Source organism: Rattus rattus, chromosome 9 (assembly GCF_011064425.1).
Source record: "Rattus rattus isolate New Zealand chromosome 9, Rrattus_CSIRO_v1, whole genome shotgun sequence".
NCBI classification, from domain to species: Eukaryota; Metazoa; Chordata; class Mammalia; order Rodentia; family Muridae; genus Rattus; species Rattus rattus.
Window position 1 is genome coordinate 80,533,656 of NC_046162.1, and position 72,089 is coordinate 80,605,744.

The following is a 72,089-nucleotide window of genomic DNA, read 5'->3' on the forward strand; positions in this document are numbered from 1 at the left end:
GCACAGGGTGTGAGAACATATCGGCACTGTCTATTTAAAACAGCAAGAACGCAGATAGACAGGAAAGCAGTAATCCTAGTCTCGTTCAGCTGAAAACACTGCCCAGGTCCTCTGGGGAACCTTACTTTGCTTCATCAGGATGGGGAAGACACTTCTTCGGCCTCAGAGTCATTTCCACAGTCAACTCTCCAAGTACTCAGGCAGATGACGGGAGCTGTGACCCAAAGACACCAAACACACACAAGAACGGGGAGATGGAGAGCAAACCGCATCTCTAAAGTATCTTCCTGTTGGCAAACCTATCAGTGAAACGTTGACCTAGAGGTTAAGCTGACGCTAGGCTTCCTGGCTTCCAGGCATCACCACTTACTCAGGGCAAAAAACTCACGTTCTGTGTTACTTCCTCCTGTGTAAAATGGAGACAAGATAAACTAACAATTTTTTGATGGACTGAATGGGATAAGTAAGGTAAACCAGAACGGTACTTAACACATAAGAGACATTGAGAGGCTGGAGAGGTGGCTCAGTGGATAAGAGCATTGGCTGCTCTTCCAGAGGACCCGGGTTCTATTCCCGGCTCCCATGTAGTAGGTCACTGTCCAAACTTTTGCTCCAGGAGAACCTAACACTCTTCTGGCCTCCCTCGGTGCCATGTGAATGTGGTGCACGGACATACATGTTGATCACACACTCATGCATATAAAATGAACACAGTTGCTTACTGCCTTTAAACCCGAATCATAAACACAAGCAGAGCCTTAGGTTCCTTGCATCTGTGTTTATAATGATAAAATATTGAAAAAGGAACCTACAAATCCCAAAATGAGCAAAATTTTTTACTTCCGGAAAAAAATGGTAGAGCCACTGAAAATTCTGGCTACGTTGCTCAGCATGCATGAGAGCACTGCCTAAAATTCCCAGTATGGCATCAGAAAGAAAAGAATATTCTCCCTACTAAAATGATGTGAAGCATTTAGTGTGTGTGTGTGTGCATTCGTGTGTGTGTGTGTGTGTGTGTGTGTGCATGCATGTGCGCGTGCATGCATGTGTGTGTGCATGCATGTGTGTGTGTGCGCGCACGTGCATTTTGAACATGTGCTACAACACACACATGGAGGTCAGAGGAGGGTTTTGGGGAGCTGGTTTTCTACTGCTGCTGCATAGGTCTTAGCAGTGGAACTCGGGTGACCAGGTGACCGGGTTTGGCAGCAAATGCCAGGACCTGTGGAGCTGTCTCACCAGCCGAGAGCTATATACTATTTTTAAACAGGTATGGCAAGACAGTGTGGAAAATGCAGTGACATACAAAGGTTCTAAAAGGATTTGTTTTTATCACAGTGTTTAATTCTGTATATGTGTATCTATGTCTGTGTCCTGCAGAGGCCAAAGGCATTGGGTTCCCCTGGGGCTGCAGTTACAGGGCTCTCTCTCTCTCTCTGCAAGGGCCACATGTGCTCTTAAGCACTGAGCTGTCTCTCCAGCCCCTACAATTTTTATGTAGGAGACAGACAGCTGCATAAAACAAAATCCTATAAATATGGGTAAGAAGACTGACTAGAATATGGTGTATTCAAATGAGTAAACTCAGGGATTTAATTTTTTTCTATATTTCTTTTCAAGAGCTGTGCACTTGCATGATGGGGGGATAAAGTATATGATATAATATCAGTAAGTATTTTAGAGTTACTGCTTTTTTAGAATACCCCACAGTGAGGCTCCAGGGATGTAGGCCCAAGCGCTGATTCTGTTCATTTTATTATTAGGTCAGAAAAGAAGGAAGGACCACGGGGAAATAAGGAAGGCAAGAATCATTTCCCAAGCTCGTAAACTGTCGCTGGGTTTATGAAAGCATCGATAAACAAGTGTTGTTTCTCTTTATTTCGGACAGGATGGTGTCTCACTGTTACACCCCAGACCCACAGCTTCCCCGAACTTTCTGAAACTCAAAGTTAGGTTCCAACCAGTTGAGAGAAGCCAACCTCTGAGCTCTAAACCATACCTTCCCCATTTGCCCCCGAACTCCCTTCCACCCAAGAACCTTGAGCCCAGCGCCATACTAGAAGCTGAGAACAGAGGTAGTTGGGACCTCAAGGACTGGTGGCTGCTCAGCTGAAGGACCTAGTCTTTAAATCAGCTTTAGATGGGAGACATTAAGGGGGCATCACTAGGTGGGTGGGTACAAGTACTCTAGAAATACGTACTAGAAACCTGCAGTTAGAGGACAGAATTCCTGGAAATAACACTTCAGAGTTCCGTGGAAGGGTCGTTTGGTCCTTACTAAGGCCCTTCACCATATGGAAATCGTTCTCTTTCCCGTGTCCACGCTTGGTGAACGTCCAGCTCAAGTTCTTTGATTTTGCTGGCTCTGCTCTAATGCAGTGGCTCATGGCAAAGGCGCGGCCGTGGAGGTGAGCAGACCTAGATCTCGTCCTCACTTTGAATGAAGCAGTCGTCTCTCTTACTGCCCAAAGTACAGAGAGGGGGTTAAGGGAGCAGCTCAGAGATGAAACACTTGTCCAGCATGTAGGTATGAAGCTCGATCCCCAGAGCCAAGGATGGGTTCTATGTAACACTGAAGGTGTGGCTAGGGTTATAAGAGTTAAATATAACCTAGTCAGTGGGCATAAGGAAGCTTTTAATCTGAACCCACAATGGATTACACGAGATAAGCAAAAGTTCCCCCAGGTAAAGATATACTATAAACACACACACACACACACACACACACACACACACACACACACACACACACACACACACAGAGCCTTCAGGCCTTGAGATGGAAGAACATGGCACTGAAGATGTTTTGATATACTGCACACCTTTAATCTCAGTACTTAATCAAATATATATATATATGTGAATTTGAATATATTTGTATATGTAAATATATGTATATATGTGTGTATACACACACATATGCATATACGTATCTTGAAGAGTGAACACTGGGGGGGTGTCTTTGTGTGTGGTGTTTTTTTTTTTAAAGATTTATTATTTATGAGTACACTGGAGCTGACTTCAGACACACCAGAAGAGGGCATCAGATCTCATTCATAGATGGTTGTGAGCCACCATGTGGTTGCTGGGAATTGAACTCAGGACCTTAGCAACCAGGGTTCTTAAACACTGAGCAATCTCTCCAGCCCGACAGGGGGATCTTAAAGGAAAGACACAGCTTCTCTATAAACCTGGAGAGAAGCTACATTTAAGACGGAAAATGAGGCGCGAGCTAGAGAGACAGAGAGAAGGAGCACTCAGGAGTGTGGCGCCTTGAGAGGGTCGAGGGGAGGAGGCCAGAGAGGCTCTTCAGAGAGTAGTCTTCAGAGCACCTCCTTGAACAAATCCCTGTGTAGTGTCCAGACCAATCTCTGCACAAAGGAAAACCGGACTTTTATAACCTTTAAGGGGAAGTTTCACATCAAGTGATTTAGTTGAATAGCGTACGTGACAAAGAGCTTGGAGGAGCCAGGTGCTGGCTGGGACCATAAATTGGGGGCTACACTTAGACCACAGCACAGACAGTTTCTTCTTTATTCGAGAGAGCTGCAGGGAGACATGGAGTGATCTCTTTAAGCTGTGGGGCTTGGGCCTTTTAAAAGTGACTACTGTTATTTGGTTACACACACACACACACACACACACACACACACACACAATCAGATTCATCATCTATCTATCTATCTATCTATCTATCTATCTATCTATCTATCTATCTATCTATCTATCTATCTGATAGACTCTCTCCTGGGATTATGGGATTAGCTGGGACTGGCCTCAAACTTACTGTGTAGGCCATGCTCCTCTCAAACTCACGAGCCTCCTGACTCAGTGTCCTTGCTGAGCTGAGATGACATCACATCAGTACCCCCTGCTTCCAGAAACCTGGCAAGGCGCTGAATGAAGCTTCAGTTAGCTCTGGCAGGTCAGTATTTACAAGGCAGATGAGAAAGCTAAAAACGAAAAGACCAGTTTGTTTGCCTCTGCATCCTGATTTCTGGAAGACGGCTTCACAAATTCCGAATATGAGATTCGCTCGAGCTCACAAACACCCAGCATTAACTTTTCAGCCATATGCTGCAGACAATGGAGTCAACCCAAGTAACAACTTTATTCTAATCTACAGCACACGTTCTTACATACATTTTAGTGGTTTTGACAGTGTTGCGTATGAGCAGACTTTAAATGAATCCACAAAAAGTTAATATATTTAAAGTAAAATATACACAGTAAAATAACAGGCACCTAAATGTTCAGAACCATGCATCTAGAGCGGCCTGGCTGGTGTTGTCCTTGGGTTCCCTTGACCACTGAACAAATTCCCAGAAGTCCGCTCTTCCATTGTTCCTTCACAATTTACCAAAATCAGAGCCTCAACACACATACAAAATAAGTCTTCTTTTAAACTTACAGCTGTACAGAGTTTCAATTAATAAAGTGTATCTTTAATCTGACAATTCCACTGAGCGGGCCTATTCCTAGACAAATAGGTGATATTAACATCTGATCTAAAGGCAAGGCGACGTCACTTCTCTTAAACGCCAAGAAAGATTAACCAACAATGCAACTAATACATCAATCTTAATATAAGACATTGAGAGGGAACTAGAAATAATATATAAATATCACTCCACTGAGTTGGCATAAAACCCACAGACTACTGACATGAGTTTCTACCTGTCAATCAATGCTGTATTTACGGTGTGGGGAAAAAAAAAAAACATAGTATATTGAGAAATGCAGAGGAAAAGGCAGAAATGTGAGTTTCTGTGTCTAGTCCCACAATTAAAATGAATATCAAACTGATACAGTAAATTTAAGTGGCTTAATTAACCACGATGACTGAACCGTTCGTTGGGCACCAAAGTGGCAATAGGATTTCACCATAATTCACCGTAATTCAGAAAGCTCAGGAGGAGCGTCTGGCAGATGGGCAACCCAACAATACTATCATAATCCAGACAGGATCCTCCTCCACCGCGGAGACAGACCCTGGAGAAAAAGTGGCAAAGGCAGACAGCAAAGTTATGTCTTCTGAAAAAGTTGATGATATCAAAACACTGTCTTAGCCCTGGTGGCCCACACCAGGTCAAGGACGTCAGCCCAGAGCAGCACAGAATTCAGGGTCAGAGATTGGCAGAAAAGTTTGGGAAAAAACTGCAGTTTTTCTAGAAAATTGGCAAGTTCTCCACACTGAATAAAACCGTCAGAAGAGGTATAATGTTTGTTTGTGGAATGTTGACCGCTTGCTGCAAAACTTCGCACGAATGAGGAACCATGGTGGGGGGGCGGGCGCGTTTTTCAATGGGAGAGTTTCTCTTAAAAATTTACAAAAGAACCGAAGCCTCCTTTTAAAAAAGAACCATGTTATGTCAAGATGAAACATGGTAAAGAGTAGTGTTAAGTTTCCATGATTCTTTACACAGTGAACGGGAAACGTGATAGAAACGGCGCTTGTTTTTCTTAAAAAGGAAGTTGTATTGTTGCACTGACTTTGACAACCTGACCTACTGATTTAGAAAAAATCATCGTAGTTAAAATCTGTAAAACAGAAAAAAAAAATACAAAATTCTGGTTTGTAAACATCAGCTGGCCATGTCTATCCCGAGTCCTTCATGATAGTGGAATGGAATGAAGAATTAATTCACTACCTTATCTGTTGCCTGTGAAGAGGAGAACTCCAAGGCACAGCTTTTATACTTTCACAGTAATTATATTAAAAAAAAATTAAACGAAGTCAGTGCAAGTTGCTTACTCTTCTGTGCGCAGCGCTCAGCTCTTACCCCACTCAAGTGCCTCAACCGTGATAATACTGATTTGAAAGCCTAGCAGAGACGGGTCACAAATGCCGAATAAAGTCCGTGGGACTTCGGTAAAGGTACTTCCAAATGGCATAGTAGTGTACGGCAGCGGCTGTGGCCACGAACAGGTGCCAGATGGCATGGGCGAATGGAATGATGCCATCGCTCTTGAAGAACACGACTCCCAGGCAGTAGATCAGGCCCCCACAGGCAAGCTCTTGAAGTCCGTCAGTGTTATTCTGTCAACAGAGGCGGGGGAGGGGGAGAAAGGGTGATGTTACTCTGATGTGACAACCAAGGTTAAGAGTCACTGTCCTTGCCCCCAAAGCTCCTGGTTTCTCTGCACGGTAAAAAAGCATGGTGTGAACGACACCCTTATCTGGAGACAAAAAGCTACTGTAAAACGCCTCGCCCGCTTGACCTGGGATGCCCCATGGATCTGCAGGCAGGATCTGACCATTGGACTCATAGGCTCCACAGGACGAGGCGGTAATTCTGCTCGCTTAACTGCGCCCAAGCAGAATGTTATCACGGTCGGCCGTGGTGACCTTCGTTTCCCAGGCTACCCTTTGGAAGCTTCCTTCCACGTGTGGCAGGTCCAAGGAACTGGTTTACAGCTTCTATCTCGGCCAGGCCGGTCGCGTGCCTTTGACCTCTCTTGCACCATCTGTACTGATTTTGTTTTGTTTGTTTTGTTTTGTTTTATTTCCCCAATCTTGGCGGCGTGTATGAATTGAGGGCGTCTTTCCTGCTGACATGGGACACATTACACAGTCTTAGGGATTTCCTAATTTACCCCGTGCTTCCGGGTGTTAGAGCTACATCCTGTATGTTTTAAGTCAAAAGCAAGGCTTTTTAAGGCCGTCTTAAAAGTCTTAAAAGAGAGATTCAGAGGCCCATCCGTAAGGAGTCAACTACAGAGAGACTTGAATGCAGGAGGTTGTAGGGGAGGTGGTGCCGCAGAGGAAGGGGAGCTGGTCGGAGAAGCAGAAGGCAGAGGGTGGCCGGCCCTTTGAAGGGAACGAGAATGCAGACAGCTGTGTCCTAATAAAGGCAACCTTGGAGCAAGTCCATGTGGCCCAATGGTCCCAACGGTCAAGTCAGGCAACAGCAAGAGGAAATTCCAGCTCAGCCGCCTGCTAGGAAGGAGCCCACAGGCCTCGCCAGAAGGAAAAAGAGTGTGTGAAGGCCGGTGGTAGGACGCAGGGCTAGGCGTGATGATCAACCCTATTTGTAACATTCCCCTGAACTTCAGGGCTTTGTGGGAGTAAAAGATTAGGAAGGAGGGGACTTGAAATGACCCAGAGCAGATTTTCTTTTCTTGGTAAGAAGAGACATGTTCAGCTAGACATCAATTAAAATGTTAAAAAAAAATAAATCTAAAACCAAAACCCTCAAGCCAGTAATCATACACTTGCATTGCTTCGTACGGGTTCCAGGGCTACCAGTCCCGATCGTACTACATCCTTGTATGCGCATCAGGAGCCCTGTTCTAGACGGACAAAGGTTGCCATAGACTCTTACGGGGCAGCAGGAACCCCAAGTGGAAGAGTCACTTGTGTAATAGCCTCCTGATCTGGTGGACAAGAGGCTAAGAGGCAGCCCAACAGTCATGTGGCTGGGCACTGCTTCCGTCTGTCCTCAGGGTAATCTGGTTTCTGCCTTGGTTTTGATAGACTCCAATCCTCTTTGTCCAAACGAGCTAGAGACCGGAACAAGTACACCAGTCAGTTTTTAAACAATCTGTCAAGGGGCAGCTCCTTAAAACCCTTCTACCTCGTCAGACTCTCAAAGACAGGAACAGACTTGACCCTAAAGCAGGCCAAATGCGTTCTTAGATGTTGCTGGTACCTGGTAGACGCCGTGAAGCCCTCCTGTGTACTTGGCTATGTAAATCTTCACCACCCTAACTTGGGGACCATTCCTTATCAACAGCACTGACTAACAAGAAACAGAGAGGTTAGGTACTTTTCTCAAGGCCAGGAAGTCTCCTAGTGTCAGAATTGGGACCTGAAGTGAAATGGTCTGATGTCTGAACTTTCATTTGGCACTGGGGAAATGGGCGTCTTCAAAATGGGGGTTCACGTGTTTTGTGAGGTGTACAGATGAGAACGAAAGGTGGGACAGAAGGAGCTTGATTACACTGATTACATCTGTTGTGTTATATAAAAGAGAAAGGGGAGCGCGGGATATGTTTGGTAGAGGCTTGTTATGGTGTGGGGAACTGGGTGCCTCTGTGGGCCTATGCTGAGGTATCCCTTCCCTCGGAGGTACCAGCCATACACGGATATAGGATGGAATAGAGTTTGTTTAGGGCATGGGGAGGGGAGTGGAGTGGGTAACAGAGACAGAAAGGCAGAGAGAGAGGGAGAGGGAGAGGGAGAGGGAGGGAGAGAGAGAGAGGAGAGAGAGAGAGAGAGGGGGAGAGAGAGAGAGAGGGGGGGGAGGGAGAGGTGAGTGTAGAGGCTGTGAGCATGTGGAGAGATGGGGGAGGGGAATGGGGAGAAGGACAGAGGGGAAGGGAGGGGAGAGAGCACGAGAGAGCGAGAGAGCGGCTCCTTTTACAGTGAGTCGGGCATACCTGGCTCTCGCCAGGTAACTGTGGGTGCAGCCTAGAAGAAATGCTAACGACATCCATCCAAATGCTTCTGTAAAGTTCTTTGGCATCTCAGTCCCAGTCAATTCTGGACCCCTCCAGCCACCAAGGCAAGCACTGTTCTTAACACGACCACCGCGTACAGGACCCCCCACTCTAGAACTTCAGATGAACGGAATTAAACTGCTTATTTTCTGGGAGCTGTGTAAATCCAAGCACATATTTCCAATGCTCTTTATCTTTGTTTGCTTGCTTTAGGTTTTTGCGTTTGTCACTGCCGTTGCTCTGCTTGGCCGTTCCCTCATTACCACAGTTTATTAATTCTCTCTCTCTTGGGAACTGCAATGATGGAGGCTGGTATTTAACTTGGTGAGTCTTTTTGCGACATACGTTTCCATTTCTGTTAAAGAAAACCACCAAGTCCCAGAATAAATGCACGCTAGAAACTAAAAGTGTAAAAACTAGACTTTTGGGGGCAGGCCCTATCATTTTACACATTGCACGCTGGTGGGACCCATCCTAGTGCGGGTCTCTAATCATCGCTGCTCTTGTGGGTATGTTGGGGCAGCTCGCTGGGGCTTTAATTTCTATTTTCCTGACCACTAGTTATATCCACCTGTTTTCAGAGGGTTATGGGTTTTCTTTTTCTTTGCAAGTTTTTGTACCCATCTTTTAAAGAGCTTTAGGAATGATTTGAAGGACGGAAGACTGGGCAAACATTTAACAGGTGGCTACGTTTAGGATGCCTGTCCTTCATCACAGACACAGCGAGTATTTCCTTCAGGACTGTGACTGTCTGTGCGTTTTCCTCATAGAAGCAAAGCTTTGGAACTTTCCCCAACTGACTTTTTCTTCTCTCATGGTCTTTATTTCTGTGGCTCCCAAACCTATGCCTATCCAAAAAAAATTGTGATGATAAGAGGTTCCAGGTTTCCTGATGTTTGTGTTTCCAAGGAATCTTCAGCTCCTTGCTTCATAGCTAAGCCTATACTTCAAACAGGGCTTCTGCATGACACAAAAGTGACATTCAAATGCTCTCAACACTTCTCTTGAAAACACTTCCCTTCTTCCATTGAGTTGTATTTATATATAAATGGCACTGCTTCCTAAATAAACTATTCACATAAAAGGTCCACAGACTCATTTCTTCCTGGACATTCCCATTGTCCAGTCCCAACAGACATGGCACAGCCCTCTGTGGGCTCCAATCTTCTTCAGTCATCCTAGGTCCCCACAGGAGTTGTGGTCTAGACCATTGGTCAGAGTCTAGCTGTATTCTCCCCCCTTCTCCCAGATGAAGATCCTGACTGGGATGTTCTACTGGTCTGGATTCTGCATAACGGTATCACATGTTCCACCCCATCCTCCCAGAGGTCTCCAGTCCTCTTGGTGTCTGCTTTTCGTATCACCACACAAACCTATCTTCTTCCCACACCATTAAGAGCAGTGGTGGCTATTTTCTGCATCCCGCTGACAGATGCATGGAGTACTCACAGTGTGCCTTAACTTCTCGGGGATCACCAGAGACAGCCCAGTGGCACAAACAGGTGTGAGGTCTCCAGAGGAAGGATGTCGCTACTTTTAATGTTGTAGCCAACTGTGCTGCTGAACTCATTCTTAAGGTCTAGAACTTTTCTGCAGATCCTGGTTTCTATGCGGTGATGAAGGTCGTCTACACATGAAGTCTGTTTCCTGTTCCTCTCCACTGGCTTGCTTTTGTTTCTCTTATCTCTTGTTGTATCCCTAGCACATCGGTTACACGCTGACTAGAAGCAGTGAGGACATACAACATTGTGTTCTTATCAATCACTGTCTTTCAGCAAAAAATATGATATTTGCTGGTGGTGTTTCCTTAATTATCTTTTTATCTGATCTGTAAAGTTTCTAAGTTTGTTGAGACTCTTAAAATGATGGCTGAAGGCTGAAATCTCGTCAGAAGCTTTTCCTTCATCAGTTGAGAGAACTACTCTTTCTCATTGATTCTCACAATGTGGCAAATTTCTAAGTGACTTACCAATGGCTCCAGGGAAACCTGACCTGATTATGATTCGTTTTACATCCTCATGAAACTAGATTTGCTGATATTCTGGTTGGAGCCCTTTGGAGCCTTTTCTGCCTCATGGGTGCTGGTCTGCAGTGTTCCTGCAATGTGTGTTTGATTCTCAGGGTAATCTTGGCTTTATCAAATGAACCAGGAAGTGCTTCTTTCCATCCAGTTATGTTTGCCTGATTGATTATTAACTTCTGGCTCTCAGGTAGTCTTGCTGGCCTTGAACTCTTGATCTTCCCAGGTCCTGGAGTGGCAAGCACGTCCCACCTCACCAAGCTCCACTCTACCGTTGGAAGTCTGTATAGAACTATTACTATTCTAACCCTAAGTATAAAATTCGCTATAATGTCTGATTGAAACCTTTTCAAAGAAACAGCTTTGGTTTCATGATTTTTTTTTCTAGTTGTTGAGTTCATGTTCTCTCCTCTCTCCCCCTCTCCTCTCTCCCCCCCCGTGTGTGTGTGTGTGTGTGTGTGTGTGTGTGTGTGTGTGTGTGTGTGTGTGTGCGAGTGTGTTGTGTGTGTGTGTGTGTGTGCTCAATACTAGGGATTGAACCCACTGCCTCTGACCTCTGACATGCCCAGCAGAGTCTACATCACTAAGCCATATCCACAGCCCTCTAATTATTTCTGTACTGTTAGTTACTGTAGGCTTGATTTACTTTTTCCATCTGAAGATAGATGTTTACATCACTAATTTTAAAATGTTCTTCTTTTTAATAGTGTTAGTCAGAAGTCTTCAAAGAAACAGAAACACAGGAACTGAGCCTGGAGCGAACGTGTATTACTACAGGCACAGACATGTAGCAGACGCCAGTGCCTTGGCCTCACGAGATGGCCAAGCATCCCTCTGGTCCAAATACTAGTGTAATCTAGTGTTCACCAATGCCTGACCTACAGGAACGTGCAAAAGCTAGCCCCTGCAGCATCTTCCTCACAGATGACTGTACTCTGAGACTGCTCCCCTCTGAGACCTTCCAAGACTAGCTAACGCCTATCCTACTCATGCTTGTACATGACAAACTCCCTCAGGTTTTAGGTTGCATCATTGGTGTCCCTCCGTCAGAATGATCCCAGACTTCCTGTACACGTGTTTGTTCTTTCTTCATTATCTTATCACCCTAGTCAGGGTTCCAGACCAACCTGTGCAGTATTAGGTGCAGAGTTCAAAAGATGGATGTGTACGTCTGCACGCAGCACGTGCGCGTGCGTGCGTGCGTGTGTGTACACACTGATAGATTTTAAGGCACTGACTTGTGTAATCACGGAGCAGCAAGTCTGAATTCTGCAGGGGGCTGGAAGACAGTGGTCCAGGTAATGCTGCTACTGTGGCTGACATCCAAAGTGGCTGACATGCAAAGGCTGGGGAGGATCCTCACTAGGAAGGCCTCAGTCCTTTATCTTAAAGCCCTCCGGTGACTGGTTGAGGCCCACCCACAGGACAGGGAATGCACTGTGTCTCCTGAGTTGAATGCTAATGTTACTGAAGAAGCGCCTTCACAATCAGGCTGTTAATGGACAGACATTTAGGTACCCCGGCCTAGTCAGGATGACTCATCGAAGCAACCTGCACACTCACAGAGGCATCTAAAGCACCACACCTCTTTCCCAACGCCGCTTGGGCTGCAGCCCACAAACCGCCAGCTTACAGATTCATCACTAGTCAATTCAAAGACGCAGGAATTTATATAGAAGTGAGCTGTTTAATCTTTAAACGTTTGGGATGTCTCTCTCTTTTTGTGGCACAGTTCTAATTCTTCAGTACCAAAGATCCCTTTATTGTCTAGTTCTATTGTCCGTTTTAATCAGAAGAATTTTGTATACTGACCTACTTCAAGGTGGGGCCTTGTGGGAGGCAGCAGGTTGGTGGGGGCCATGCCTCTCAAGGGCTTCGCTTGCCGCTGGCTCCTTCTTAGCTATCTCTCTGTCTGCTGTGAGGTACTCCACCCTGCTTCACCATATGCTCCCTGCACAGCGTGCCTCTCCTTGCAAGAACCAGCAACCGTCAAGTAACTACAGGCTGAAGCCTCCAAACACTCTGAGAGAGAATAAATCCTTCCCTCCTTCCTTTTTTGTGTTTCGTTGTTGTTGTTTGTTTTGTTTGTTTTTTGAGCTTCTTTGTCACAGTGATAAAAACACACAGGGGCAGAGGGACTCTGTGCCCAAAGTGATCCTGGTCACCCGAAAGCCAGAGATGTTTGATGTTCGGTGTGGTTTTACCACTTCGGATGGTGGGGGCTCCACTACTCCCCCTGAATCCAGTCCGTCTGAAATCACCGTTTAGCCCCTCACCTTCAGAGGGTTATGCCTCAGCGAGGGCTTCCAGAACTTTGCCCTGCACAGATGCAGCTTGATGCTTGGCCAAGCGTAATCCTTTGTAGATTCCTGGAGGTTTGTCCTAGCAGCTCTGTTCTCCCTAGGTCCCTGCCCCATCAACTGTCCCTCAGTCTGATTTCTAGGAAGACAGCTGCTCTTGCTCTCTCTTTCAATTGCTATTTGGAAAGTCTTCAGGAAGACAATGGGGGAGGCTGTAGGACCCAAAGCTCAGCTCTCTGCTTCTCTTCCTAAGCATCGAGTTCCTGCACTATCTGTGCTGGATGCCTGAGAAGCCAGGGGCTTTGACTCATTATCTATGGCTCTTGTGACAGAAGGGTGAGGTCTGAGACTCACGCTCGGCTCCTCAGCTCAGCGTTCACTCTTACATAACCCGTTGGATCCCGACCCTGTCTACGCCCCCAGATTATTATCAGCTCTCCAAAGACGGTGGTGCCCTCCCCAGGCATCTGTCTCCTCTGTTGGTAACACCTGCCTCACTCTGACCGCTTCCTGGTTTCTCCTTGTCTTTCTGAATCAGCTTACCTATCAGTTATTTTAGTACTTCACCCTCATGTTCCCATAGCAACCTGAGTCTTCCTCCACCCCATCCCCCAGCCATCGGGGACATTATAAAATTTTATTGCAGTCTCCCGATTGAACAGAGGCGGTGTCTGTCTGTTGGACCCCAAGTTCTGTGGCAGCAGTGTGTGAATTACCCTGCTTCATTTTCACAAACATTAGTCACTGGCTATTATAGCACCTAGGAAAAGGCCGATTACAGATTCAGGCTAGCAAAAATACTGGATAAACCTGCTTTTATGACAGCCAGAGGGAACTGACTTGAAACTCTGCTAATAATTAGTAACCAATCCACACAGACTTTGCTATTATGGCTCTGGCTGTCCCCAACTGCCCTCTAACGATGTAATAGCCGTGGCCCATTTTTCTCACTTCAGTCACACTGCCTGCCTCCCTCTTCTCATCCTCCTCTGCTGCCTCTGCCAAGAGAACCGTATACATCTATGTATGTGCACACATAGACATCGATATATGTATTTATCTGTGCAGTGGAGCTAGGTAATTATTAAAAATATCATCAAACCCCTATCTCAAGGAAATGTAATTCTTGACATTTTCATAAGCAATGGTTTCCTGAAAACTCAGAACCAAGTTTCAGCTCCAAGGGGCATTCTTTTGAGGCGGCCGGCCCTGGAGGAGTGGGAGGAGAGGCGGGCACTGGGGAGAGGGAGGCGGGCACTGGGGACTTAGAGGTGGACACTGGGGAGTGGAATTACATTCTCACGTTGTATTGTAAACTCAGTAATGAAGCCTCAGGTACAATCCTGACTGGACAACTGAGAATAAAGAAATGAGTCAAAACTAAACAAGATGCTGTTCTTTAATTAGCACGGTGGTTAATGGCCAGTGTCGAGCACAAGACACGGGAGAAAGCAAGCCAGTAGCAAGCAGTGCTGGATGAGACTGTCATGTACAGTTGTGACTCAAAGTGACAGAGGCACATGGACCTCTACATGATAAGTCAACTGGGAAGAGAACTTCGAACACACCGTCCACAAGGATCCTCTAAGGGCAATGCAACACTTTTATACCGAAGTCCCCAACTTATTCTCAAGCAAAGTCAAAAGTAAAATAACAGATTTTTTTAAAAAGCCACCTTCCTTTCCTAGAGAGACAATACTACTTCAAAGCAAATGAAGGAAAAAAAATGAAGTAAAAGGAACTGAAAACTACCAGCAGGAAGCTGGGGCAAATGCTGGGCTTGTTTTTCTGACTTCAAACTTACAGTTTTCCCTCCTCAGATGGGTAGGGCCACCACAGCCTTCAAAGACCCTCCTAATTCTTGAGATTTTATGTCAGTAACTCACGTTCTCTTCACTATAACAGATCTCCAGAGAGCCTCTTCCAGAGAGTCAGGCCTAAGCAGCCCCATTAACTACCCTGAAACAGCCATTTCTAGTCTTTTTAGATGAGTCTCTGAAAGATGGATGAGATTGTGTGTGTGTGTGTGTGTGTGTGAGAGAGAGAGAGAGAGAGAGAGAGAGAGAGAGAGAGAGAGAACGTGTGTGTGTGAGAGAGGGAGAGGGAGAGAGAGAGAGAGGGAGAGAGGGAGAGAGAGAGAGAGAGAGAGAGAGAGAGAGAGAGAGAGAGAGAGAGAGAGACTAGACCCACCATCTAGAACAAAAAAGGACAGAACAAACCCTACATATACACAGCTTTGCCAAGCTGTGGAGGGTAGCTAGAGTACCTCAGACAGGCTGCATTATCTACGTTATGGTTCTCTCTCAAGTCTATACTTAATGGATGTATCACAGCTCCAAAAGGGATAACGGCACATTTATCATCACACCAGAGTATCAGGGATTCAGGAAGGAAGTAACCAAAATTCTAAAGCCACATCTCACCATTGATGTCACCACCAAGGCTGGAGAAAATCCCATCGTGAGATAGAAGAAAAGTTCCACCACTTTGTACCTGCAGGGACACAGATGTTAGACTCACACCCGGGGACTGCTTAGATCATGCGCATGCCGGCTTCCCCTTTCTTTATGTTGGAGGAGAAACATAAGCTTTGAAACTACTCAAAGGAGCTGCATTGCCCAGTAGGAGACCACCGAGCCTCTCCCTAACGTGCAGAACTGAGGAACCATGAGGCAAAGTTTCTCTTAGGATGAAAAAGGCAGAAATTGACCCAGGCTGCTTAGAACAGGTCTGCTCTGAAAACTAGTTGTAATCCAGCCCGGAACAGTATTTTTCTCTTTCTCACCTCCTGTTGGCCCATCACCAGTTCCATCCAGAGTTAAAAGGACCTTGACATAGGGAGGGGAGGTAGAAACCCAGCTTTCTTCATGGGTGGGCAGCAGCCAGGGCACAGGATGTGTGTTCTGTTTGTCTCTTCATTTTTGCACGCCTATTTCCTGTGTCATCCCACTAGGCTGCAGGCTATCTGAGAACTGTAGCCCCAGTGGAGGAAGAATGGGCTGCAGACCTTGGTTTACCAGAAAGGCCTGTCTTTACTTGCTACGCTGTCTGGAGGCTATAATCCAGAGGCCTGAACCCAAGAAGCGCAGGTGCCTTTAGACTGATAGGCATTACGTAATATTCTTGGCACTTGTTACATTCAAAGGGTAATTGGAGTCACGTGCCTCCGATAAACTCAGGATCGATATGTCTATTGGTGTTCTCTTCGTTCAAATCTTGTTGTGAACTTCATGGGTGCAGCTTCTAACTTTCTGGGGATACAATCTCACAGCAAAAGGTCATTTCCTTCCGGCTCTCGTGTTCCTAATTTTTATGCCTGCAGCTGAAGATGGTGACCTGGAGGGTCTCCTTTGGATCCGAAAGGTACACTTTCCATATGCCTTTGTTTACACCCACACTCTGTTTATGCTCACGCTTTTGACCATAGCCCCGAGTAGGAGGCGAGCTGTGTCCAGTGCTAGCTAGCGTCTCTCCTCAAACACAGACTTCTATCTAGGTGAGTGCGCCACAGTAACCCTTAGTGTCATTACCCTCCATCTCCATGGAAACTGGAAGAGGGTTAGTCTCCATTTAAGGCATCTGTGAGAGCTTGCCTCTGGATAAGAGAAAAAGGTCCCTATGGCTCTAAAATGTCCTTCGACCCCAGCGTGACACATTTATGCCTTCCCACCCCAGCCTGTCCAGCGACAGTGAATACCGAAAGGCATTAGAGATTTTCTAAAAAGCAATACATGTTCTTTTTATGTATTTCTACTCTGTGAAGCACAAGCACACAGGGGAACTGCGCCGTAACACAAGGCTATTTTAGGCGGTTAATTGCTAAACTATCGAACGGAAGTGATCTTTCTCTTACTTTTCATGGTAGAGAAATACGTAAATGGTTCCTCCAGCTGCCATGAGCCAGATAAACCAACGCATGTGAGATGCCAGGGGTCCAAGTTCACGGAGATTTAACCTACAAACGGAAACGACAATAAAAGGGGTGAATGACAGGAATCCGGAGCCCACGTTCTCCTAGTGACAGCAAACAGCAAACAATAAGAGGACAGAAAGAGACGGCCCTCAGCACAGCAAGGAGGCTTTGGCCAGCCTGGGTGAAACTAATCATTCAAAGAAAAGATTGTTGGTCGAATTTTAGTATTCAGAATTACACGTGGTTTAAAAATAGCACCAGCTAAAAAGAGACATGTCCGTGTGCCTGTCACGTCTGACTTTCCCCAGCAGGGATACGCTGAAGCAAGGGCTACTGGCGCTTTTATTTCTGACTGCACGTTTGGGATGTTGACAAAGCTTATCGAGAACCCGGAATAAAAACCAGGATCACATACCCACGGCAGACACCCAAGGTACATGTCTCTGTTAGCAACCTCTCTGCCAAGGCAGAATGCCGAGAACCCCTTCAGCATGTGCTATGGAACGTGTTCTGTCACAGCTCAACATGCCACAACGTCATGTGTATTCAAAACAAATACGGAAAAAAGAAATGTTCGGTTTGGTTATGACTATAACACTAATATTCTAAAAAGGAAAACTAACTATTGACATGTCTACAACTACATGGGAACAGATTGCCTACTCTACCTGTGATCCTTGAGTTCATACTTAATCTTTTTTATTTTTATTTTTATTTATTTTTTTTTTTTGGAGCTGGGGACCGAACCCAGGGCCTTAGCAAGCGCTCTACCACTGAGCTAAATCCCCAACCCCTTAATCTTTTTTCTACATATTTACTCACTCGAAACTGCTTCACAAAGGCTTTTGAGCATGCTTGCTTGTATGTGAATCAGACTATAATTTAGCGAGAGGTACCAGAGAGGCCTTGGACATTTTTTTTTAAATTTAAACAGATCATCTTGGACTTCTTTGTTTTTTTAATTTAAACAGATAATTACATTTCTTTTGAGTGACTGAGCCTGCATGAGACAGGTTCTAGAGGCTGGCTGATTCTATGGACTATAGCACTGGATGATGACTCAATGGGAAGGTCTGAGTATTCAAAACCGGGCCAGGTCTAGGGGAAAAACTAAAGCTTCTTTCATTTTTGGCTTTTGAAGCAACAAGAGGCTGCATCTGATCTTTGTCAGAAGGGCAGTGAGGTCGAGGGAAGTGCACAGGGAGTTAGAGGTTTTAACTGGTTAACTAGTTCTGTTAGTTATCAGAGGAAACGAGAAACGTGTGGATAGACAGTCGCTACCGGGCTATTGAGTGGGCAAAAGCCAGCGGTATACATTTCTAAAGGAAGCTTGCTTTTCCTCAGATGCATTTACAGCATTCCCCAAATTCCCCAAATTCAATTTTCATGGATTCTGAAAAGCAGCAAGAGGTCTATGGAAAGAAGATGGAGGGGGAAAGGGGGCCTGCGAGTCACACCCAAGTCCATAGCGCCCCCTCTAAAATAATCTTGTGCAGGCGGTCCTTCCAAGTCAGGAGTAACGTGACCAAGGAGATCAAGTGTGTTGTGTCTACACTGTGGGAGGGGCAGAGTGCATGCAGGAGGACTGTGGGAGGGGTGGAGAGGAAGGGAGGAAGGAGTGAGGACCTCTAATGGTGAAGCTGCTTCTCTGGGGTACAGGGGTCTACCTTACCATGGGGCGTAGGAGGCGGCGATGAAGAAGTAGATGACCATCCGATCACACATGTGGAAACAATGCTCCACTGTTCTGTGAGGAGGAAGTCAAAGGGCAGGGGGAACTCGTCAAAACCTTCAGACAGGAAGTATGGGCTATCACTCAACCAGGCTACAACCACCTTGTTTCATTTTCCCACAGTGTCCGCAGCTCGCCTTTCAAAGCCACAGCTCTTCTCTTTAATGGCAGGAAGCCGCAGTAAAAGCTTTGTATTTTTTTAGGTCATGTACACAACCAGACATGAGACGAGAGAGCCCCGCAACAGTCAGGTGACATGAGTCTCTTCCGAGGTTTTTCCTTTTCTTTTGGAAAATGAAATTCTGTGAGGGCAGACCAGAGCCCGGTGCCCAGCACAGCCCCAATGCCCAGTTAACATGCCTGAAAATCCTTTCTTTGCTTTAAACTCTTTTTTTTAAACCATTTCATATATATACATAACACATTCTTTCACAGTCACCCCTCCACAGTCTCTTACTGGCCCCTACTTCCCTCCCATACTGTACAATAGTGGTTCTCGACCTTCCTTATGCTAAGACCCTTTAATAGAGTTCTTCATGTTGAGGTGACCCCCCCAACCATAAAATTATTTTTATTGCTGCTTTTGCTACTCAGCTTTTTGCTGTTATGAATCATCTTGCAAATATCTGATACGCAACCCATGGAAAAGAGTCCTGCAATCTCGAAGGGGTCACCCACCCAGAGGTTGAGAACCACTTTTCTACCAGGTCTCCATCCCATTTTGAAGACTTTTGTTTGCTGGGTTCACATTCTTATTTTTTCCCCCCACACATCTTCAAGCAAGCTTTCCCTTTAAACATGCCAGGGTAGACATTAGGTGGTAACAAGGGGAGATCAGCAGTTGAGGGCCAGCAGCAGCATACATAAATATGGCGTTGTTTGTTATAAAAGGATGGCGACTGCAGTTTTATCAATCCACAATCAAAGTTGGGAAGTGTACGTACAAAAGCTTGACTCACAGAACGCATGCTAGGGAGCCTGTGCTTTCCTGAGGTCATCTAAAATTATAAATGCAGGGGGGCTGGAGAGATAGGTCAGCAGTTAAAGAGTGCTTAGTGGGGTTGGGGATTTAGCTCAGTGGCAGAGCGCTTGCCTAGCGAGCCCAAGGCCCTGGGTTCGGTCCCCAGCTCCGGGAAAAAAAAAAAAGAGTGCTTAGTGCTCTTCCAAAGGACCTGTACTTGGTTCCCAGCACCAACGTCAGGCAGTTTACACCCATGGGTAACACCAGCATCAGAGAATCTGATGGCCTCTTCTGACACACGCACACACACACACACACACACACACACACACACACACACACACACACACACACTGCACACAGCACACATATACACACACACCACACTGCACACAGCACACACACACACACACACACCACATTGCACACTGCACACACACTGCACACATTCACACAGATGCACATACACACATATAAATAACAGTTAAAACTATGAATAAGTTGATAAAGGTGTAAACCCAGAGGATGGTCCGCTCTGAGCTGAGGCTAGGCTTGAACTCCCGATCCTCTGGCCTTCATGTCTCACACTGTTGGGATGACAGGCAGGTGCCACCTGCCAGCTCCAGAGTGCTGTTCTGAATCTAGTTTTGGTCTCTAGGGTATAAACGCTACCATTTTGTAGGGCTGGGGCCCTTGTCCTTGCCTTGCTGTACACATAGGCCATTGGGGAAGCGGATCGACAGGGGCAAGAGAGCAAAGAAGTAAAAATCAGATCCGTGTGAAAGAATGGTGCAGAAGCTACAGTTTAGCCTGCGCTAACTTAGTTACAGGTCTAAAGGCGCGAACACCCGATCAAAGCGCCACGTCCGAGAACCGCCGGGGACTAAAAGTAGCCACAGACTCACGGGTGCAACATTCCGCTTTCAGGAAGCCGGGGGGCGGGTACAGGGCAGAGGGAGAAAGTGAAGAATTCTAATCTCTTGTCTTGAACCCCTGAGGTAATTCTGATTCCTAGCAAGGCTTGAGGGCTTTCTGACTCTGCTTTCTAGACACTGTTAGGCAGACAGTCAGACCTAGAATCTTACTGGTGATCTGCCACTAACTGGCCCTTGCCGCACTGGCCTGTGGTCCCAGCTCCTGAGGCTGAGACGGTATTAATTACCTGGGAGGTACAACGGGTTCAAGGCTATCCTGAGCCAGACCTGTTCTCCAAATAGAAAGCAGACAGAGGTCTGGGGATGTAGCTCAGTGGCAGGGCACTGGCCTGGCATACGTGAGATCCTAGAGGCAACCCCCAAAGCCACTTTCTCATAAACCGAAAATGCTCTACAAGCCACCTCTCCGGTCCCACTCTCTCATAAAGGGGCGGCCAACCTGAGCACACAGAACATTACATGTGGCAGTGTCGGCTATGTTCTCAAGACACCGCCAGCACAGTCAGAAACTGAGACTTTCCTCCTCTCTCCTAATTCTGGCTTTGTTAGGCATTTAAAAAAAAAATGATGTGATTTGGGCTGGACCTGGGCTTCCCACACACATGTAGCAGATGTGCAGCTTGGTCTTCATGCTAGTCCTGAACAACAGTAACAGGGGCTGTCCCAAAAGCTGTTGCCTCTCCCAGCATACGTTCTTCTCGATGGCCTGCCTTGTCTGGTCTCATTTGGAAAGGAAGTGCCTAGCTTTGCAGGGACTTAAAAGTGCCAGGGTGGGCAGGCGGATACCTGGGGGGTGGGGAGGGCAACCTGCTTAGAGGAGAAGGGGGTATGGGGAGAGGATTGTGGGAAGGGATGACTAAGAGTAGGGCAGTGAGTGGGATGCAAAGCGAATAATTAAGGAAGATTAAAAACTTAGAAAAAATGGTATGATTGAAGGCTGAGCAAGGGGAAAAAAATCTAGTCGTAGCTTGTGATTCTAGCAATACTCTTTCACGGTTCAAGAGAGTCTCGTTTCTATTGTACCTTCATCGCCAGCCTCTGCCAGGGAGGCCCCGAATTCAGAAGCAGGCATCTACAACTCTTTATTGATTCAGAAATCTAGACATCGGCGCCAAGTGTGCTGAGACAACCACAGCTGGCAGGCCATGCCAAGAAGATAATGAAGTGTCCTCCTCCCAGGCGGGCCTCTGGGTCCTGTGACCGTGTGTCCTGGGAAGCCAGCACCGGTGCTTCTGTGAATCACCGGGGCACGTGTCTCGGACCACCCTGGGGGTTCAATGCTGCGGTTTTATTCTAATCCGAGGGAAATGTCACTTTATAGGAAAGGGTGGCAGAATGCAAGCTTCGGGCAGAACTGTTAAAGGATTTGGTGAATGGGACCAGGAGAGCCCCCTCCCAAAGCCTGCCTCCCCACTAGTGACATTTTTTTCTGGCTTCTTTGTTTTGTTGAGACAGGGTCTCATTCCGAAGTTCACTGGAACCCACTCTGTAATCTAAGGTGGCCTCGGATGCATGACAATCCTAGCGTCTCGGGCTCCCAAGTACTGGGATTACAAGTAGAGTGTTGTCATGCTTGGGACTTTTGTTTTGACGATTTATGAAACCAAAATGTCTTTTCTTACGTCTCTGATTAGAAGCACAGTCTCGCTTATAGAACTGGTGCTGGCCCCACACTTCTATTTCCTGCATGCCCTGACTACAGGCATGTGCCACATGCCCAGCTCTAAGTCTATGCCCCTCTACACCCGTGGTCCTCTGTTCCAAGGCTTCCAGGTTTTCTTGAGAACTGTTTTCCTCTCTGGGGTTTAATCATTTAATCTTAAGTGATTTAAGGTTTTATTTGGTAAGCACCCATTTCCACATAAACGATGCTCCACCTTTCAGTCTAATTCTGATAAATATAAACATGTTTACATCCCAATGACCAGGCCAAGGACCTTGGTATCGTTTGGAAAGTACCTCAGAGTTAATCTTCACTGGGATGGATCTCACGGTCGCCTTGTCCCCCATTTTATACCTTTCAGATTATTTTCTTATTTATCATCTTATTCATGATAGTGCATCGCAATAACCCCATGAAGCAGAATAACCATCCTTTCATAACGAGGCAACTAGGGCTCTTTGTATGAGGTGGAATTGCTCACGGCTAAACACAGGAGGACTGAGCTGCAAAGTTCAATGGCCTTTCCTTGTTAGGTCACAGCTACATCTCTCTTTCTCATCGCATCCCTGGTGTACAAGAGAGAACTGGAAAGTTCTCGGGATTTTAGCTGTCAGACTCGAAAGCCAACCCCAGTACTGCTTTCTTCAACGCATACAGGGCAGTTGGGTCTTCAAACCTCTACCCAACCCAAAGAGTATGTCTTGAATTAAGGGGTAGCTGAAAGCCTGTGGGGGAAGGAAAAGGCCTTATTCTTCATCCCATCGAAACCTTAACGGCTTGGGACCTGAGGACCAGCTTAGTCAACTAGGACGGTGTGCAGAGGAAGTGCCCCGCCCACTGGCCCCGCCCACTGTACCTTAAGTGACTCTTCTTCCAAGATACAATGTGAAACACTGTGGAGACGATGAAGAGGGCACAAAGGCCCATCCCGTAGATCCATGCTGTTATCTTTTCCCAGCAGTCGTCGGACAGCCGATGGAGGAGGGCGCTGCCCACAATGGCTGGAACGATGAGGAACTGGGAGGAAGGCAGAGAGAGATGAGCAAGTCCCCTGGCGTTTGCAGCATCGAGACTTTTGCTTAAAACACACACACACACACACACACACACACACACACACACACACACACACAAAACAAAACACAGAGTTTTGCCAGTTGCAAAAAAGCATGTCTTAAGCAAACAGTTGTCTTCCTTGGATAATCAAAACGAGAGGCGGAAGAAGTTAGCTGCTGCCCTGGAAGCAGGTGTTCCTGGTTCAGGGAACTGGGCCAGCCAGTGGGTGCAGGAACAAGCAGAGAGACAACATTGCCCAACTGTTGCAAAACAGTCGTTCTTTATCCCAATTTCATTAAACAAGCGTGAATTCCATTCTACTCTGTAATGTGATATAGAGGAGGTATTTAAAATATCCCAACGTCAGCCACATGCCAGCATTCCCAGAGAGGTCCTGATTTCCAAGCATCCCACCCTGCCTGCAACCTACTATGTAAGCAAAGGGTACGTGAGTGAATACATTCCTAGTATATTGTATAAATCACCACGCACACCCCAAGTCACATGGAGAGTTATCTGTCCCGGCTTTTATTTTGAACTTGTTCATTTTTACCCATTTGGGAGAGCCTGCAGAACCAAGGAGTTTGGGGATGTCATCATTTTTAGTAGTGCACGTTGAACAATCTCTCTCTGAAGCCCAAAGTTTGAGGCAAGTAGACTCTTAGAATTCTGATTGCCACTTCCTCCCTCCCTCTGTATCTTTCCTTTCCAACTAAGCAGGTAAGGAACCTGAGCTCTGGATCCCCCTTCTCTACCTCCTAACTGACGGGATTACAGCACCATGCCACCACGGTTGGCTTCTGTGCTGCTATATGTTACACCATAGACCCAGGTTTCAATATCAAGGGTCAGTGTTTAGTGGTCTAGAACAAGACAAGAGCAGTAACTAGAATAACATTTTTTTTTCCATAAAGGAAAACTTACTTGTCTGGAAAAAAAATCCCCCTAGAGATTCCATCCCTTTACACCTGTTGTGGGAAAGCATCTGCTCTGGTTACCTGGTTTGTGGTTGTGTTGTGTTTTGAGATAGGCTGGCACAATCCTCGCTAGCCTTCAAATGTAGGGCATGTGTCACTGCACCTGATAATACTTTCTCTTTAAAGACATGGTGGTGGTGGATATGCCTCCTAGCTTTAGAAATCTCATGAGTCTACAATACTCCCAAACATGCCTTTATTTAATAAGAACACACACTCTGCTCTAAAACATTACCATAGAGATATGTGTCAGTCTTTACTTCACTTCGGTTTAAGCACTGTTCTGTAACTTGTGACACATTGAGACGTAAGGAGTGTTCAGGCGCGTCCTGGACAAATGTTATCTCTGAAGGCGGGCTGGGTCTCTGCACAGAGCCATCACAGCGGCCCCACCTCATCTGTAACTTACGGCCTTGCCTAATCCTCATCACTGCAGAGCAAATCTGTCACCGCCCCTCCTTCTGGTTCTCAGGGTATCTCAGGCACTGTTTCTCTCCAGAAGTCTCACAAAAGGAAACTCTCAAGGAGAATAAAAAGTAAACAAAATGAAACAAAACAAAAACCAACAAAGATAAAGGAAATGTAGCGCCGCAAAAGAAGATGTAAGGACCTCTGTGCTGGTGAGATTTAGCCTCCCTGTCTTAGAGAATCATTTGGTAAAGCCAAGCAAACCAAATCAAACCCAACAACAACAACGACAACAACAACAATGATGACAACGACGATACCCTCCTTTTCAACACACCCTGACTTGCCCTAGCCACGTATACCCAATATCTGTCTAGAAAAAGCAGTTATCTTTCATTCAAGTTCCCCCAGCATCCACAAGCAAGCTCCGTTGCTGCCCCGCTCACTAGGGTTCTTACTTCCCACTATCCTTCTGAAGATTTACTGAGGCACACGAGTCCGAGAGAGTGTGGGCTACAGGTTAGAGTGTCCAGCGCTCTCTCCACAACTTATGCTTTCGGATTCTGAAACCCTGCACTGACAGTCAGGTACTCAAGGTCGCCAGGCTGCAACGGGAAGGTCGTACTCACTGCGTGTGTGTAGCAGTTCGCAGCATGCTCGTAGCAAGTTGGTTTGTAGCGGCCATTGGCTGGGGCCCGATGGTTCATGAAACTGTGGGAACAGAAAAGCCACCGTGAAGCACACTCTCACCTGACCCGCGGGAAGCCCGCAGGGGCCACTCAGTCCCTTTTTAAAGGAAAAAGTTGCTGTTATCAACGAGAAAACTGAAGTCATTTAAAGAGGTGTCAACTTGGCCTGGCAAGGCAGCGCCTGGATCTAAAGCAAACATCTCGTTTATTTGATGAAACAGCCTTCAAGTTTGCTCAATAGATAAACTTCGGCCAAGTAAAAGCAAACAGGAGCTCCATCAAATTTAGCAGCACCGCTCGGATGACAGGGGTGCTGCACAACCAAGTTTTAAATCTTAAGAGGTAAGGGTTTCTGCTGCTCCCCGCCCCCCATACCCGAATTGTGTTACTGTCATTAAACAAAAAGGCACACGCCGCATTTGCAAGGTTTCTGCTTTCTCACTCAGATCGCGTAAAGCCTCATGCAGATCTGTACAGCCTGCATCCCACAGTAGAGGGCCTGTCAGACTAGTTTTCTTGTATTGTATTACCTGTTCTGGCACTAGGCAGCATATTCGATACCTGGCTACCTCCAGGCCACCTAAACAAGGAGGCACGATTTCACCTCCGTTCTTCCTGAGTGAAGAAAAGTTTGCTTCAGACACCACACCCATGATCAACATTTTACACTGTGGCTCTAAAACTCACACATCTACACAGCGGGGATGCTCACGGATCAGGCTTCCCTCCCAGCTAACCTTCCCAGAACCAGCAGGATGAAAACTGCACAGATCGGGCTGCTTCGGTTCCCTTCTAGCAAGAGGGCGAAGACAGCCCTGCCTAGACCTGAGCTCCGCTCATGCCTGGATCACACTGATGTTCATACACAGGGGGCGGAGGTGGGACGTGCGCTGAATTAAAGAGCAGAAAGCAGCGAGCTCAGAGAAACAACTGGGTAAAAGCCTAGCCGGCTTTGAGATCCCAGAGCTCCACCTGTCAACACGCTCAGTACCAAACAAAAATCAAAACGGAAACAACAAGCCACGCCCCCTCCCCCTTTTAAATTCTAGATAGCCCAAAGGTAGTTTGTGTTTGTTTGCCAGTAACCAATCTGACCAATCACGCTCTCCATCCACAGGATGGGAAACAGCACCAGATTGACCCAAAGGCGGGGTCAAATAGCCCAAATCAAAAACAGATAATTCCTGTAAAGTCCATCCAGTGCAGGCTGGGCATGGGGACGGTGAAGACATTTCACTGGCCTAGATGTTTAGCTGGACCCTAAATGAATAGGTTGAAGATGGAGGCCAGCCAGCTTGGAGAACAAAAAACCCGCCCAGTAGCTTTTCAATGCATGCAGCTATCCTCAGGTACAGATATGCAAGCCCAAACCTCGTCTCTTCTCCCCTGGAGATCCCCTAAGTGATATCACTCATTTCCTAGGGGATGAGAATGCTACCATCCGTACAGCTCTTATTGGGGAAAAAGAAAAATAATTACACCCTGGGGAGGAATGCTTTCCTCCTGCTCCAAGGAGCCAAGGATCCACCACATCCTCACCCCGACAGGTAGGTAACAGCTGAGCTCTGTGGCTCATACCCACGCCAGGAACTTCAAAGGGTGGGGAACAGAGCTTCCAAAATGGCTGAGGCTGGATGGAACGGAGAGCACTCCATATAGGGTGAAGTGGGAGCCGTCTACCCACCATCAGGCTGCAGACTGAAATAGCAACTTCTATCCCAAGCAGCCCAGTCTAAAAATAGTCAAGACCATTACACAGCATGGGGGGTGGGAGGCGTTGGGGGTGGGGGTGGGGGTGGGGGATAGACTTTCACATTTTCTCCTGCAACCGAAGAAGCTGGGTGGCCGTGTCTGCTAGTCTCTGCCCTGCAGAAATAATTCAGGTTAAAAATAAAGCGGAATGGAAGGGAGATAGATGGCTTAGTGGGTGAACTACTTGCGGTGCAAGCGAGAGGACAAGTTCAAGCCCCGGTGTGCATGTTTCAAAAAGGAAAAAGAATTAACCCAAAAAACAAACTGTGCTTCTACTTGTGATTCCAGTGCTATAAAGATGGCGACAGGTAAAACCCCCGTTACTGATCACTTAGCCCTCCGGATTCAGTGAGATGCTCAGTCTCAAAATGTATGGGGATGACTGAAGGAGACACCTGTTATTAGCCTCTAAGGGCATGCATATAATAACACGCATGCCCATGAACACATAGGCACACATCTATGCATACAGTTGGGGAGGAGAGGAGAAACCATAGAGAAAGATACTCCTCTCTTGGAGCCCATATACCCTGCCCTGGTGGATGGGTAAGTTGGATAGCATTAACAAAGGTAAAAAGCAACTATTCTGGGAGCACTTTACTGTCTGGAGCTCAGTGAGAAAGACAGCACGATTGTCCTGCTGGGAAGTAAGAAGACAATTTTTCAATTTCTCTCAGTCTGTCAGGCTGCAATCATGCCTCCTCCTCCCGTTTCTGAAGAAATCATTCCCGAGACCTAAATGGAAAAGCAGATGCAAGATGCAAATAAACTCCCACACTCTGAGCCTAGTCTCTCCTACCCGCCTCCCAAAAGAATGAGAAAAGCTTATGTGTCTGAGAGGAAAAAAGGTCCCCATTTATGGAAATCCTCTCCACTGAACAGGAAGCAACCTAATGGTTACTCAGTGCCCCTGAGCAAAGTAGCTGGCGGACATGGGTCTCCAACCCTTTGACACTGTGACATGATACTGTCGTCTAGAAATATTTTAGGCCTCACTCACAGCTATCGTGAGATGTAGGTGGGCCAGGGGTTGGAGAGACACACCCACAAGGGCTCTGATTTGGGCCTGAGTGTGGCAATCACGTGTAGCAAGATACTTAGGGAAGCAGGGCTTATTCACTTTCCATTGCAATAGTCTCTTTTGCCTCCAACCTTTGGGTTATTCTCATGTGTTCTTCGCCCCACAGCAGAACTCCAAAACTATGGAGGTAAAGAACAGTTAGGCGTTGACCTTTATACATTAGTATGCTAAATCCAGACCAAAGGACTGGGCTCTCAGAGAGTGGACAAGGCTGCAACTCTTCCAGCAGAGTTCATAGGCATAGATCAAACCACACAGGCTATGTCTCCTGGGTTCCCAACTCCCCAAGTCCAAATATTGACATCACCGTCAAAGCATATTCCAAATCGGCTCCTCACTACACTCCTCGGCGTCCAACTGAAACCAAGACCAGCACACACTATCTCCAACTGTGCAACTGGAGCCTCACAACCGGCCTTGCTACCTGTCCCTACAGAGACTCTTCTTCCTGTGACAGCCATAACTGTCTATTAAAAACAGATCGCATCACATACCTCTTAAACTATTTCTCGGCTTCCCAAAAATGCTTAAGGTGACACTCTGATGCATCCCTGACCCACAAGCCTCCAGCCGCTCCCCACACTCTAGGTGCTACCCTCCTGCCCATCTGTGCTTGCCAACCACCTCCTTACAGTTCCTTTGACCCAGGAAGGTCTTACCCACCCGAGGGCACTGGCTCTTTACTTCTCCCTAGAACATTCAACTCGCGTCTCTTCTTTCAAGCTAGAGATCTGCCAGACATCACGGATTTAAAGTATCTCTTTGTCCTTCCTAATCCAAGTAGAGTCCTTACCATAACTAGTAAGAATTTGGTTCCTAAACTTAAAAAAAAAAAAAAAGACTCCATCTTTCCATGTTGTGGACTGGTTCTAATTCTACTTGTGGCTCCCAAAATTATGTGGGAACCTCTGTATGTAAGATGCTGGGCGTTGGGGCTTGGGGGAGGAGGTCCCTGCCCCTAGTTGGTTTTGATTGGTAAAGAAAGTTGCTGTTGGCCATGTAAGAGCTGAGGAAGAGCAGCCCCAAGGGCCCGCCATTGGGTCAAGGGTAGCAAAGACGAAATGTAGATTTCATTAAGTAATAATTCCGGAGTATCGGAGGGGAGGAGTTAGCGATGTGGACGTTTGGGAGAAGCCCAGCAATCGAGCTAATTAGGGCATATTAAATATAAGGCCGTGTGTGTATGTCTTTCATTTGAGAATCTACAACACTGGGTGGTAGCGAGGAGCTCACGCTGCTGCCGACGGAGGTTAAAGTGGATTAATCAACTATCCCCATGTTCCCGCCCTGTAATATGAGTCCAAGAAGGTGGTCTTTACTGTTTTGTTTCCACTGTTAAGCAGTGCTCATCTTCTGCTGGAGTTGAATTAGTTATTAAACGAGTGGACGACAATCTCTCCGTACCCTCCCGTGCACAGAGATAAGCCACGGTCAATTCGTCTTCGCTGGAGACTGCACAGGTTCCATACAGAAGAGCAACGGGCAGCCTTGGAGCCAAGAGAACCCTAGGTCTTAGGAACAGAAAACTCAAAGGCCAAGACAATGGTTATCCTCAGGGTCTCTTCAGCATTGCAGACCGCTGAAGCTTCAGCTGGTCCCTCTGTACAGCACCCTGCAACCGAGGACTGAGTGCGCCATGTGTTCTGTCAGTCAGTCAAGGACGACACTTAGAAATTAATAGAGGGAGACGGAAGACAAAAGACTATCTCATTCATGGCTCAACACTTCAAGGACCGGTCCAAAGACACAGCAGACAGCCACCCCTCCCCCCCGCAAAGAATTTCTAAATGCTTCAGATTTCGAAAAAGATGCTCTTCCATGAGCTCGATTTAGAATCTCATCAGTAGGGTAGTCCCAGCTTGGGCTGTGGCAGAAAAATCCTTTTCCGGCTGAGAGACAGAAAGGGTTAACAGCTCAGCTAGCTTGCAAGAGATGTGAAACTGAACTCCAAGGTCTGCCCCTTCCTACCTGTAGCTCTCTGGGCAAGGACTTTGTTACTCTCTAAACTTATCTGCTCTTCAGTTGCTTGTAAGTTGAAAAATATGCAAGGACTCAGCCAGTAGCTGGCACAGACAGGCAGTAACTGAATGCTAACAGCTATTATCACCCCTCGGAGAGGTTAGAAGAAAAAATGTGTGTGTGTGTGTGTGTGTGTGTGTGTGTGTGTGTTTGCTTAGGTGTCTTCAGACTGAGAGATAAAGCAAGGTAGAAAATATGCTTCAGCCCTCAGGAATTTTTTTTCCCATCCTTAGTTTTTTGTTTGTTTGTTTTTGTTTGCTTGTTTTTGTTTTTTGTTTGCTTTCTTTTTTTGAGGCTTTAACTGTTCCCTTACAGCCTTCCTCCGTATAAATGGCAGAAGTCTGGAAGGTGATCCAAAGCCACAGTGACCGCTGAGGTTCCACTTTGAGTGGATCTGCAAGGTGTTCTTTTATTTAGACAGAGCTATAAACCACTGTCTAAGGAACTGTTTCTCGACTGGGTACCAGCATATCTGTCAGGGAAAAGAACATACTAGTTCAGAGACAGCGTGTGCCTCCTGTATGATCTGCCCACATGTGACTATGGCGATGCACACGCCAAAATGTTTAATGAATATAAAAAGGTGTGGAAGACTACTTTCAACATTTTAATGTGTGGATCATAAAACTCAGGACTTTCCTGATATTACTTGGTATTTTCAGACTTATTTTCAAGTTCAGGTTGATGCCTTCCAAACTAGACTATACTAGAGAAAGAGGTGATCAAGGATTACATCAATCAAAATCAAAGGAGACCCAGGGATCACCAAGAAAGATGCAACTGACATTTGGGAGTACAGTAATATATACCTACTCAAAAAATTACATTCTGTGATACCCTGAAAGATAATCCCCGTGTAATGGGTTAAGACTCCAAAATAGGATGAAAGTGAATTCTGTCCATCAAAAAGATTGCTCAATCAGCTGAAGTGGTTTTTATTTTTTCCATTTTAGAGCGGTCTGAATGTTGGTACCACAAACAAAAACAGGCATTCTCCTCCTTTTTATAAAATTCAAAGGGATAGAATAGAGACACAAACTCTTCGTCAAATAGGGAAGGGGTAATTCTGCAGAATCTAGCTACTGTCCTCTGAAAGCAGGAAGCCTACAGGCACGCAAAGGAAAGACTCAAACAAACAACACACACACACGGGGCATGGGGTTCACACATGCTACAGTCTCTCTTAAATCTGTGAGGTTCTAAACGGGAAAGACCAAGGTTTCTTTCTGCCTTTGACATAGATACGTCGTTCTCCAAGAACAGTGCCAGACTTTCAGCCACCAAGTAATAAGCAATATTCAGAAAGCAATCCAAATCTTCAAGCTGATCTCCCGTGCCCCACTGATAGCAAAGACCACCCTCCTCCTGTGTGTGTTGTACTAGCTCTTTTACCCTTTGAGACTGGAGGAAATGAAAAAAGCATTAATGAGTGAATGAGGGGAAAGAAGGGAAAGGAAAACTAAACTGTGGGTTTACATTTTAAAATACAAAGAAGGACCACTTCAAACTCGATGGCCTGCTCGGAAGATTTCACGCATTTCTGCTCTCGAATTCTCTGGTACATCATACTCACTCAGCTAGCCTGTTGGTGGTGAAGGGCTGGGAAGGGGTATGGCTGCCAGGCTCAGACAAAGGGATGGAGAGTTACCAGAAACCCGATGGGTGAACTTTCACCCACTTAGAAACATTAAAGCCCAGAGCTTTCTGTGGGAACAAGAGGTCAGCAGCCTTCATCATTCCTTCCAGGCAGGTATGCACTCGGAGAGAAGGGCCACCATGTCCCTCTGGTCGGGGAACCTTACCACCTCTTCAGTGTAGAGCAGCCAACCCGCCTTCCGGTGGCGCCTCCTCTGTTCTTTCTCCCCATTTCCTAAAACCAGGTTTCTCAAAGGCAAGACTCTCCACCTGAATGCTAACTTGATCCTGCCCCCAGCCCCCAAAACCCCAAAGAGCACACTGTTGGGTTCTTAGCCTGAGAAGCCCCCGAACCAGACACCATCAGACAAAGCTGGACCCAAGGAAGCGTGCCTCAGTTTCCCTGTCTCTAGGGCCAGCCACCGACAAAATACCCCAAAAGGCTCAGGCCAGACTCCCTACCCCGCTATAAGACAAACATCGCCACAGGGTGCAGCAGCAGCCCCAAGAGACCTCACGCTGGGGTTTGTACAAGGGTGGAGGCCCTGAGTGGAGACGCGAGGAGGGGGCTCTGAGGCTAGAATAGTCTGCTAGGTTCTAGCAGCAGCCGAGTCTGCATGGGGATCTCAAGGGCCAAGCTGGGTTTGCAAGCGGATGGAGGAGGCAAAGCAGACACGGGGTCCCGGGGCACAGATCTCAAGCTGCCCAGAGGAAGGGAGTCGCAGGACTGGGAGTGTTCCCGGGAGCCGGTCCTAGTCAGGGCTCGGGATCCCCCAGGACGGAGCACGCGCCCCGCAGAGCTCTCACCGCTGGAATCGATTCCTGAACTGCATTGATCCTCCGCTCCACCGCGGGGGCCGGGAGCTCCGTCTCTTCTGCACCGGCGGCAGGGCGCGCCGGCCTCATGGGCTTGAACTGCTCCCGAGGCCGCCGGCGTGCCAGGCGGGAGCCACGCAACTGGGCAGAGCCGGAGTGGGCCACGCCGGGGGTCGGTCAGCACAGGGCCCGGGCCAGAGCAGGCGCCTGGGGGCGGGAGGGAGGCCGCTTAAACGGCCCCGGCGCCTCCCGCCTCCCGCCTCCCCGGCTCCTCCGCCCCCGGGTGCCTGCGCCCCGCCCCGGAGCCCAGCTCCGCCCCTGCTCGCTCCTCTCGTTGCGTGCGCCCGCAGCCACCTGCGCGTCACCGCGCCCAGTGGCCAATCAGTGTCCGGAGCGGCGCACGGTTCTGCTGCCATTCATTTCCCTTAAAATTCGGAGGTGGGGCGGAACCTCCTAGCTGAGGGGCGTGGTTAGCCGAAAGGGGAGGGGCTCTGGGAGGGCGGTGCACTGCATTAAAGCTTTGAATGTGCGAGCTGCAACAGAGAGGAAGAAACGACGGGGTGTAGGAAAAGAGATGGCCCACGGTCTTAAAAGCGGCTGTGCCGGAAGTGGCAGCGAGCAAGGACCTATCTCCGCCTTCTAATTTTAGCCCCAGGTCGTTTATTCGGCCTCCATTCATTTCTGCGTCCTTCCTTTCATTTATTTCTTCACGTTTACGCTCTGTAAAGACAGATTATGAACACATCTGACCGATAAAGAACAGATTGGAGTTTCTCCAGGGGGATTCTTCTGGAGAGAAGAATCACCCCTTTTTATTTTCTATTTTTTTTTAACCCAAGAAATTTCCAAGGAAAGAGTAGACTTGAATCGGCCCCTTTTGCTAAACCTCTGTAAAGCTAAAAGGACTTGTCAGCAGAGCAGATCATAGGGAGAGAAGAGGTAAGAGGCAGTGAACACACTCAGGAATACTGAGAAGAGGAAAGTCATTGACATTTGCCGAGCCTGTCCGGACAGCTCTGAAATCCAGGTGTGTTCCCCTCCAGGAAGTCTGCCCACACCCATCCCCCACTCCTCAAACTACACCTTCTTGAGGGACTTAGGGCCAGCTTCATAGGAGCATTTACTCTACTTGAAATGAATGAACCGTGTCTGGAAGCTGGGGAATAAATGGTTTCATCCACAAGTCTAGTGTACTTCTCTTTAAGTGCCCAGGGGTACTTTCCACAACAATTGCTTTGATCTTGGCAGGAATCCTTAGGATCAAAAGCTTGTTACTCATTTCACAGGTATGGAGGCCAAAGCTTTGAAAGGTGACATTATTTACAACAGCCAAGATAATGTGTTAGCCTAGGTGCCTACCAAAGGATGTAGGAAGAATGCGTGGTGTGTGTACGTATAGAGACAGCACGGAAAATTAGTCAGCCATAAGGAAAGACTAAAGGTATAGGAGTGATCTTTCCACTCCAAAGCTGCATACTTGGTTTAAAAGGACAATCGTCTCCAATAGAGCATCATTCTTCAATCAAGGGTACTAATGACCACATTTCTGGGAAAGGACTTCCAAACAGGCTCTCAGGGAGAACAATATCATGTCCTCAGCAGCAAATGGATGGAACTAGAGATCATCATATGAAGTGAAATAAATAAACCAGACTCAGAAATACAAATATTAAATGTTTTCTCTTATAGGTTAAATGTAGAGAAAGGAAAAAAAAGTCATCAATGTAAAAGGGGATGGGGGGGATTTAAAGAGGGGATGAATCTGCTCAAAGTACACAATAGGCACCTGTTCTATTTTCATATCTGTCGCTGTGCTAACATATCCTTAAAAAAAAAAAAAAAGCAACTATGGGAAGAGAAAGGAATTTATTTGGCTTACAGTTCCAAGTTGTAGGCAGCAGTAGGCAGGAGTCCAGACAAGAATTTCAAACAGCTACTCACATCACATCCACAGTCAAGAGGAGGGCAAAACATGAATGCATGCATGTTCCCCTAATTGTTTGCTTTTGCTGGGCTCAGGTTCTCTTCTAATACACTCCAGGACCCCTTGCCTAGGGAATGGTGCTGCCCGAAGTGGACTGGGTCTTCCCATGTCAATTAATTTCATTAAGACAATCCTCCACAGGCCAATTGAGAATCTCTTCCCAGATGAATCTAGGCTATGTGGAGTTGAAAAGGCCAGCTATCATGTCATATGTAGAAACGTCACAGCGAAACCTATTGTTTTGTACAACGAGCACGTGCTGAGTGAAAAGGAAACTTATTTGATGCAAAACAGATCCCTATGTAGCTTCCTCTAACACGAAGCCACAGACACCCTTCAATATGCCAACTGCCTCTGCCTAAGTACGAAAAGGGTATAGTTCCTAAAACATGCACGTGACTCCTTTTGTGCTCACAGTGAAGTCTGACCATTAGCACGGCTTGAAAATCTACCAATTGACCTATGGCATTCCCCTTCTAAAGGATCAGTGGTTCAGGGGTGGCAACAGAGGGAGTAACTAGAAAAGATAATTGAAGATTTGTCATGTGAAATGATGACCTAAGGGATAGGAAGAAGGAATGATAATCACGACAAATGTACCACTTCCTTGGGGAACTCAGGGGACGCTATTATGTGAGAGGTCAGGAGAAGAAGTCTGTACTTTTTTTTCAGTCTTGCTCTGAACCTCAAGTTGTTAAAATGATTTGCTTTTTTTTTTTTTTTTGAGAAAGAAATAAATACTTATGTATAGTTCGGCATGAACGGACTTTGAGAACCATATGTGAAATGAAAGAAACCAATTACAAAGAAAGGGTCACATATTGTATAGCTGTAGAGCCGGCCCGCCTAAGTTCAGGGGGAGACCCTGTTTTAAAAGGTAAGGTGGAAAAGGGAAACACCTGACATTCACCTCTGGCCTTCATACAGATGTGTGCATGTGAACAAATGCACCTACTTGCACACATACCCACACAGTCATGTACATGCAACATATACATGGGAAATAAGGTGTCCTTCCACATCCATCTATGAGGAGAAATCCAAAACACATTTGCAGAAAGGAAGTCCTGGCTTCAATTTAGAAGTGGAGATTGCAATGGTGGGAGCAGATGAGAATGGGAAGTTTTTGTTTTGTGTTGTTTATTTTTGGTTTTTGGTCGCATGTTTTCTTTTGTTTGTTCTGCATTAACAGAACATAATGTTCTTATTAGGTTTGGGGATATGGATCTTGCTATAAAACTGCAGACATATTTGCAAGAAAAACAACCTGTTCCTTACGGGAAGGGATTTGTCATTGCATAGACACCAGATGCTGAAGCAGCTTTTGGGGGAACACCTGCTCTGCTGACAGAGGTACATGGGCTCCCCAGACGGGATGCTGATGAGACCAGAGTGCACCTGGGCCCTGCCTCCCTGACAGTGATGGACCAGTCAGAACAGAATAGACTCGCTCACAGTTTGACTTGAGTTGCTCTGGGAGGATTAAATGAACTTTTCACTCAGATCTGCTACTGGGTTTTGGTGCGTATCTCTACAAATGACAGAGTAAGGCAACTACTGTAACTAAAGCCTCCCAGCCACCCTTCTTTCTTCAGAGGAGGGATGCTGCCTTTTTCTGTTCTGGGAAGACACTTTGTCTCCAGATGCTCAGTCCATAGGCTCTCCTGATGTAAGCAGCTGGAGAAAACAATGGGAAATAAAAGAATTATGATCTGGGCAAATGGGAGAGACTCAAATACTAACTGCTATTGTCAACTTGACTGGATTCATAATCTCCGAGCAGGCACCTCTCTCTTGTGTCTTTGGTGGAACTTCTGGGAAGGTTTAACCAGGAATCATCCCATGTGCAGGATCCCAGGTTGAGTAAGAAGTTGGGAATGAGAAAGAAAGTTGAGCACCAACGTTTATTTCTCTGCTCAGTTCTGTTGATGGCGTGACAGCCGCCTCTCAGTCCTGCGGTCATTCACTCCTCGTCATGATGGACTGTATCTTTCAAACCATGAGCTAAAGAAAACCTTCCTCCCATAGCCTTTTAGTTATTTCCTTGCAGCAATAAAAAACGGTAACTAATACAGGCATGTAGTCTATGCCGATCTTTCTAGTGAGGATGAGTAAAGAGAAAAAAAATAAAACAGTCCATGATCCAGAGGCTGGTGCTTAAGATGTTTCAAAAGTTGGGGGTGGGGGGATTCAGCAAATACAAAGGTTTGTAGACACATAGCAAGGGAGAAGAGCAGCTAAAGTAGAAAAATAAAAGATTGTGAGAAGTTTTCCTTAGAATACTTCCCAACAAATAAAATTTAGAGACCCATTTAAAAATTATTATCATTTATCTGTTTGTTAGTATTGGGTTTTGAAAATGTTCCTCTTAGAGACGGATCACATGGAACAATTTGGTTAAGTGGCTACCCAGGTTAACTTTTTTAACAACTACATTTGCATGCATTGTTTCTTTCATTCTTTTTTTTTTTTTTTTTTCCCTTAAAACCATCCTGCCAAAGCCAGGCAAAGTTTCAGGAGCTTGTGAGCCTGTACTGTCAGTTACTCAGATGACGCAGGAGGATCGTTGTGTTTAAGTCAAGAAGTTGGACATCAACCTAGGCAGCATAATAATCATGATCCGGCAAGAAAATTTCGTGTCTATTTTATAAATGAAGTGAAAGCACCAGGGGGACTTGGCGAGTTGGTCAGATGTGTAAATGTCAGGGGAAAGTTAAGAGTACAGTCTTTCTTGCCCCAAGCCCATGGTCTGTCCCTCTAAACTTCATCACGTGTATGTGTTATTCTTCTCTGCATCAAATATTATTCCACTCTCAACAGACAGCCAACATATGACCTTGTACTGTCTGCAGTGTTTGTCTTCCCCAATCCAACCGCACCAGATCCCTGTAGGCTTACTCTGATAGTCTCACGACGTTCTTGCTGAACATGGAAGGTTTGGGATAGCTTCGGCTCCCCTTTTAGAGGAAGGCTTGGTAGGTGCAGAGTTTGGTTAGCAAAGAGAGCAAACAAAGCAGAAGCTAGCCGCAATGTCTGTCACCATGTGGTTCTGAAGCCACAAGAGGATACCAAGGACTTTCACACTGGTTTGTATAAAACCATTGTCTGTGCTTTTTTTTTTAGCCTAGCTGACAGAACAAAAAATAATTTTTTGAATAAAAATAAAGTTTGTAAAAATCTGGATGTCCTTGGATTTGGATGATATAGCCGTTTAACTCAACACCTCTTGCTTTTGTAGATGGGGGATTAGGATGTTGGCAGGGCCAAAGTCAACCACAGAGAAATGGGCTTGAGAGAAACTTCATAACTTCATGTGTCTTGGGTAGTCCTGCTGCTTCCGGCAAAGACAAAACCTAACTTCTCTTGAAGAGAGAATAATCTAGATTGTTGGTGGAGTTGTTCAAGAGTATTTCTCCACGTCCACACATCACAGGAGCCACTCTGAGACCCTAACCTCCTGAGAGGATTCAGACACTACTCCCATCACCATTTGTACTTCCTGTCCAGCAGGACCTTCTTGGACAACCCACAGAGGCTTCCCGACACACTTCTCTGCACTTGATGTTCTGTGTCCATTGGCTGGGCATCTGTACACGCAACCAACCGTAGAGTGGAACAATTTCAGAAAATTCGAGAGGGCAAAGCTTTGAATTTGTTATGCAACAAGAACTACACTGAGTCCTTGTAAGTGATGTGGCCTTTGGGCATTGCATTGGGATTTAGATGTAAGTTAGAGATGACAAAGTACACAAAAGGATGTACCCGATTATGTGCGAATTGCATGTATGTAAGTGTGTATGTATGAATGTATGTATGTGTGCACCTATCATATACCACAATATTGGAGGAAGAGACTGTTGTTAAACCCTTTCCCAATGGTTAGGACTTCCTCCTAAGAGCTAGAAATGTCATTCTCCTTGTGAACGAACCATAGAATTCTGTTGCATAAATATTAAACATTACTGGTTTCATTTCACATGTTTTTCATGCACACACCAAGACTTGAACCCCCCATCCCAAGTCTGCCTTTTAGCTAAATATAGAATTATAGAATTTCCCATGTATGTATGTATGTATGTATGTATGTATGTATGTATGTATGTATGTATATACGTATTTGGTATCTTTGTGGGTCCTGGGACCAAATCCCATGAATATTAAGAAGAAACATAAAACTAAATGAAAATTTAAAATTATAGTTAGTAGTACTAATTGTTACCAGTTTTTATGAATACAAAAGGGGATATATTTCTTCTGTCATACAAGTTTTCCATGAGCACTTTCTGCAAGCAATCTAATAAGTACACTGCTAGGTGCTAGGTGGAAAGTTTGGTAAGATAATTCATGGAGGAGATAAACCTCTGACATTAAATAACAGCTCGGTGCGTGATGCTCTAGTGGGACATTGCTTGGGATGTTCTAAAGTCAATGGGACAGAGTGGGGTAACTTTGAACAGCGGGTGAAAGATTTAGCAAATTAGTCAAGAGAGGAAGGCGAGCAAGTCAAGCTCCAAGGGAAGACTAAGGAATATGCAACGACCTGATATATTTGAAACAATTCTGCATGATGTAAGCTAGAACCCTTTGTAGAGAAGGATCCAGGATCATAGAGATGGTGAGTATGCAGGCTTCATAGTAAAGAAGGATGGACGTATTAAATAAAGTTTCGGGTTCATATTGAACAACATATAACACCCAGGTGAAGTGATCATATAGAAAGATGTATGGAAAACATCTGGGAGGGGCACAGTTGAGAGTCTTGGTGACTGACAGTAACTCTAGCCAGTAGAATGTCGCGTGAGGATTGGAACGGCCTAAATCTATGCTGTCACCCTTGGCTATTGAGAACCTTAGAGGTGCTCTGAGGAGTGTGATGTTTGCTGCTACGGAATTTTAACTTAATACATTTAATTTAAATAGCTATACATGGCTTCCACATTGCACAGTGAACACAGGGCTATTTTCATTGTATGAATAGAAACTCCAGTTTTTAGCTGAACACATGACTGCCCAGAATAAAGACTGTGTTTTCCACCTTATCTGGCAGCTACCGTGGTCATATGGCTGAGTTCTAGACAGTTCCATGAGAGCTACAGTGTAATTTCCGGGTCATACCTTTAAAGTGAGGGCCTTGCTTAGCCCCCTCCATAGGTTGGGACATGGACACGGTAGATGGACAGGGTGACTCTGGCGTGACAGAACAGCAAGATAGATAAGCCTGAGTTCGATTACGTGGGCAGAGCTGCAGTATGAGTTCATAAGGTTAATTAAATTCCCATCTCGCTCATGTTGCTTTTATCCTACATTTACACTATCCCAGCAAATGCTGTATAAGAAATTGACAAACCGATTACAACAGTCCAGGCAAGGCACAGTACATGTGCATGTACATGTATGTGTGTGTACCTCTATGTGTGTTTATGTGTGTGCATATGTATGTGTATGTATGTTTGTGTATGTATGTGTGTGTTGGTGTGTGTATATGGGTGTGTATGCATATGTGTTGGCATCAGTGTATGGGTTGGCATGTGTGTATGTGTCAGTGTGTGTGTGTGTGTGTGTTTGTGTGTTTGTGTGTGCATGTGTGTTCATAAAAAGCTCCTTGATTGTTCTGAACTTAGTCATAAAAATGTTTCAATAGAGGGGCTGGTGAGATGGCTCAGTCAGTAAAGTGCTTGCTACACAGGCATGAGGACCTGAGTTCAGAGCCTCAGTACCCATGTGAAAGCCAGGCAAGGAGTGAACATCTAGTGAGTATTAGGGGTGTGGACATGGGTGGGTCTCTGGGCACCCGGCGTGGCCAGTAAGGCTAGTTATCTTGTGAGAAACTCAAAAACAAACAAACAAACAACCCCAGATAGTATTAGTTTAAGCATAGCCAGTATCACCCTCTGGGTCCCACATTTGTAGTACACACACACACACACACACACACACACACACACACACACGTACAATTGTTTTTGCTAGATATATTTGACTATGTGAGACCTTGCAGTACTTTGAGTAACTAAATAACTGACTTCTTTTTTGAAGATAGAGTCTTCTCCCTGTGTTGCTCAGAATTGTCTCAAATTTCTGGGCTCAGGAGATCTTCCAGCTTTAGCCTCCCAAGTAGCCACAACTACAGGTATGCGGCTCTTAAGCATGAATGATGCAAGTGGACCTGACAAGAACTGCTGAGGTCAGAGCTGCACCTAAGAACCTGTCTAGAGCTTGGTGTAGTGACGCGCGCTGTGATCCCAGGAGTTTGGAAATAGAAACAAGAGGATCATGAATTTAAGCCAATGTTGGCTGCGTGATGACTTTAAGGACAACTGGGAGAGATAAGACTTCACCTCAAAAACACAGCAAAAAAACCAAACAAACAGTAAACAAACAAAATTCATGAAATAATGGTACTACTGTTATGGGAGTAACTAATCTATTTCTAATTAGATTTGATTCTCTATGGAAGAGAATCCACGCCTGATGCTATAAACTTGGTCAAAAAGCCATGATGGAGGAGGTCAAGGGCCCTAGTAGGGAGCTGGATAATACCGGTTAGCTAAGCTGACATAATACCAAATTATCTTCTAAATATCTGTGCCTATCTTCACGGACAATGCTTAACCTTAATCAGAGAAAACTTTCTCCCCGGCTAACAGTAAGCAAGATCATAGTTGTACACGGTGTTCAGAACGCATGACAGATGAGTGCTCAGGTCTCATTGATATGTTCTCTAATGTACAAGCCAGAAGAAAGGGAGGACAACTACAAAATACCATCTTCTGGACGGATCCACCATTGTGATCACAAACTCACAGCGTCTGTGGATTTCTACACTGGGTCTATAATAAGAGTAGGCTCACTAATTGCCAGGAACAAATGGAGAAAGGATTGGGAGGACTACATGTACACACACACACACACACACACACACACACACACACACACACACACTCCTTGCTCATCTGTTTGCTACTGATAGATTCAGAGAGAGGGGGAACTATTGTCGCTAGTCGCTAGTCGTTTTCTCACTGCTGACCCCACCAGATCCCAGTGGTTAGACTCAATCCAATAGTCACAGGGATGGCCCTGGTTAAAGCGAATAGATCACAAATACAACCAAAGCTATGGAGTGCCCAGGTGACAGGGAGAGCGATCAACACATGCACATACATTACGAAATTGTCAAGAAACAAAATTAGCTTTAAAAGATAAGTATTTTGCAAAGACTTATCTAAACCTAAACCTCGCACTAAGATTGGACCAAACCGAAGATAAATTTCAGCAGTCTAAGGTGGCATTCCCAGATCAATTCAGCCCCCTTTTGAGTTGAAAGCTATCAGAAAAGTTGACTGTTGTAGCCAAGAGCTGACCATGTAAGTCTCTGACTTCCCTGACTTGGAGCAGTATAAAAGGGGCTCGAAGTGGGGAGTCCTTCTCCAGGTCCTTTGAGATTTATAGGACCTCCCATAACTCAGGGGCATCTTTCTCAAGTGTCTGAAAACCTTTCTTTGGCAAAGTCATCACAAGGAAGGAAGGATGTGGCCAGGGACTCTGGGGAAGGTAGCATAGTGACTTCCCCACAGTTTGCAGAGAGAACTGACCTAAGCACATTTGCACGGGTCAGCCCTCTGTGACTTTTCACTTCCATGGCTCTGTGGGAACTCAGTGTGTTCCTATTGCCTATCTCCTCTTCCTTTTAAAACAACAGTCCCTGGAATCAGAACGCAGGTCTTTCCCTTGTCCTCAGCAGCTACCAACGAAAGTCCCTTCTCCTTTATAAGTGACATCCAGCTTTAGTTATCTGTGATGGAGACCTGGGCCAGGTCATCCACTAGCTGCATAATTCTTACTTTGAAGATGAAGAAATCGATCCACCAGGAGATTAAATACCTTACCTAGCAGCACTGTCTCAGTTCATTAGTATTTGAGTCACTGAATTGCAAAGCGGCTGAGTTGTAAAACACCCTTGGGTTTGTTCAGCCCCGAGGAATCTGAGGGCTGGAGAATCTAAATGCTACCTGCTAGAAGAATTATAACTCGACCCCTTAATAAAAGTTGCCACATTCAAATAAAAATACAGGATACCCCAGGAATTTGAATTTCAGTTACCATTATTTTTGTTTAGTATAAAAGTCTGCCCCCATCGCCTTGCGCAATATTACTTGTCAATTAATTAGCTCTCTAAATAATACTTTTACCCAGCATCTGCACTTGGTATTTCAATTCCACCTCAGGGCAACCCTTTCCCAGGTTCCTTTGCACTTAGCTATCTCTCAACTTGTTTGTGTGTGGTTCTAGTCATGTGCTTGTGAGAGGGAGATTGGGATCAGTGAGTTTTGAAATTTTGTCACGGCCTGAAACAATTTTAAAGTCAAAAACAACCCCAGGTAATATTTATAAGACAGGCATGGTTCATTCTCAAATATATCCTCCACAAAACTCAATTAAATGTGACCCCTTTGTGTCTGTATTCTTAACTATATATGAGCAAATTATAAAGTTGGCTGAACCCTTACACTGATAGCTATCTGTCCCACTGTCCTGCAGCCAACCCAATTTCTCTTCCAACCACCTGTTAAATGTTGAGTGTGTTGGGGGTGGCATACAGAAGGGAAGGAAGTAAAATTTGACCAAACAAAAGCCCAGCAAGAATAAGAACCAGTACAGTAAACAACCAACCTAGGAAGCATGCTGTCGATAATAAGGAAGCAGGGCTGTGGAAAAATAGACCGGTCTCACTGATAAAGAGGCGGGTGCCCGCAGAGCTGACAGTGAGAGCAAAGGGATGCAGGTATTTTCTGGCAATATCAGTGACTTTGGAAACAGAGCCACAAGAGTGAAGTGAAACCCAGAGAGATAAAATTACCTTCTTTTCTGAACAGCCCAGCCCAGTCGGTAACACGGCCTCTACCACACAAGTCCTAAGTAATGCTATACCAAAAAACAGAAAAACAAAACAAAAAACGCACAACAGAAAAGAGCCTGAAAAACAAAAAACAGAAACAAAACAGAAAGAAACAAGGGAAAGAAAGAAAGAAAGAAAGAAAGAAAGAAAGAAAAACATACAGAAAGAAGGGAGGGTGCACATTTGGTATCAGCTTAGCTGCAGCCTCAACTCTTTGCTGTAGGCAACTTGAATCTTATTAGCCGTTCTCTCCCTGCCTCAGTCATTTTGTAAGTGAACCTGTGGAAGGTCCCAACACATTAAGGAACAGACATTCCGAAGCCCGTCAATAAAGCCTAATCTAAATAAGGGATCTTCCCAGTGTGTGACAGTTTGCAGTCTGGCCTGAGGAGTGGACTGAGTAGTGTGCATGTGCTTTTTGTTGCTGTGCTAAAGCAGTGGCCAAAGCTCTTGGGAGGGAAAAGGTTATTTGGCTTAGTCATTTAGATCACAGTCTCCGATCAAGGGAAGTTAAGGCAGGGACTGAAGCAGGCAGGAACTTGTGGGTGGGAACTGAACCAGAGTCCACAGAGGAACGCTTGTTGTTTACTGGCTAGCTCAACTAGCTCTTAAAAAACAAAACAAAACAAAAACACACAACCCTAGAACCATCAGCCCAGAGTGGCAGGGCCCCCAGTGAACTGAGCCGCTCGAACATCAATCATGAGGCAGGAAAATCCCCCTAGAGACTTGCCTATAGGTTATTCGATGAAGGCTTTTTTCCACTCCTCATACCACCCTAGCTTGTGTCAAGTTGACGAGGGACTAAAGAGCACACAGACCATGTGATGTGGGTGATTTCTGAGTCCACGGAAGCCCCACCACATACATGACACAAAGGTCAACCGGGGTTCACAAATTCTAAGGCAGGAAACAGTATTGCCAAACCTGGGGATTCCCCAGCTGATGAGACTTAAGGGCCCTGGGTTGTTTTCCTCTGCTACTTGGTTCATTTATTGTTCTCCCTGGTATTTCTGATGTTTTCTCACCAGACCGACATGTCTGCAACCCTTAACAGAGTGCCCTGATTAGAATCTGCAGGACACTTCTCCTTCCCTGTCCTTTCTAGAGATTCCCATTTGGAAGTAGACATACTATCAAATTCAGAAAAGATATAGTAACGACAAGGACTGAGTGTGACGCCTGGCTGAGCAATTTCTCTATGTTCCAGGTTCCTCATCTGTGAAATGGGCTCACCTATAGCTTCATAGGACCAACAAGAACTTTCCCTCTTGCCACTGTGGATTTGATAATTGAGTTAGTTAGACTGAACTAGCGGTACATAGATAGGCATCAGAAAACGTGTGCAAATTATGTGTACAATGATATCCCTGGAGGGTGAAGACCCAGCAACCCAGTGAGTCTTAGAAGCATTTATACCCTCATCAAGGAATACAGAGAATGGGAGAAGTGGGGGAGATAAAGGCAATTCGGAGGGGGAAAGAAATCAGTTTTAGGGAGATGGATGGGCTTGAAGAATAGAAAATAAGTCTGAGATCCAGGTCATCGGGGCTCTGAAATGACGTCAACCCAAGTCTCTTCCTTTCAGCCACTTACCTTCTGGAGGATCTGCCTCTAGGCAAACAGAGAATTTAAACAAAGCCTCCCTCTTGAGCCTCAGGGGGTGAAAAAGGTGAGAGACAGGGTGTGCTAGAGAGGGGCAGTCAAATCTTGAAATTCATTAAAATACTCAACAGGCCGATGGTGTTTTTTCATAGTTTGTGTTCTTGTTTTCTGGCCTTTTAGTAGCTTCAACCTCCCAGGAAAATTCGAGAAATGAAGATAATGCCTTGAAATATTCAGTACAGTGGCTGGCCATAGTGTGTGCTCAACAGACACTGCTGCTCTCAGTGTTGCTCTTGTTGTTAGAGCAACTCTGGGGTTTGTGGCTCCTGGCTGAGGATTCCCAGGTCTCTGTTGGAAGTTTGCGGTGGGAGGGTTCTGTTGGCAGAGCTCCTCTTGTCTTGCTAGGCCAGGAGTAACTGGCTTCCCGTAAATGGGCTGCCCTGATACCATTTAGGTTAAGAGATGTGGTGGAATAAACATCACCCACCATCTTTATCATGGGAGGCTGAGAGGGGACTTGTTCTAGAAGGGAACAGTGAATGGCAAGTAATTGAAAATTGATTAATACTAAGTGTATATTAGAATTTATTCTCACAGGTTAATCATCTTGTTTAATAAGTACAGTATCTAGGAAGCAGCCATTTGCTTCATCTTGCCACATTCAGGCTGGGTAGACCATTTCCAAATCTCTGTACCGATTATGTACTTCCCTGTACCCTCAAGATTCCCATGCCAACCCAGGGCTATCAACTTTGCATAGTGTGTGAGGTACTGTCACATAGCTGCAGATATTGGGAAGGAGGGATGAAGGGAATTCAGCCCAAAGAGGAGATATAAGGATAAATAAGGAGCAACTTTTATCTTTCAAGGTACTTCAGATCTAGGGGCGGAGATCCCAAAAGAACTCTAAACAAGAGGGGTATATAAAAAGTGAAGTAACGGGGTTGGGGATTTAGCTCAGTGGTAGAGCGCTTGCCTAGCAAGCGCAAGGCCCTGGGTTCGGACCTCAGCTCCAAAAAAAGAAAAAAAAAAGTGAAGTAACATAGGCTTAGGTCGGTAAGGGGCCAGAAACAAGGGAGGCAGTTTCTGTCAAGTGTTGTTGGAAGAAAGTCTTTATGAAAAGGTCATTTGGCCTGGATGGTGAAGGTTTGGAAAGACATTGACCATCAAAGACGAGTAAAACTTTTTTACATCTATAGTGAGTAAATGCCATAAAGTGTTCAGAGTTTTGAAAGAATGGAGTCTAGTAGGGCTATGGCAAGTAGCCTTCTTTGGTGCAAGTACATGCCAATCTCTCAATAGAGAGGAACATATGTATATATAATATATACATACATAATAGAGAACATACATGTGTGTATAAACATATAACATATTAGATACATATATGAATAAACTATTACATATAAGTACATATGTATTTTTTCTCCTAGCAATTCAAACTTAAGTCTTGCACATGCTAGGCAAGTGTTACCACAGGGAGTGACCTCTCTAGCTACTCACAAAGGACTTTGATAGCCAAGTGATAAGCTGGTGACAGACGTCACAAAAGTAAAAGAGGCAATAGAATGTGCTCATTTGGGTTTCACCGTATGTCCCTGTTGTGTTGGCCACTGTGTTGTAAGACAGTGTCCATGCAAGTGCGCCTTTCTCCCAGCTCCTGGACACTAGGAAGTTATGTGCAATAAGCTCGGCTGAAACCGTTCGTTTCCTGCTTCCTACTGTTCTAAATACATTACGTGTCTCATGTTCCCTTAGTAGCCCTTGGGGGCACGATTGTTCTTGTTTTCCCAAGGCTGGCACTTTGCCTAAGACACCTATCTAAGGTCACTACTTGCAATGCAGTCAAACTAATAATGGCTAAACCCAATGCCGTGTCACTATACGGTAATAAGATGCCTCTGCCACACCACTGCATAGCAATTTGTTTCATAGCGATTCTGGGCTTCAGGAATATGGTTGACTGTAATTTTTGCTCGAGATGGTGTTTTTGACAATCACAATGACATGGGTCGAGGGGACACCTAGTTCTTATTTCCTACTGACTCATGGTCTGTCTCTGAATGTGGGAGATCAAAAAAAAAAAAAATCATCCCTTATCTAGAGAGATGGGTGATATCTACTCCAATCATATTTCAGGGAGCAATTCCCTGAAGGACTTGAAGTCCTGAATAATTTATACAGTGATTCATTCCCTTCTTATAAGAGGCTTTTTACTTTCAAACGAAAGCTCAGATGTGTTCTTAGAATCCTAACGTCTTAGGATTGGAAAACCTTAGACTGTTGCCCACTACAGCATGACTGCTCCACATTCTACGTTTGTGTTGTGGTGGCCACAACGCTTGCCAGAAACAACATAACGGGAGAGAGATTCCTGCTTAAAAGACTCAGGCTTTTAAAGATTTTTCACTCCTTTGCGGCAGGGAAGCCAGAGCAGAGCAGAGCAGAGCAGAGCTCAGATGATGGCAGCGTGTGACATGCACAGGTGACGGCGGCAGTTCCTTCAATGGACAAGATGAGAGTTTGCAAGTTGTGTGCAGGTCATGGTACCTTTCTCTATCACCCTTCCTTTTCCTTCCAGAGTGACAGCCACACATACACACATGACCTTCACAAGTTCAAGCAGGAGGAGAGGCTCTGAGAAGGGCAAGGGGAGACGAAGGCCCAGCCCTAACCAAGAAGCTGTAATCGATACGCCCGGTAAAGAGAAAATCAGCTTTCTACACTGGGCCTCAGGGAGTATTGACCACACTCCAAAGAAAGTCCCACCTGTGTACAGGATCAACACAAAACGAACTCCATATTTGTTTGTCGTCTGCATGTATGGAAGAGGTTTTGTTTGTTTTGTTTGGGTAATTTTTATTTGTTTTGATTTTTCTTTTCGTTATTTTTTTATTGTTGTTGTTTCAGAGAGGGGGAGAGAGGGGAAAGAGAGAGGATGGGGGAATAGTACGTTTGGAGGGGAGAATATGAGAGGAGTTGGGAGAAGGGAAAGAATATGTTTAAAATATATGAAAACATTTTAAATAAAAATTTATTAAAGGGACCATAATAAAGATAAAGTAGTAGAAAGAAGGACAGCTGTTATGTAAACAACCTTTATTTATGTTAAGTGTATTTTTGCAATCATGTACTTGCAAAGGTTGGCCCTTTGATTATTATTACCCCAAATCACTAATAATACTCTGGCTGTTCTTGATGCATGTGGAGTTTTTTTAATGCAAAGTGCTGACTTCCCCCATGATAGAGATTCCCCACACTGGTAATTCCCTGTAGCTAATGTCAGCCCAGGGCAGTGTGCAGTTCTCACTGTCAGCAAATTCCTCTTTTTATTCAGTTAAAAATGTCTCTGACTGCAGCTGGCCCTCCACGGCCCTGGGAAGCGCGTTTGTGCCCCTCTCTGTGTCTTCCCCTGGTATTCATAGAACTGCTTTTAAACGTCACAACTCCCTTGATGTCTTTCACTTTAATTTTGGGAGCCATGTTTAGCCACCGACCCCTCCCTTGCTGAGAAGATTCTCTGGCTGGCAAATCTTCCACATGAAAGAGTTGGTATGGATTCCCCTAATTCTAGATTGCATTTATAACTGTTAATCTTTTTTGTCAACTTGATAAGATTTGACATAATCTCCAGGGTATATCTCCGGTCATTTCTGTGAGGTTCTCCCCGCCCCAGAGATGTTTAATTGAGAAAGGAAGACCCACCTTGAACGTGGAGCGACGATACAGACTGGTATCTCCAAGTGTCTGTAGAGGAGAAGGGAAATCCATTTGAACGTTCATTTACCTCTCTCAGCTTTGTCTCGGGATGCAATGTGCTCAGCCGCCTGACACCCCTGCTCTCATTGCCTCCTCCAGAACAAGGGGCCTTCAAACATATGAAGTTCACAACTTAAGATGGCTTAAGTTGCTTTTTGTTGGGTGTTTAGTCACAGAAGTGTGAAAAGGAACGAAGAGAGATAATTAGTGCCAGGAGTGAGGTAATTTCTGGATCCGATGGCTTGCAAGTCTTTGGGGCTGGTTTATAGGAGGAATGGGGGAAGAATTTGATCTGTGGGTTAGATAAATATTAGAATGCCATCAACATAACTTAATGGATCATTATGGGGGGGGGAGTTGGCCTGTGCCCTAAAGGCAAGACCACACCCTTCATGGACCACTGGATCTGCTATAGATGTAGTGGTAGGGGTGGTTAGACCTAGAGATAGTAACGGAATTGGTACCATCCCCCATGTACTGCTTTTGTGCGTGAATGATAAGCTGAAGAGGGTCAGAGAGGCTTGCAGCAATGTTCCAGAAAGCCATCCAAGCCACGTGATGTGGGAAAGGGCTGAATTTCCCACAAGGAAGTCCTAAGAACAATTCATTGCATGAAGCTGTAAAGGTGCAGCCCAAGTGGCAAGGGAGACATCAGGAGTTGGAGATGCCAGGACTGTGGGATGTTCACTCAAGAAAGCCAGAGTTGAGCTGGTCCAAGAGAAAGGTTATATGCAATGCAGGAAACTTGACTGACTTTGGAATCACCTGGAAGACAAACTCCCTGGGCATACTTGTGAAGATGTTTCCAGAGAGCTTAGCCAAAGAGAAACAAGTCGATGCGAATGTAGATGGGAAATGCTATAGACTAGCATCTCAGACTGAAGGAAAGGTCTTCAGAGGGAGTCTTGCCAGAGAATTCTGTATGAAGATACCTTGTAAAATACATCTTTCTTTTCTTTTCTTTTTTTTTTCAGAGCTGGGGACCGAACCCAGGGCCTTGTGCTTGCTAGGCAAGCGCTCTACCACTGAGCTAAATCCCCAACCCCGTAAAAATACATCTTACCTTATGCTTTATCTACTCACATAACTTAGTTGAGTTTGCAGATTTGAGCATTTTTTTCTTTTGAGTGGTGATACCCAGCCAAGAAAGCATCTCTGGATTTTCCTTAGGAAAAAGGAGGGGGGATACGAACTGTGGCTTTTGCCATATAATCTCCTTGTATCCACCCACCAGGGTCATCTGTCAAAGTGAGCCTGCTGTTTTTACGTTTCTAACACAATTAATTCTGGGTATATTCTCAGAGGAACAGATGGGTTGGCACAAGTCTGCCCTTTGAGTCATGTTCAGACACAAGCAGATGCCTTATGTCGTTCAAATGATGTTGCAGAATTCTTTGACTAATGCAATATTGTGGAGTCTTTACTGGAAAAACAGGATGACATAAATCAAGAAGATGAGATCCAGTGCCTAGCAACCAAGACTTCCTCTGGTTATCCCCTCCAAGATAAGAAAGTTTGCTTTCTTCTACCCTCTCTATACCCTCTGAATCAGCGTGACTGCATCTTTTAAAGACTGTATATCCTTATATTAATGAACCACTGGCTTTCTATCAGTTTGACCTAAGAAGGGGAGAATGGATCCGGTTGGCCTATGCAGTACATCTTTGCAAGACAGCCTGCAGAGCCCTCTGCTGGCTTCCCTCTGTTGCCACAGAACAAAAATGCCCACCAGCTATTGTTGATCTTGACGTGAGACCTATACAGTATTGCTCCTCAAACTCATAGGCACTAGAAGTTACTAGAGAGCATTGTTAAGTTGCAGAATTTGATTGTGTGTTTTGAGCCTAGGATCTGAGATTTGGCCTCTGTAGCACAGTTCAACGATACAGATGATCTGTGGACCCAAGCCATTAAAATAGTGGTCAAGAATAGGAGTTGGCTACGTGGGGCTGATGGCCTAGTGAAGTCCCTGTCTTCTCTGTAGCTTGAGTCTGATTGGAAGACAGAGCATTCCCTCACCTAATGCATTGTCTGTGGCTGCTCTCTTGCTACATCTGCAAAATTGTAGGATTAAGACACAGACTATGTGGCCTGCTGGTCTTAAATTCTTTCCTGTTTGCCTCATTACAGAAAAAGCTCTCAGTGTTTTTTTCAAGAGTAGTCCAGTCAGCCTACACTAGCATCTCAGGAAGATTTAGTTAGAAATGCTCATTCCCAGTGTCCCCCCCGAGATGTGCTTGTAGGTAGGGCTGGGAAAGTCCACACTTGGATGACGCGGAGCCACCACATAGCGATGAAAAAAGCCACATTGTGTACTGCTGAAGTAATGAGGCATTCGTGGGAAGAGCATGTGTCTGTCATGCATGTATCTTTTTAAAGAGATCATTCACATATCTAGGCCAAAGCCTGAGTCTCCTGGAAGTACCCTGAGTCCCTCATACCGGCCTTCCCTGCTGTTCAAAATCAGGATAAGTTGGTATCAGATGAACCTTGGAGAATGTGTTTGCAGAGGACTTCATAGGAAATGCTCTCAAATTGATGGCCATGGAAAGGAAGGAGTAAGGAGAGGAAAGAGGAAAGAAAATGAAGAGAAGAGAAGAGAGGAGGAGAGGAGAGGAGAGGAGAGGAGAGGAGAGGAGAGGAGAGGAGAGGAGAGGAGAGGTTGTCTCAGGGGACCCTCTAGTGTTCTATGGAAACCTCAGAAGCTAAAAACATCCGTTGTGACTTCTGCAGACAGGGTGAAGGGGCCAGGTTGTAACAATTCTTGCTCCCCGCTATCCCCACAGCTGCTCTAAGGATAGGGCTTGCCCTCAGGAGGGGTGGATGGAATGAAATGGTTTCTTCTGGCAGCATTCCCAGCAGACAAGGAACCAAGTCCTCTTCATCCCGGAAGTGGGATCCAGGAGCACCTTCCAGATGCCACTGCATAGGATGCCATTTTTGTTCACAACCATTTCCCCTTCCTGGACTCTGCATCTGGCACCAGGCAATCTGTTTTCTTATTTCACCCTTGCGATACTCTCACGAAATCAGAACTCTGAGCTCAGCCTTTGAAGACGGCGAGGCAGAGTGGGAGGTTTAGTAAGCCAGAGATCAGGTGGAGAGTTCGGTGAGGGTTTGCTGACTCCAAAGGTCACCATTTTCCATTGTGTCAGTGTTTCCCAACATACACTCCTCAGAACAGATGTTGATTGCGTTACGTAAGAGAAGGGGAGAAAAGTCTTGTGCAGTCTAGTGAGTTTTCAGAAATCTTTCTGTAAACATGAACAGGATTCCTTTGGCTGACTTTCTCTGTGCTTTAGCAGGATAAAGCCACAGGAAGACTTTGCAAGAGGGGAGGGAATGGGTGGCCCCGATCTCATTTCAAAATGGAATTGTCAGTGCTTAAGGCACTGGCTGCTCTTCCAGAGGACCTGAGCTCAATTTCCAGCGCCTACGTGGTGGCTCACAACCATCTGTAACTCCAGTTCCAGGGGATCTTGTCCTCTTCTGGTCTCCATAGGTACCTGGCATGCAAGTGATGCTGATATACATGCAGGCAAAATATCCATACACATAAATTTATAAAAATGAATAGTTTTGAAGTAGCACATGAAAGTCTAGGACATGATATAAACTCCAATCTGGGGTGTGTGTGTGTGTGTGTGTGTGTGTGTGTGTGTGTGTGTGTGTGTGCGCAAATGGCTCAGTTAGTAAGAGCTTTGGTTTGACTCCCAGCTTCCAACATGGTGACTCAAAATCATCTGTAACTTTAGTACCAGGACATCCAATGCTTTTTTTCTGGTCCCGACAGGCAGTGCATGTACACGGTGCATAGACTTAGAAATCTTAGAAATCTTTCCAGAGGAAGATGGGGGAATTTTCTCTTAAAACTCTGGGGCACGGAAGCAGCTGTCACCAGCTCCTTTTCGCCAAGTGGGGGATTTTCACAGGGCTTTCTTACACAAAGAATGGAATGTACAGATTACACTCTGTTGCCTTTGGTCCTGGTTTAGAAATCCCGGGGCAGGATGTCCTGAAGGAAGATGGGGGTGTGGTCTGCCTCAGGGCAAAGCTTGGCCACTGTTCAGCCAGGGAAAGGACTGTCTTCCACATCTCCATTCAAGTTGGCCAGGGGTGGGTCCCGGTGTCTCAGAGCTGCTGTTTCTGGTGGTGAGGACTCAGCACCCCTCATCCACACCCCCACCCTGGCCAAGACACACAATCCTGGAGAGCTTGGGTGTAGAACTATGTACTGGCATTTCCACGTGTCATATATCCTCAAAAGTAACAACAATACTAATGTCAGTTAAAAGGAAGAGAAGAGGTTAGTGTTGAAAAGAACGTTCAGGTCAAGATGGCAAAGTATGGGATCCTGAGGGAGAGGACTAAGGTTGTCTGTAGCTGGGTAACAACTAAGTCATCTGCTGAGAGGAAGTACGGGCTTTAGGAAAAAGCCAGTGTCCATGCGGTTTGGCTGGCTGCCATGAAATCCCCTCTATGAATATAGGCAAGATTGTTGCCCTTCTACATATTCTCACTTCCAAAACAGCAGACTGTAGCAGGCTCAATCGTGAGTCTCTGAAATGCCTCCCCTTACCCAGTCTGCCCCAGAGACCAGGAGGTAAACATGAGGTGGTCGAGCAAATCTCCAGCTAGAACCAGATAGCTGCGGTGAGAATTGATTCCCCATAAACGGTAAGCGGAAAAGGACCGTGGTCAAAACTACAAGCTGGCCACATGAAAGAGAGCCCTAAAGGCTAGCAGACCCCACCAAGGTCAGAGAACAGCAACATTCACAAGGTCAGCCAAGAGCAAGGCCAGTCAGAGCTAAGGTTGAGCACCGCAGAGGAGCCAAGGTCAAGATGGGGGAGGAGAGAGGGAAACTTCAAGGCCCTAATTGGGTATCGCCTGAACAGCAGGTGATTATCTTCCTGGTAGGTATTGGTCTGGAAGAACGCGATGCAAAGAGCATGCGCACCCTAATTGTCTTGGGATTGCCGTGTGCTCACCCATCTCAATAGATATTACCGCAGTCTTTGTCCATTTGCTGCCTTAAGTCTTAGAAAAAGCCAGGACAACATAGTTCCATAGGTTCTCCCCCACCCCCACGCGCTCGCCCCACCCCTGTCTACGTGGGATTGACTCCACCCTTTCCTGGGACCCTCCCTTCTGTCTTCTTCAGAGCCCCGATTGCTTTCTGGAGCTCTCCCTTTTGTAAGAGAACTTTAAATATTTCTCCATCAATCTCTTTCTCTATAACAAAAACTCCTTCAACTTGCCCTTCATCCTTGAGGAAACTCATTCACTTGTCTCATTTGTACATGAGACAAAGACACAGAGATGCCAACACCCGGGTTCCTGAGTTCAGCTTACCAGAGACTGAGGAATAGTGTTTACTTGTAAGGACACTGTTTTTCCTGTTCCATTATTTTAACACCGGCAGCCTGGTGTGTGTGTGTGTGGGGGGGGGTTGGGTGTGTGGGTGTGTGGGCGTGTGGGGGGGGTGTGTGGTGTGGGGTGTGTGGGTGTGGGTGTGTGGGGTGGGTGGGGGGGGTGGGGTGGGGGTGGGTGTGGGGGGGTGGGGTGGGGGGGGGGTGGGTGGGGTGGGTGGGTGCAGTGCGCGCAAGACGCCATGTTGCTCAGCACGGAAGTCAGAGCAAATCCTCAGCTGTCGGTTCTCTTGTTGTCCCTTGTTTGAGACAGGGTCTCCTGTCTTCCACTACACATGGCAGGCTGCTGTTATTTGCGAAGTCTCATGTTTCTATCTCTCCTCATCTTGCCATAGAAGTGCTGGGATTTCAGACACCTAGTAGTGTATCTGGCTGTAGGTGGATCCTGGGGGTCTGAGCTCTGGTCTTTATGCTCTTTACTTACTGAGCTATCTCCCCAGCCCTAGAAAAATATATTTAGTAATTTAGTTTTCTCTCTAAAATAAATGTGAAACTGAACAATAGGACAAAAACGCAAAGTTGCTCAAGCAAGTAAGTGAGCAAGTAAGCAAGAAAGCAAGAAGACATGTTTCCTTTGTGAGAACATGCCAAGAAGCTTTTGCCAAACACAGGCAAAGGCAGCCAAGCAGATGAGAGTTCAGTCACTGGTTTGCTCAGCTCAGGGAGGTCTTACACAGAGAGCAGTCTGTCTTGGGCAAACCTCCACCTGAAATACAGCATAATCTTAAACCCACAAGGGATTTTCGGATCTCAACTTAGCAGTTTGCTTTCCATGATTTAGTCAGAGAATTAGAATCTGTGCTAATTCTCAACATTCGAGTCATAGGCCATGATGACTCATGTTGACTTCAAGGGGAAAACATGTTGCTCAGTCCAGTTTGGAGACAAAACAGATTTTAGGTGGATGCTTGTGCCACCTTTACCAAACTTGCTAGACTGTGGGTACTTTAAGGTATGTGGTGAATTTCGTAAGCCTAGAGCAATAGGACTCTCAGGAGGTAAAGAAAGAGAGCTGACCATGCCATGCCTATCGACCATTTCTAGTCCAAGGAGTGGACTAGCTCCTGACCCCACCCCTCACAGCTGTCATCTGCCTTACACAAGTGAGAATCCACACATATTGTTTGAATCTCCAATCTCCTGCTTGAGGTCACAGGAGAATCTTTGCGCCTGGGCACTTGGATCTTAGGTAAACAGAGTTCCAAGAGCCCCAAGCTCAAAGCAGACCACGGATCAATAAGAACCATACTACCATTTGGGGGAGATGATTAAGCTACTGCTAAGAAACTTTCTTTAAACATTTTCAAAATTAAACAAAGTTGGTCCTGAAACTGATGTGCAGGTTACAGTAAGTCTAAGTTAGAAAGATCCCTTTCATTTGCGTGCTCCACATAGCCTCTTCATTTCGCAGGAGAAGGACCAAGAGTCTAGCTTCTCTGGTCCACCAGATTCACCTGAGAGACTCAGTTTCAAAAAAACTCCAAAATGTGGATGATTGGATGGTGCCTTAGGATGGACGCTTGAAGTTGTAATCTGCCTTACGTATGTGAGAATTAACACACAAGAACCTATGCATGCACATGCATGCACGTACACACACACACACAGACATACAGATGGGGAGGAGAGAAAGGGTAGGGGTAGGGAGAGAGAGTCTCAGAAGAGAAGTAAACACATGTGTCTTTGTCTTGGAGTGGTTCACAGCAACAGTGGAACAAACATCAGGCTAAAATTTCATGACAGCCTCCTCATCCTAGTGTCAAGACAGAGCGACTCGTCCCCTAAGTTAGAACTCAACAATATTCTGGCAGGATTGAGGTCATTTTGTGACAGAACTGTCTGCGATGTGGAGTGTTAGCAATTGTCGTGGCCATGGTTGTGAGCTGGAACGGAGAAAGCTCCCATCCTATGGGCTAGGAGCACACTGCACTCACAAACCAAAATTCAGGTGGGATTTCTCATTTGATCCTTGCACTGCGTGCCAGAGTTTTAATATTCCGTGTGAGTGAAGTTTTCTGTCCCAGGCCCGACAAATGCTAGCGTTGAAATTACCTCACGTTTTCTCACCGGGAAATGTGAATGACTGACTGAATATTTTGAATGGCAATCCAAAACAGCCAGGAATGAATGCTCGAACCACTGTGTGACCAAGGGCAAGCTTCACAGCTTCCTCATCAAGAAAGTGCGACGGACATTAAATGAACTGCTCATACAGAGTTAGACCATTGCCTAGGGTGTCCCATGGCTTCCTTATGCATTACCATCATTAGTACCAGAGAAAGACCCAGCATTTAATATTTCTTAAGTATCCAAAAATGGTACCAATGTCTTTGTACATGATGGTGATAGCTGTTGAGGAGAGACCCCAAGTAAAATGGACTGAATCCCTGGACCTAGAAGCCAGCCCCAATAAAATATTGTTCTTATAGCAATTGCCTTGGTCATGGTGTCTGTTCACAGCAGTAAAACCCTAACTAAGACAGTTAGTGATGAGGATAGGGAGGACTGAGAGGAGGAAAAGAGTGTAATAGGGGGTGTATGTGATCAAAATATACAATATACACACTTGTAAACATGTAAAATATGATACATGTATATAAATGGAACTCGTTATTATGTATACTTAATATATGCTAATACAAACTTCTTTAAAATTTTTCTTTTCGTTCTTTGTGAATTTCACATCAGGCATCCTAACCCCTATCACCTCCCTGTCCCTCCATATCCGCCCTCCACCCTTGTAACGTCCCCGCCTAAGGAAAACAGAAATTTCACCATGGAAGCTGTGCTGTGTCCCACAGTATACCCCTTGGCCCCATCAGCTTTACTCGTGAATGTTTAGTGCGATGAGTCATTGGTCTGTTTCGAGGCCTCCACTACACCATCAATGGGACTCCTCTCAGCTATCTTCGTGTTGCCCTGAGTTATGGAGATTTTGCACCTGGGTCCCTTTACCTGCGCCGCAGTTCATAGGTGGTTCATGTTGGGGTGGGCCAACTCAGAGTTCTGGAGCTGGGCCTGGGTGGTAGCCAAATTGGCCGGCATGCCAGTTCTATTACATCCATGTCATCAGGGCTAGCTCTCCCACCCTAATACCCTCGGGGGGAGGCTCATCTACACTCCCTTCAGCAGGGCCAGCTCTATTGTGCTGTCCAGGTGAGGTGCGAGCCTGCTCTTCCAGAGTTCTGCAGCCTGCGAAGGGTAGAGTATCCGGGACTCTCACACCCTCAGGCCAGTTCTCCCACTCTGCCCAGGAAGAGGGGGAGCCAGCTCGTCAAAGCTCACCCAAACCCATGCCATCTGGGACAGCTCTATAATGATGCCAGGCAGGGGCGGATCACTCTCCCGAGTGCTGCCGACAGCAGGGGTGGGGCCATCTCTGCTTAGCCCTGCGATGGCCCCAGGTGGCATCCCAGGCCAGGGCCCGCTACATGGCTTTTGGCGGTAATGTCGTCCACAGGCATTGACACAGACCCCTACAGCGGTAGGGTCATGGACCCAGACATGGCCCTCAGCCTTTCCAGAGCAGCCTTTGGCCTCAGGGTGCAGCGCAGGCTACTCACATCGGGCTGCTCCTCACTACCCGTTCCACCTTTCTGTACAGTGTGCAAACCATTCTGCTTCCTTCTCTCCTGTCTCTCCACATACTTTCTCTTCAGTGGGGCCCACATGTGCATCTACAGTGACATCTCCTTTTGAAAGGTAGGATGGTTAAATGTTTGTGGAATCCAAAGATTCCAAAAGAAGTAAATCTCTGGCCAAAGTTAAAGACAACACAGAATAACTCTAATTCAACACAGAGGCGTTTAGTCTCAGGATTGAACCACCACATTAACCAACTAGAGAGAGCAGCAGATAGGTCAATGATGAGAAGCAAACGGAACAGGACGTCAGTCAGTTGTGGGTCCACTCTGCAGGTCCTGTTCTTCTCCATGGGCTAGGATGTGTGGGGCAGTGGATTGTGCCATCAGACAGAAAGACTGATAAGGTCAAGCCCATTAAGGAATCCCAGCAATTCTCGCAACAGAATGCTAGGTGTTTAAATCTAGTCCCGACCAGACTCCTGTCTTGGAGCACGTGACCATGATACCTCACTGCGAGGACCTTGACAACTGGCCACATAGCAGAGAAACCCAGAGTTCTCCATACTAATGAGGTATCTAGAGAGGCCCAGAGTGTCTAGCCAATGAGCTTCCCTTCCTGGGCATCCCTTCCTGCAAAAGCTATCTAAGCTCTGGTTCACCCTAAGTCATATGCACCTCGTCTGCCATGAATAAAGCAGTTTCAACAAGCAAAGCCTGTCTCTCTCATCAAGGACTCCCACTGGGGGAAGGCCTTCATTGTACAGAGACATGTCTAAGTCTCAATCAGAAGCCCCTCCATACTCCTGACTCTCACCCTGAGCTAAGCCAGATTCCCCTGCTGTGGGCTCAGGCTGGTAGGCCCCCATTCTCAACTGATCTCGGTTCCCAGCAAGGTTTGGGTGCTGTGTCTCCCTACGAGAAACATGGCCTGGGGTCCCTATTTTAGGCTGCATTTAGTCTCTCCTGAGTGGCATGGCAGTGTCCTAGAAACCTGCACCCTAGCGTCGAGAAAGGAATGCAGCCTGGTAGTGCCTCTGCGTTTCACCTCCCCGAGCCGTGTCTCGCTTTGATCCCACACCCCACTAGGGAAGTGAAATACAGGACCACAAGGATGCAGCTGTGGGAGTCACGGCCACACCCACGGTGGCCAGTTTGCTCAAAGGAAGAAGGAATAGGCCCACTGGCGCTTGAGTGTGTTCATGGCTCTCTTGATGGAGAGTGTAATCCAGCATTTCCCAAAGAGCGAGAACAGCAACTGCCTTTCTGCCTCCAGTTCTGCCTCTCTTCATGGAGCACAAACCACCAGGCTTCCCTTCCTCTTCCACCGCTCCAGCAGACACCCAGCCCAGCCAGGGAAAGGGGAGGCCAGAGGTATTATCCCTGCCCTTCCACCCGCCTACCACAAACCTTCTCAAAAGCTCACGTGACAACAGAATGCTATAGCTTACTGACATGGAAAGTTCCACGGTCTTGGCTTCAAAGAACCACTGCACTTAGCATCCACTAACGCTGCTTTTGCAGGCATTAGGAGCCCTGTTCGGTTTTCATTTGGTTCTTAATTGTTTTTCAAGTTCAGAGGGGGAGCCAGGGGACAGAGCAGCCGACGAGGCCACCGGCAGAAGGGAGTCGTGAGGATGTGGTCAGATGATGCTCAGTGAGTCACAGGTTAGCTGTCCTCCCTCTGAAAAACAACCCTGGGTCAGGAAATTGGCTGGGGGCAGACACAGAGCTACCTTTGAGTCACTGTCGTTGCCCGGTGCACAGGATGTTATTATTGATGACGAGACTCCCTAATATCATCAACTATTTATGTATGTAATTGACGTATGCTTGTGTGAGTACATGCACGTGAGCATTGTTCATCTACCTCAACTGCTCTCTTCTCTCGAGGCTCAGTCTTATTGAGCCTGGAGCCACCCAGTTCCTCTAAGCTAGGTGCCCAGTTGAACCCAGGGCCCTTCTCCCTCTGCCTTCCCAGTATTCCAGGTGCATGCTTCTGTGCATGGCGTCTTTTTTTTTTTTAACATTGGTGCTGTGGATCGAACTTAGCTTCTCATGGTTTTGCAGCCAATGTTTTACAGCAGAAGTAAAACCGTCACCTTATCTCCCCCATAACAAGGGTTAGGTTCAAACCCAGTCTCCTTCTCCTAATGGTTACATGCTCCGCCAGGTAAATACCACAGTTCCCAGACCCAATCATTTGATTAATACATGCAATGACAAACCTCCAAGTTTAGCCATTTTCAAATGTGGGCAATGCCGCACACCTATGACAACTGTCAATTTTCAGAGCTAGTTCATAAACCTGAGGGATGCTTTACCCATGTCATGGGTACTCCCATTTCCCTGTCCCTCAACTGTAGCTGCTCCCTGTCCATGTTGATTTCTCTTCTGGAAAAGTCATATAAACATGGCTGCCTGGTACCTGTGCTTAGTGTCTGGTTTCCTTCCCTGACTCTAATGTCAGTAGAGTCATCAGCATTGTGGCATGTGGCATGTGGCCTGTGGCCTGTGGCATGATTTTATTAGTTTTTTCCTGTTAAGTGTTATCTCTATATGTACACACCATATTTTCTTTATACAATCATCTGACAATGGATATTACAATTGCTTCCACCTCTTAGCTGTACAGGAGTGAGGGGAGCTTTCCTAGCCCAAGGATCTCAGATGCCAGACATTTGTGATCATCCAAGTATGACCTGGGGCAGTGGTTCTAAGTGTGTTGTCTCACCATAAAAATTAAAGATGTAGCTTCTTGTTGGAATAAGCAGCATTGAAGCATATTCTGTTAAAAAATTATTATAGCAAATCAGTCCAGGGTGATGTCTTAGCAGCCTAGAGGTTATTCCCAAGGATGCTGCCTGGGTTTGGCTTCCCTGACCTACATGGTGGAAAGGAAACAATCAATTCCAATAAGTTGTCCTCTGCCTCTATGTGTGTACAAACACATAAACACTCTCTCTCTCTCTCTCTCTCTCTCTCTCTCTCTCTCTCTCACACACACACACACACACACACACACACATACACACACACACACACACCACATACTCTTAAAGAAAGATTTGAAAAAGAATTATTACTGAAAAGGGAGAAGTTGAGGAGATGCGAGAAATGAAGTAAAATTGAGAAACGAGAGTTGGGAGCGGTTTCAAAGAGGAAAAAGGCATTGCGTTTCCTTAGTCTGGAGGTTTTATAAAGCCTGGGGGTAATCTGTATTATGATTGACCAGTTCTCTGGGCTATCATGGGTTGAGCCATGGGAGGCCCCACATAGTCTATGTGTGTCCCTCTATCCCAACACATGAGCTGTCCCTTCAGTTAGAGAGGGGAAGCCTCTTGCTGGTCACCTCTGATCCCAGCTTTGACCTTGACTGTGTGCTGACTCTTAGCCCTTCTTACCCTCTGACCTTACAGGGGTCTCAAGTGCTGTTAATTATCCTACACTCTCCTCATTGTCACGTTTACATGATCAGCTTGTTACTTTAGCATGGCAAGAGGTTAACTGTCTCTGACGCCAAGACAGCTTGATCTTTCTTGGTTATATCAGTCTTAGCTCTTTGTCTTAGGTAGTAGATAGATAATATAGATGGATGGATGGATATATAGATAGATAGATAGACAGACAGACAGACAGAATGATGCCTTATGCTTACAAGTTCCTCCAAGGCATTGGGAGACCAGAAAACCTGCTATTACAGGCCCAAAGCTCTGTCCTGAAGTGGAAAGTCAATAGTGTTAGATGGTGTTTTGCTGGGACTGACTCACGAAGAAACGTTTCTCTGAAGCAGACACAGGTGTAAGGATGTTCTGCTAGAGCAAGCACATGAAAGGACCCGTGATGAAGGATTCTTCGCCAACAACATCCATGCATTGGTTTGCCTTACATTGCATAGTTGAGCTCCATTTGTTGGGACTGTATAGAAAAAAATATACCAAAAAAAAAATGTTATGGCTTTCTTGCAGCTTCCTCGGACTTGGACTGATTGACAGAGTGATGTCAGCTGAGACAAGACCCATGGAAGACATGTTTGGAGGGAGTATATATAGGACTTGACAGGACATGAAGGAGGCAAGCCTGGCTTGCTGATAGAGCTAGGCTGAGGCCTGGCTGTCTCCACTAGGTAGTGCCATCACTGCTGACTCATGTTTGCTATCCAGACGCTACCGAACTGGACTGCTGGTGTATCCAATAAGTGTTTGCGAGTGCACTGAGCTGCTGCTGCTGACCTGTGAACTACACTGCTGATTTCCTGACAACACAGAGGAGAGTTGCTCCAAAGAACCATTTTTAAACAGGTCCACTGCCCCCATATCTTCTCTTTTTCACTACTCTGGTGGGCGATGGGCTAGCAGCGAGCTTAAAATGTTTAAAAACCATCATTAAAAATAGGATATAAAAAAATTAAAGTTACACTGTCCCTCCTCTTCTCTTGGTTATCTCCTCTCCAGTTTAGCTTGGTTAACCCATGTACAGTTAGCTACAAGCCCTCCTATTCTTTAGTGTCTCAGCAAGATTTGAACTTTGATAGTTAAGTACCTTGTATATATTCAGTGTTTCTGTAAGTACTTTATCCTCATAAGTCTCTGAGCTAGATATTATAATCCCCCTTTATAGGTATGGAGGCAAGAGAGCCCTCTGTAGATATCTGCTGGGACACTGGGACTTCCTTTGAACCTCAGCCGATTCTTTCACTGGAACGTGCATGAACACTTGGTAGTTTTCACGATGGGTGCAGTTCCTTTACTAACTACAGAGAGCCATCTTCTGCCTCCATACCTTTAAGGGGGATTATAATAATTATTTCAGAGTTATGAGGATACAGTAATTACAGAAAGCATACAAAGTGCTCAACTGTCAAAGTTAAAATATTGCTTTGAAGGCTTAAGGAAGGGAATGTGATTATGAAGGCGAGATAATTCTTTTCTTTTTTTCCCTGTTTCTTTTGATTTCTTTGTTAGGATCTCCACAATGCATACCATAGCCCTGACAATGATGCATGAAGGGAAATTTTTCTGTAGATCAATAGGAGAGTTTGGGGGATCTGAGTAGAAGATAGAAACAGATATCCAGTTTCCATATGTTGCTGGGTCAAAGACTCTTTGTTAGCCGAAAGATCTACTTTTTCCAAAACAGCGATAGAGCTTAGAGCAAAGATAAAGATCTTTGAAACTTGATTCTCCTTGTTGCAAAAGCCTCAAGTGTTCAGATCTGGGCCAGTGGAACTGGAAAATGAAGATTCTTGTCTCTTTTCAATCCCTTTCTTCTTTACAGGGCAGAAGATCCTGCCTTCCTTCCAAATTCAGTAGGGCAGGGCAAAAAGCTGTATTTTTCCCCCTACAACTTAAAAGCAGTATCTCAAAGGCTCTTAAGGACAAAGAATCTATTTAATCTGTAACTCTTCCTGTGGAAGCTAAGCAGCACAGGGCTTCTAGAAACATCTTCTGAGCTCTTCCCTTTGGGAAGAGAATGCAGAGTCAGCTGGAGGAAAACTGCCTAGCCAGGGTCTTAAAAAATGAGGTTAGTGTAAAGTAGGAACTGAATACTTTACCTCTAGCTGGGAGCCTTTTGTTGCTTTTTAAGTCAGCTGGTGTCCGGGTGACTTTCCAAATTGAATTGTAAGGAAAATAACTGAGATACCCTTATTAAAAGGATTTCCAGAAGTTTCCATTGGGAGCCCCACTCATTACAAGGTTCTAAACTGGGTACCGCCAAGGCAAAGAGAAGGGAACAAAATCAAACCGACTGGGGACCCAGGAGAGAAGAAGAAAGAAAATTGAAAATAGCGTCGTCGTGAGGGGTTACTTAGGGTAAGACTGTAACCGGTACATGTGGTCTCTGTCACTTAAGAGAGATACATCTGTATCCCAGTGCCCAGAAAACGTCAGTGTTACTCTGTGTAGTGGCAGATTGAGGAACATGATGCTTCCAATAACAAATGAAGTGAGTCAGAGAAGCATCGATGATGGGAACTGATCATAGATGGTCCAGAGGGACTCTGATGCAATCCCAAGGGTCATAGCAGAGAGGCAGAAGAAGCTTAGGAGAGAACGGGATGGGAGAAGTATGCTCAGAGAGGTTACAAGTAAATTGAGGTGACCCCAAGATGAGAAACTCCTAAAGCTCTCAGAACTGGGAAGAGATAAGAGCCTTCAGAGAGAAGGTCACTCCATCAGCTCCATCTGCACAGATGTCGGAATGGTCAGCTACGTCAAGTTAGAGCCCGACTCCTTCCTCTTTTTTTCTGGCAGAAGGGTTCATCCCTGCAGCTGTTGCCAGATGCAGAAGTTACTTTTTAAGGGATCTGACATTGAGCATTTGGCGAGAATTTTTGTAACGTCCTATTCAATAAGATGGTTTTGCAGAGGTTCTTAACCTGTGGGTCACAACCCCTTTGGGGATTGGATGACCCTTGAAGAGGGATCACCTAAGGCCATCATAAAATGTAAACATTTGCAGTTCAATTCATTGCAGTAGAAAATTGCAGTTATGGGTTTAATTTTATGGTTAGAGGGGCGTTACCCAACATAAGGAACTGTGTTAAAGGGTTGTAGCATTCAGAAGGTTGGGGCCCACTGGTTTAGGGATTAGGGAGACAGCTTAGACATTGAGAGCTTATATTGCTCTTTCAGAGGATCCAACTTTGGTTCTTAGCACTTAGCCACTCATGTGGCTAACAGAAACCTGTAACTGCAGATCCAGGAAATCTGACGGCCTCTGGATTCCTTTGATATTGCACTCGTATGTGTGAACTGGACCCTCACATAGAAACTTCACACAAACACACACACACACACACACACACACACACACACACACACTTTTCAGTCTCTGAAACTGAGACAAAGAAATGTCTCATCTTTTCAAACTTGACTTTTCTCAAATCTTGTTACAGTGATGGAAAACTGACTAACAGTGGAATCTAAAAGTTTTCACAATCTACTTTGCAGTAACTGCTTCCATACTAGATACTTACCAACTGCTGTCTTTCTACCATGAAAAGGTAACGCAATTCATTGAATCTGTCTATGTGTGTAAATATAAGGTGATTTCTAGTCATTTGTTACTGGAACAAACCCTGCAATAGGTTGCTTAGAGAGAAATCTCCGTGAACGTTCTTTGGAATAAGTTGCTAGGTGAAGACACGGTCAGTCAGAAGCCGTGACCTTTGGAAAGCACTTTGATACTGAGTTCCAAACCACTCTTTGGAAAGACAGTACAGATACACCCGTGGCTGTTATGATGATTGCCAAAAACCATGTAGTAGGGACATTGAAATAAGACTTTCAGGGGATTTGTGCTATGTTGTATGTAGTTTAGGTCCCTCTGTTGTGAGATGGTTTTTCATTCTTTTTTTTTTCCCAACAGTGTCACGGTGTGTCCTTAAGGCTTTACACATGCAGTTGTCCTCATGAATTCAGTAATTCCTAGTTTCATCTTCCTTTTGCACAACTGTTTTCCAACAGTGTGGAGAATGCTCTACGGTAGCTGTGCTCGCAGTCTAGAATGAGCGAGCTCACTTAGTATACAGAGAACAAAATTAAAAGAGCGAGTGGCAAGTGGCCGTGGGTGGATATCAAAATGTCACCAAATCGGGCCCTGTAGACATGCAGTAGAGACAACCGGAGTAGCCACATTGAGAGAGCAAAGAAAAGGTAACATTTTTTTAGATTCGGGACTTCACAAATGCCATCAGGAAGGACTGGGGAGCCTCCATTGATGCAACCACCTGGGGTTCCTAGTGGAGAAAGCCTGGGTGGAGCAGAGTGCTCCTGTGGGTGAGGCTTCCTAGGGAAGAATGAATCCCAGCGCACGGACACCATCATCAAACTGGGTGCTTACCATCATGGCGACTGGGGAAGATGGGGTGAAAAAAGTCACAGTGGGGGTTCCAGCTGGAGCGCCTCAGGCAGAGCAGAGTCATTCCCCCCTAGATCAGCTCCAGGCCACTCTCTCATAGACAGGAGTTCTATCGTGGGATAAACAATAGCAAAGCTTGTTGAAAACAGTGGTTGCCCTTCTAGCTGTTCTCAGGGGCACGATGGTATTACTACTCTTGGATTGTTTTATTTTCTTTCCTTTCTCCCTGTTACAGAGTTGGGGGTTGATCTAGGACAAGGGGTTTTGTAGAACACTTGGCATAAACCTATCCTGGTTTGAAGTAGGGGAAGGGGACAATCCCATTTCCAGAGCTGGCTTCCCAGTGAGCTCAAAACTGCCTGTGACAATCACCAATGGACTGTACATTATACCGCTAACAGCCACGTCAGCTCACCCTCAGCCTTCCCTGGGACAACTTGACACCTGTCATCTGCTACTTTTCGAATGTGGGATCCCTCACCAAGTCTTTATGACAGCAAATGAATGGAAGCTTCCTCTCCTCTCATGTAATTCCTCCGTCGGCACTGTCTTACTCTGCTCCCTGTCACATCCATACTTGGCCCCAGAGTGAAGGCTGCGGTGCCTGTTTTATTTCGTCCTACATAAGGAGCCAGTCATTCTTCCTCACCATGTCTTGGCTTTCTCACTGAGGAAGGCTGACTGAGAGCCGATGAGGTTTAAGCACCACTTCGTCTTTAACAGCGCAGTGAGGCTGTGTATATGGGTCACTCTACCACCACAACTGCAATCTTTGAATCTCCTAGGGTCACAGTTATATTCGAGAATCTGATAAAGTCTTTTGGCCCTATACCTCCCCAAGGATGGATTTAGAGATATAGATATCTAATAACGATGTGGTTAATGATCGATGTTGGAAACTCAAGTTTAAAAATTTAGTTGTTCAAGCGTTGGTTGTAGATAGGAGGGCCCATATATATCTATCACTATCTCTGACTGTCTATCTATCTGTCTGTCTGTCTGTCTATCTAATCTCTATAATCAATCTATCTCTAACCTACTTATCTGTCATCTATGTCTGTCATCTATCTATCTATCTATCTATCTATCTATCTATCTATCTATCTATTATCTATCATCTATCTAATCCCTATCATCTATCCATCATCTATTAATCAATCAATCTATCTATCTAATATCTATCATGTATCAGTCAGTCAGTCTATCTATCTATCTATCTATCTATCTATCTATCTATCTATCTATGGTAAATTGTGTTCAACCAGGAGGTGAAGAGATTAGCAACAGGTTCACCAGGTTTACTCTGGAACTTCAGAATGGTTGTCAATACCCTCTAGCTGCCTCCGCTATTAAGTCTCTACTCATAGTAACACTTGGAAAGATAATTGAAAGGCTTTCAAAACTATCCTGGAAGCAGGCCCCGGCCTTTAGTCCTTTAAGGACCATTAAACATTAGGTGCTTCTTGCTGGATCTGCCCTAGAAGCTTGTGATTTGAGATTTCTTCTGCACACGGTTGAGCGGTCGTGATATGCCTGTCATTTCTCAAAACGAGGACACGGATGTTTAAGATACTAATTTCTGGCAGAGGAGCACATTTGGTGAGGATAAACTGGGCCATTTTCAAATAAGACTGCATTGTTAGAGAACACATATATCGTTTCTAAATGGCGGAGAGCAAGTTTTACAGATGTTTCTATTTAAAACATTTCAACTCTCAATAAAATTGCCAGCTCTTAGCATTTATATATGGCAGTTTTCCTGAAGGGGAAAGGATTTGTACCTGTCATCACCCCTCAGGATGATGCTGCTTTTTGGAGACTATTGGAAGCAAGAGCTAGGATTTGCCTTCAATTTAAACAACCACATGCGCATATGCACTCTTTGCTTTTATTTGCTATTTATTTTTTCTAATTGAATTTATTCATAGGTTCTCTAGTATGTGCATTGGTGCACGTGTCTATTTTTAATTTATTTTTATTTGTTGATAATTTGGTAAGCACATTTAATACAATACAGTCATGTCCACCCCCTCCAATTCCCCCGTATGTCTCCCAACTTCTTTACATTTTCCTCCTCCTCCTCCTCCTCCTCCTCCTCCTCCACCACCACCACCTCCTCCTCCTCCATCCACTAAATCTAATTAGTACTGCCCCTATGTACATGGGCACAGGACCATCCACCCGGTGCTCCCTGACTGGGGATTTTTCATTTTCTCCCCTGTATTGGCTACTTCATATTGAAGGGAAATTAATGCAGCACACGGCACTTACTGTGAAGATTCTGACGCTGTATCTGCATCTGAATTATTCTCCTTTAAGGCCAATATATGAAGCAATTGGATAGTAAACCTAAGGAGGCTGAATGAATCCTTTTGCCTAACATTATATGCCTTAATGTCTCTAATGTCTCCTCCACATGAGCAAATAGACAGGCTCACAGCCGTAATACCCAGCGAGGAGAACATAATTCATAATTTTGTTGTTGTTGGTTCTGGTAACACTGCTGTAACGTTGGATGGCTTCCACTTGTGCGAGTAAGGAGCTGACTCAAGCTATCAACGATCAGATTTAAGTGGTCTCTGTAGCTCTCAGCCATCTCGGGCTCACTCAGGTTTGAATCATCTCACTGGAGCAGTCACTGGGTCCAATTTCATGAAGGACAGTTTTGGACTTACTTGGCTCCAACTTCTTCTGCTGAAAAAAATGAAGAAGTAACCTCATTTGGGATAGGCCTGACACTCGTGGCTTAAATTGGCCTGCCGTGAACCTGGATTTAAGGGACAGTGGCTTGGCTTAATTAAGTGTCTCTGCCTCAGAGAACCTAACCTTAGTTTCAGGTCAAGGTTGATACCTCCTGGTGGAAATTCTCATTTGGATCATTTCTGTGAAATTTTATATTCTGTTTGCAAACCCTTCACTAGGGATCACGTTTCCAAGGACACTTAATCTGTTTCTAGCTTTCCTTTTAGTGAGAAGCAGGTTAATTTTGTGACCAAAAGGGTATGTCCATGCTAACTCAACTGTGCCAAGAACAGGATGTTCATTTTCTACTCCCTCCATCTCTCCCCTCCCTCCACCCTCTCCCCCCTTCTCTTTTCTCCTCCTTCTGTTTCTTCTCCTCTCTCTCCCTTTCTTTCTCCCCTCTGCCCTCCATTATTCTTCCCCCTTTCTTCTTCTCATACTCTTTCTCACTCACTCTAAAAACATCTTCATCTAGAATACATAATTACCCACACGGAAGTCATATAGGCCATACAGTGTTTGCTGTTGTTTGCCTTGTTCTAGAGAAGGTCGACTCACAGCCACAGACATCAGGTCAGTGGAGGCCAAGCACTGGTGCTGGGGAAGAAGTACTAGTGAAAAATGTTTGCAACAAAGGAGGCACTCTCAATTATGGTGGTGCTCGCACAGCTGTGTCACTTGTCTGGGGCTTCCAGACTGAAGCTTAATCAACAAAAATTCACCACCTGGCTATCGTGGAGGTTGGAAGCTCAAGTGCTGTGGGTACTCTAAGACCTCTCTTCCTTTCTTGTGGAGGGCTGTGTTCTCACTGTGTCCGTGTGTAGCCTTCGTTCTGTGCACACCACCATTGGTGTCTTTTCCTCTTTTGTAGAGGGCACGAACGAGGTCCACATGCTTACACATGGCGGTAGAGAAACCAGAGGATCTGTGTTTCTTTTTGGCCTCTCCATGGATTATTTCACTGTCAACCTTAGTGCTTGCAGGGACACCTATACACTGTCTTTGAAGTCATCATAGTACTGGGTCAGGACTCCTTCCTTTATGACTCTGTTAAACTTAATTACTTCCTGAAAGGTCCTATCTCTAAATACAGTCGTGTACTACATAATGGTGGTGTAGAAAACATATTTAGGGTGGTCCCATAAAATGATGTCACCTAGTCTCACCATGGCAACTCAGTTCATAAAAATAGGTTATGGTGTCCATACACTGACAAGAGTCTCTGATGAAGTATCTCTCAGGACATATCAGTGCTGTGAGGGATTACAGGGCTGCTGTACAGTCATTGGGATTGACATCTTCCATATGGCATTTTGGAGCCCATACAATTTAGACCATAACAATCATATCATTAAAATATGTAGAGTTGTATATCTGAAAACAATGTATCTACTTTATGTGTATAATACCTTAATAGGCAAAGCAAGCATTCGTCATCATGGAAAAATTGCTATGTACTTTAAAACAGAAAACACCCTCCTGCAATGACCCAGAAAAACACAGTTTGTTTGTTTTTATGACAGCAATTTTTTTAAATGAAAAATAATAAAAACAGGAGGAAAGAAGGAAGAATTGCAAGCCACTTCCATTTGGTGCTGAATGAATTATATACCCTTCCCAAGTAATACTGCTTTTGACTCTGTAATGTGATTAGTAAACAGAGCGATTTAGGGCAGAGCGTTCTTGTGGAAGAAATCTGCAATGTAGGTTAACATTAGAAATCCAATGGGCTGGGCTGGGCTGGAGAAGCAGATGGGAAAGTTTGTTGCTATGGGTCGTAGCCAAGTTCAAATTATTTTCTAGGTACCTTGTTTGGGAGAATGTTGAGATCAAGGTCGAAATAATTTGGGATGGCTTTTAGGGCAACTAACCTAATGTAGAGAGTGTAAGATGTTGGCTTATATCTTGGATGTAGATGAATCGAATTGAAGAGCCTCTCTCTCTGGATCGCCATTCTCTCACCTGGAAGGGGGGCACATAAAAGCTGGCATGCAGTGTTATGGTGAAGACTTGACAACATTGTTACCATATTGCGTGAGGGTGTTTTGCCTACATGGATAGCTGTACACTATATCCATGTAGTATCTGTGGAGGCCAGAAGAAGGTGTTGGATACCCTGGAACTGGAGTTACAGAAGGTTGTGAGTTGCCATGGAGGTGCTGGGAATTGAGCCCATTTCTTAACCATTGAGCCACCACTCCACCCTCCACGTGCAAAGGCATCCTTAATTTTGGTATCAAGCATGGGTTGCACAGCAGATTTTTAATGAATCAGCTACAAAGACAGTGAGGGACAGAATGTTTCAGTCTCTCAGATCAGATGTGGTCTAGCACCCTGGAGAGCTCCTCTTGAAGGCCATTGGCTTTGTCTGGAGAATGCTGGAAGGCTTTTCTCTACTAAGACCCCAGACCTGAGGATGTCCTTTGTTGGAAATGTCTTTCTCTTACTATGATTAATTTGGTTTCCAAGAAGCTGGGGATGTCATTATTCATCCAAGAACATTTGGATCCTGACTCAGAAGGAAAGTTAATTCTTCTATTCTAATTGGACCTTTTACAAGATTCCCCAAGCTGAGTAGCAGTACCTCAGTTATGGAGATGAATAAAAATAACAAGGAACCATTACTATGTCCATGGCTTGGTATGATTTCTAGTGCTTTGTGTTGGAAAACTGAATGTCTGCATTATTGATCTGTCTTGTTTATTGTTTTATTTTTCTGAATAGGTGACTTAAGATAAAAAGTTGCTCTTCTTTGGTTTTTAATTTTTTGATTATATGAAAAAAATTTGAGTTAAGAACTTGATGGTGGTGGCGGCGGTGGTGGTACTGGTGGTGGTGGGAGTGTGTGTACATCTACATGCCACAACATACATGTAGAAGTTACAGAATAACTTTCAGGAATCAGCTCTGAGGGTCAGCTCAGGTCATCTGGTTTGCGTTGCAAATGCTTTTACCCACGGAACCATCTCACCAGCCTGTGTTAAAGGACCTTTCAGGACCAGCCATCTAGTACATTGTACATTTTGAAAATGGAAATACCATTCATCAATTGGTCTATGCGAGATTTAGCATCATATTTACTTCATGTCAAGGCCTTTGTTGTGTGCTGAAAAGTTAATCAATGAGTCAGATATAGATGGACCTATAGACGGACTTGAACATTTCTTTCACCCAGGATCAATTCCTGCTCATTGATGTTTACCTAGAAGACATTTTAATTTTATATGTGTCATAATTAGGTTAAAACATGACACAAAAGCAGGCCTGATGGTATACACCTCTAATTCCAGTACTTGGGAATCTGAAGTAGGATGGGGATTGTGAGTCCTAGGCTAGCCTGGGCTACCTAGTAAGGCTCTGTCTCAAAACCATAAACAAAAACAAAAAAACAAAACAAAACAAAATGAAACTAAACAACATCAAATTTAAGTAAGAAGCTTAGCTGTGATTAACAGCTAAGTACATGTTGTATATTTAAGTGCAAATCAATTTCTCAACTCAGTTCTAAAAGGCACAGGACAAGGAACACAGTGGTAGCTCTAAGTCCAGTCTGGGCGTTTCACAGTGTGGCCATCATTTATTTTCAGCTGTATTAATTCGGAATCACCTAGGAAGGACACTCCAGGATGTGTCCGTGTAGAGATTTCCAGAGAGCTGTAACTGAGGTAAGACTCACCCTGAATATAACACCATCTCATGGGCTAGGATCCTAGGCTACGTAAAAAGGAAGAAGACTTAGGATCTGGAGTAGGTGCGAGTGGGAGGTGATATCTATCTTTAAGTAGCTGAACAAATGTTATTGGGAAGAATTCCTAGGATTATTATAGT

At 45.4% G+C, this 72,089-nt stretch overlaps 1 protein-coding gene across 1 annotated transcript; it reads right to left on the reverse strand.

Annotated features, from left to right (window-relative positions):
* Nucleotides 1–4,092: 4,092 nt before the first annotated feature.
* On the reverse strand, nucleotides 4,093–32,687 carry Mmd (monocyte to macrophage differentiation associated). The gene is made up of 7 exons (XM_032912421.1): nucleotides 32,391–32,687; nucleotides 25,037–25,118; nucleotides 22,823–22,983; nucleotides 18,348–18,422; nucleotides 16,616–16,717; nucleotides 15,186–15,255; nucleotides 4,093–6,040 (listed from the first exon to the last, which is right to left on the reverse strand). The coding sequence occupies exons 1-7, from the start codon at nucleotides 32,414–32,416 to the stop codon at nucleotides 5,840–5,842; spliced, it is 717 nt and encodes a 238-aa protein (XP_032768312.1). The 5' UTR covers nucleotides 32,417–32,687; the 3' UTR covers nucleotides 4,093–5,839.
* Nucleotides 32,688–72,089: the final 39,402 nt, after the last annotated feature.

Bases quoted from the DNA above. Each gene is read 5' to 3' on its own strand.
- Mmd (XM_032912421.1), bottom strand. From the start codon at position 32,416: ATGCAGTTCAGGAATCGATTCCAGCG. The intron at 22,984-25,036 runs GTGAGTACGACC...CCTTCCTCCCAG, and splicing joins CGAACTGCTACACACACGCA to TTCCTCATCGTTCCAGCCAT. The intron at 6,041-15,185 runs GTGAGATGTGGC...CTCTGTTGACAG, and splicing joins CCTTGGTGGTGACATCAATG to AATAACACTGACGGACTTCA.